We start from the raw sequence: 72,089 nt of genomic DNA, 5'->3' as shown, positions 1-72,089 counted from the left end.
GAGCGATATCAAGATATGGTCCGGTTTGGACCACAATTAAATTATATGTTGGAGACGTGTGTAAAATGTCAGCCAATTCGAATAAGAATTGCGCCCTTTGTGGGCTCAAGAAGTAAAATAGAGAGATCGATTTATATGGGAGCTGTATCGGGCTATATACCGATTCAGACCATAATAAACACGTATGTTAGTGGTCATGAGAGAATCCGTCGTACAAAATTTCAGGCAAATCGGATAATAATTGCGACCTCTAGAGCCTCAAGAAGTCAAGATCCCAGATCGGTTTACATGGGAGCTATATCAGGTTATGAACCGATTTGAACCATATTTGGCACAGTTGTTGGATATCATAACAAAATACTACGTGCCAAAATTCATTCAAATTGGATAAGAATTGCACCCTCTAGAGGCTCAAGAAGTCAAGACCCAAGATCGGTTTATATGACAGCTATATAAGGTTATGGACCGATTTGAACCATACTTAGCACAGTTGTTGAATATCGTAACAAAACACGTGGTGCAAAATTTCATTTCAATCGGATAAGAATTTCGCGCTCTAGAGGCTCAAGAAGTCAAAACCCCAGATCGGTGTGTATGGCAACTATATCAGGATATGGACCGATTTGAACCATACTTGGCACAGTTGTTGGATATCGTAACAAAACACGTCGTGCAAAATTTCATCCCAATCGGTTAAGAATTGCGCACTCTAGAGGCTCAAGAAGTCAAGACCCAAGATCGGTTTATATGGCAGCTATATCAGGTTATAGACCGATTTGAACCATACTTGGCACAGTTGTTGGATGTCATAACAAAACACGTCGTGCAAAATTTCATCCCAATCGGATAAGAGTTGCGCACTCTAGAGGCTCTAGAAGTCAAGACCCAAGATCGGTTTATATGGCAGCTATATCAAAACATGGACCGATATGGCCCATTTACAATACCAACCGACCTACACTAATAAAAAGTATTTGTGCAAAATTTCAAGCGGCTAGCTTTACTCCTTCGGAAGTTAGCGTGCTTTCGACAGACAGACGGACGGACGGACGGACGGACATGGCTAGATCGGCATAAAATTTCACGACGATCAAGAATATATATACTTTATGGGGTCTCAGACGAATATTTCGAGTAGTTACAATCAGAATGACGAAATTAGTATACCCCCCATCTTATGGTGGAGGGTATAAAAACTTCCCATGTCCATGTGGAAATCCGTAAGAGAAAATGGACATGGTTGGGTGATACTCTACGCCGACAGCGAGATGATATAGCGAGAACTAGGACATTTGTCGCTACATCATCGCGCGGACGGAGTAGGGTATGACTGGAACCCGCAAGGACAACGAAGGAGGGGACGCACGTAAAACATGGATCCGTTGTACGAAAACAGAGTTGGAATCAACCCATACCTATGTTTGCACTGATGGAATTATACATTGTGCATATTTTAGATCTCTTCAAGCTCTTTCTCTGGAGTCCTAAATCATGCAAATCGGTTTAGTAGATCGAAAGTTATGGCCCCAAAAGTTTATGGCCCCCAAAAGAGAAGTCAAAAGAGGTCAACTTTGACAACATGTATTTCACCTTGCTTTAAAGGTATGGATCTACAGCAGCACTTAAAGCTTATCTCCTCCTCCTCTACAAATCTCTATAACATCTTGTACCGCTATGATCAACAGATAAAAAGTTGTATACCTATTTAAATTTTTTTACATCTACTTTATGGGGTCGCATATTTCGAGGTGTTACAAACAGAATGACGAAATTAGTATACTCCCATCCTATAGTGGAGGGTATAAAAATGATATCGCCTGCAATGATTTCCCACTTCATTGACTGCAGATTTAGTGACTCGTACGAAAAAAAATCTTTGCAGGGTCTATTAGCTGTACTTATCGAAATGCATGTGTTTCGTGTCATGACAGATTTTTTGTCTGCGGCAATTACACTACTTCCATGGTGCACATGATCCTGTGCATCTGTTGGAAGTTGTATTGATGGCTTCGAATGCCAGACAACGGCAACGGCTCTCCTTGTGCCCAGGTTATAATCCCGGCCAGGCTCTGCCGAATCTTTGAATTTTTAAAGTTTTTTGCTTGTTTGGGCGAAGATCATTTATTTACCCTGACAATACATTTCTTTCATAATATATAGAACATGTTATTCGGGGCTTCAACTAGTTTTTCTTTATGTATAATTCAAGCTCAGATTTTTGCGAATTATAAGCAGATCTCAGTTCGTAATTCAAACTCGATCAGAGTATATTTACATTTATGAATATGTTATGATACACAATTATAATAAAATCTCCCCATTTTCGTATTTCCCATTCTGGTTTGGTATTATGATCAACTTTTTTTGTTTTATTTATAACACAACGAATACATGTTATAAATAAAACAAAAAAAATGTTGTTGTTGTTTTTGCACATTTAAATACTTGCTTTGTGATTAGTATTTCCTTATCGTAAATGTTACGAAACAATGCATGTGCCTAAGACATTCTTGGTGTGTTTTCTTGTACCTGGCAGCCATTTGCGTGTTGCTTTAATGATTTTTGTCATTGGACCTAATAGCACTTTCGTACCGAAGCTTTAAACATTTCCATCCGTACTCGTCCGAGCTACTTAATACACTGACTTCTCCTTGCTCAGTCAAAACAAACAAGTAAAAAGGCGCTATGTTCGGCCGGGCCGAACTTTGGATACCCACCACCTCAGATATATATGTAAACCGATTCGGACCATATTTGACACGGATATTGAGAGGTCTAATAAAAACAAGTCGATGTTCAATTTTGTAGAAAAAATATTGGTCTTTTTGGTAGCCATATCCAAATATAGACCAATCCGAACCATATACGGCACGGATTCGAAAAGCCTATCATAAGTCACTGTTTCAAATATCAGCGAAATTGGATTAAAAATGTGCTCTTTATGGGGCCAAGACTTAAAATCGAGATATCGTTCTATATGGCAGCTATTTATATCCAAATCTGAACCGATTTGGGCCAAATTGAATATGACTGTCAAAGGCCCTAATACAACTAACTGTCCCAAATTTCGGCGAATCGGATATTAAATGAGCCTTTTATGGGCCCAAAACCCTATATCAAAAAATCGGTTTATATGGCAGCTATATGTAAATCTGGACCGATCTGGGCCAAATTGAAGATGTCGATGTATGTCGACAATATATCCAAATCTGAGCCGATCTGGTCCAAATTGCGAAAAGTTGTTGAAGAGCCTAACGCAACTCACCGTCCCAAATTTCGTCGAAGTCGGACAATAAATGCGCCTCTGCATATGAACAAAAAAAAAGAATATGTGCAAAGTTTCAGCTCAATATCTCTATTTTTGAAGATTGTAGAGTGATTTCAACAGAGAGACGGAAGGACATTAATCAAGATCAAGAATATATATACTAATAGAGTCGGAAGGAATATACCCCATCCTTCGGTGGTGGGTATGAAAAGGAAAATATGTTGTGTGTGAGAATGTGTCTACATCAGTCGCGAGCACACAAGAACAATTATTTGGAAGCCTTTGGGTCTGCTTGGGTTTATTTTCTTGTGTACGTACATAGTAGCGACTTGTCATAACGTCCAACGGTAATAAGGACTAAAATCAATTTTGAACGCTATAATACCCTATACCACCACCACTTTGGTATAGGGTATTATAAGTTTGTGCATTTTTTTGCAACGCTAGGAAGGAGAAGAGCTAGAGCCATTGATGAGTATACGGATTGACTCAGAATCATTTTGTGATTCGATTTAGCCATGTCCGTCTGTCTGTCCGTATTCTTGTAATCAAAGTGCAGGTCGTATTTGTTGTCTAATCATCACGAAATTTTGCCCATATCACTTTTGTGGCCCAAGGATAAACGCTAAATCGGTTCAGATTTAGATATAGCTCCCATATATATGTATCGCCCGATTTACACTTATAAGGCTGTAATAAAAATAATTTGTCTACACAAAATTTGGCACGGATTTTTTTACTGATCTTAACATATCAGCGAGATTTCATCAAAATCGGTTCAAATTTTAAAGTAGCATCCATATATATTTATCGCCGGACTTGCACTTATATGGACGTAATAACAACAATTTTCAAACAATTTTTTTAAAAGTCGGTTCAGATTTAGATATAGCTCTCATATACATATATTATCATATATTGCCCGAATTTACTATTGTAGGGTAGGTGACGGTATAATATATTGTAGTTGGCTCCGCCCGACTTTTGCCTTTCCTTACTGGTTTATATGGGCGTTATTTCCATGCAACATTGACCATTTCATTATAACTTGTATTTCATGTATATGGGCGTTATTTCCATGCAACATTGACTATTTCATTTTAACTTGTATTTCACGTAAGCTATTTATACCCTACACCACTACTGTGATACAGGGTATTATAACATAGTGCATTTGTTTGTAACACCGAGAAGGAAGAGAGGCAGACCCATTGATAACTAAACCGATCGACTTTGAATCACTTTCTGATTCGATTTAGCTATGTCTGTCTATCTGTCCGCCTATCAGTCTGTCCAGGTCGCAGTTTGCATCCGATTGCTTTGAAATTTGGCACAAATACATATATTGCGTAGAGACGAAGCCTATTGAAATTGGCAATAATCGGTTCAGATTTGGATATAACTCCCATATATATATTCTTCCGATTTGCAATAATAATTCAATAAAATGGTCATTTGTTAACTGATTCTCCCGAAATTTGGTAGGAAAGATTTACTCGTGACTCTCGACATTACTGGTGAATTTCATAAAAATCGGATCAGATTTAGATGTAGCTGCCATATATGTATACCACCCGATTTTAACTTCTAGAGTCACAGCAAGCCCATTTATTCACCAATATTGCCATTTTGCACAGCGCTTTCCTCGAATACTACCACAATATCTAACAAATTTTGTCGAAATCGGTTCAGATTTAGACATAGCTCCCATATATATGTTCATCTGATTTGGAGAAATGTTGCAATAAAGAATTCATTAACAAGTTTTGTCGAAATAGGTTCAGATTAGACATAGCTCTCATATATATGTTCATCCGATTTGGAGAAATGTTACAATTAAGAGTTCATTAGTAATACGATTCTCTCGAAATTTGGCAGCAGGGATTTTCTTTTGACTTTTAATATTGCTGGTGAATTTCATAGAAATCGGTCCAGATTCAGATAGCTACCATATATGTTTACCGCCCGATTTTCACTTCAAGAGCCACTGCAAGTACATTTATTGACCAAACTTACTTGACGAAATTTTCTACAACGCTTTCTTCAACAACTGCCACTATATCTGAGAAATTTACTCGAAATCGGTTCAGATTTAGATATAGCTCCCATATGCATGTTCGTCCGATTTTGCGAAATATTCAATAAAGTGCCCAGTTGTTAGCCGATTCTCTCGATATTTGGCATAAAGGGTTTTCTTATGACTTTTATTATTACTGGTGAGTTTTATAGAAATCGGTTCAGATTTTGATATAGCTGCCATATATATATATATCGCCCAATTTTCACTCCAAAATCCACTGCAAGCGCATTTATTGACCAATGTTGCGAAAATTTTGTACAAAACTTTCCTCAACCACAACCACAATATCTGAGATGTTTGTTCGAAATCGGTTAAGATTTAGATATAGCTCCCTTATATATGTTCGTCAGATTTTGGGTAATTTGCAATTTGAACAGAATTGCTCGAAATGTATTCATCCATCCATCTATCAAAAATAGTGCAGAATTCGATGTAGCTCCCAAATTGTACTTATAGTGTAGGTGTGGAGCATTAAACAGTCGCACCGCCCGGCTTTTGCCTTTCCTAACTGGTTTTCAATGTAGCGAAGTTAAATCGTTAAGAGCAATTACTTTAAGTGACTGTTTTCAATTCATCGACTTTAATCATTTAAACGGTGTTCCATTATCCAATAGAAAGATATAGTAATGATCCCCTATGTTGGTCAAATTATTGCGAGACTTTAATGCCACATTTACTTGGGACTCTTTTCATTATACCAACATAACACAATTTAAGGAAAAGTCAACTTAGCACTTTTGTATTCTAGGATAAGATAGCACCGTTCGATACCAATACCGGTCAATATAAATACTGTACTAAGATGCTTATAATAAACATAGTATCATAGACAAATCCATGAAAACAACATACAGTTCTTGGCTGACTATTAAAATATATTGGGTCAATTAGATATCGCAAAACTGATTGACCAATGATTGTATGGCAAATATGGTTTAGTTTGCATAACACGCTCTATAATAGTTTTGCCTAAAATAACTTATTCATATGTATTTCTATTTGTAACTTAGCCGCAAGGCAAGCTACGATAAGTTACTATTTCTGGTTCCTAACCTGTATGTTGATAACTGCACAGAACATTCGATATTTAATTTATGGCAGCAGCCTTTTAACCATTCTCTTTTGTTGTGAATTGGTGTATAAAGCGGACCTTTATACAAATGGTGTTTACTATTGTATATTTTTGTTTTTACGAACATATGAACGATTTGGTAGTGGAAATATTTAAAAGTTATTTTATATTCACCACCACAGGATGGGAGATATACTAATGTAGTCACTCCGTTTGTAACACCTAGAAATATTGATCTGCGACCTTACAAAGTACATATAAATATTCTTGATCGTCTTGACATTTTAAGTTAATCTGGCCATGTCCGTCCGTCCGTCATTGGAAATCGGAGGTCTAACGAATAAAGATATCCCCTTGAAATTTTGCACGGAAGCTTGTTATTCATTGGTCATATCGGTTCAGATATGGAATGGAGCTCATATAAAAAGTGGTCTCTTAATTTTACTTCTTGGCCCCTAAAAGCCGCTGAAATTAAGCACGTTTAGCAATCCAAATCTGTCTATAACTTGATATAACTTGCTTATAAGCCTATCTCTCGATTTGACAACTTGAAGCACTGAAAGCCGCAATTGTAATATGACTTAGCTGAAATTTTGAACATAGTGCTATGTTATGACTTCCAAGAACCGTGCTAAGTATTTCCAAATCAGTTTATAACCTGATATAGCTCCTATATAAACTGATCACTTGTTTAGTATTCTACGGCCTCTAGCGATTTAACTTTTTGTGTGAATTCTAAACATTTGTTCTGCAAAGTACACATGTAGTAGTACAGAAAAATCTATATATACACAGAAAAAATGTCACGACAATTTTTTCAAATAAAAAGTGAATAGAACATTTAAATTTTTATACCCTCCACCATAGGGTGGGGGGTATACTAATTTCATCATTATGTTTGTAACTTCCCGAAATATTCGTCTGAGACCCCATAAAGTATATATATTCTTGATCGTCGCGACATTTTATGTCGTTCTAGCCATGTCCGTCCGTCTGTCTGTCGAAAGCACGCTAACTTACGAAGGAGTAAAGCTACGCACTTGAAATTTTGCACAAATACTTCTTATTAGTGTAGGTCAGTTGGTATTGTAAATGGGCCATATCGGTCCATGTTTTGATATAGCTGCCATATAAACCGATCTTGGGTCTTGATTTCTTGAGCCTCTAGAGTGCGCAATTCTTATCCGATTGGAATGAAATTTCGCACGACGTGTTTTGTTATGATATCCAACAACTGTGCCAAGTATGGTTCAAATCGGTTCATAACCTGATATAGCTGCCATATAAACCGATCTGGGATATTGACTTCTTGAGCCTCTAGAGGTCGCAATTATTATCCGATTTGCCTGAAATTTTGTACGACAGATCCTCTCATGACCATCAACATACGTGTTTATTATGGTCTGAATCGGTCTATAGCCCGATGCAGCTCCCATATAAATCGATCTATCTATTTTACTTCTTAACTTTTTTGCCTAAGAAGAGATGTCCGGAAAAGAACTCGACAAATGCGATCCATGGTGGAGGGTATATACCTACCCTACCCTATACCACTACTGTGGTACAGGGTATTATAACTTAGTGAATTAGTTTGTAACACCCAAAATGAAGAGAGATAGACCCATTGATAAGTATATCTATCGACTCAGCATCACTTTCTGATTCGATTTAGCTATGTCCGTCTGTCTGTCCCTCCATGTTAATTTGTGTATAAACTACGGGTCGTAATTTTCATCCGATCGTCTTCAATTTTGGTACGGCCATGTTTTTCGGCCTAGAGACAGAGCGTATTGAAATTGGAAAAAATCGGATCAGATTTGGATATAGCTCCCATATATATGTTCGTCCGATTTGCAGTAATATTGCAATAAAATGGTTATTTGTTAACCTCTCGTAATTTGGCAGGAGGGATTTTCATATAACTTAAAACATTATATATAGCTGCCATATATGTATATTGTCAGATTTTCACTTCTAGAGCCACTGCAAGCGCATTTATTGACCAATCTTCCCAAAACTTTGTACAACAGTTTCCTCGACAACTACCACAATATCTGAAAAGTTTGCTCGAATTCTGTTAATATTTATAATAGCTCCCATATATATGTTCGTCAGATTTGTGCTAATATTGCAATAAAGTGCTCATTTTTTAAGCGATTCTCTCAAAATTGGGCAGGAAAGATTTTCTTATGATTCTCGACATTACTGGTGAATTTCATAGAAATAGATTCAGATTCATATACAGCTGCCATATATATATTTCGCCCGAGTTTCGCTTTTAGGGTCACTGCAATCGCATTATTGGCCTATTTTGCCAAAATTGTGCACAAATCTTTCCTCGATGCCTACCATAATATCTAAGAAGTCTGGTCAAAATCGGTTCATATATAGATGGTGCTTCCATATATATGTATTCCTATATATATACGTCAAATTTTGGCTAATTTTCAATAATGGTTTCATTTGCCCATCGTATTTACTACAGTTTTAACATATTTGCTTCAAATATGATACGGATTGTTTATTAAACCATCTGAAAACATCCGTCAAGGATGTAGGGGTAGAGTATTATAAAGTCGGCATCGCTCGATTTTTCCTTTCCTTAATTGTTTAAATTGAATCTGAATTTTTTCGTGCATGACAGAAGTAGTTCTTTTCAACAAGAGATACAAGTTGTCTACAGTGACACCTGTCTTGTTTGGAGAAGAGAATGTTCCATATGCAGAAAGTGCAAAATACGTGGATGTTTTGCTGGACAGGAAATTGAACTTCAAATCCAACATTTTGGAAAGGGCAAGAAAGGCAACTAAACACTTGCAAGAAGCCATTGGCAAAAGTTATTGATTTAGACCGCGTGTCATGCTTTGGGTATATATTGCAGTTGTCAGACCTATAATGCTATATGGTATTGTGGTGTGGTGGACGGTTTTTCAAAAGTTCACTTACTGTTCTATGCAAAGGATACAAAGGATGGCTTGTTTGGGCATCACAACCGCACTGAGGACGACACCAACTGATGCACTGAATTTAATGCAACATCTTATGCCTCTGTACATTTTGGATAGACAAATTGCAACAACCACTGCCGTGAGGCTAAGGCAGTTTTCTCTTTGGTTATGTGGCGGCCACGGATACTGTGGTATCCTTAATACACCCTGATTACACCCAGTCCGAGCCGCTTTTTGCTAAAAAGTACTGTACCACTATTCCTGATAGAATCGATTGGATTACAATATCCCTGGTAATAGCAGTTACATGGACTTCTATACGTATGGTTCCAAACTAAAATAGACGACCAGGTGGGCTTTAGCGTTACCCGACCAATGCAGTGTGTATCAAGCGGAGATCCTTGCAATTAAGGAAGTGGTGGAATGGCTAAGATATAATATCATAACGACGATTGGCATAAATATCTTCTCAGACAGCCAGGCAGCCATTAAATTTCTGGAGAATGTATTTCTGAACACAAAAACCACCGTCGACTGTCACAGATCTCTCAACGAGATGGCTGAACAGTTGAAAATTCACCTGTTCTGGTTACCAGGCCACAGACATATCCCAGTTAGTGGTAAAGCCATCGAGCTTGCGAGACCAAGAACTATCTTATACAATCCAGGGATACTGGAATCTGTGGGTACGCCTCTAGCGTCATATATGCTAAGTTTTCAGGGCCAGGCTCGAAGGAAAACGAATAATAGATGGTCACAAAGAGGGGGCTGTGGGCATTCCAAAACTATGTGGCCTAATATAGACTTGAAGAGGTCTACGGCTTTGCTGTCACTGGCTAGAACATACAGTCATTATGTCCGTCATGATAGGTCACTGACTACTCGGAAAATATGCTGATAGACTGAGGATTGTCAGTAACGAATTTTGCAGAAACTGTGAGGACATCGAAGAAGAAGAGACTATGTGTGTCTCCCGCACTGGCAATCGGAAGGAGTTCCACTTTAGGTTCGCATTTCTTTGAGGCCACCGTAGCGCAGCGGTTAGCATGTCCGCCTATGACGCTGAACGCCTGGGTTCGAATCCTGGCGAGACCATCAGAAAAAATATTCAGCGGGGGTTTTCCCCTCATAATGCTGGCTACATTTGTGAGGTACTATGCCATGTAAAACTTCTCTCCAAAGAGGTGTCGCACTGCGGCACGCCGTTCGGACTCGGCTATTAAAGGAGTCCCCTTATCATTGAGCTTTAACTTGATATGTGAGAAGTTTGCCCCTGTTCCTTAGTGGAATGTTCATAGGCAAAATTTGCAATTTCTTTGAGAACCTGTCTGATTTAACGGATGTGAACATTCGCAAGTTGTCGGAAGGCTAGGCGCTTGAAAATTCACGCAAGTACTTACTATTAGCGTAGATCGGTTGGGATTGTAAATGGACCATATCAGTCCATGTTTTTATATAGCTTTCATATAAACCGATAACCCGATTATAATTCTTGTGCCTCCAGGGATCGCAATTTATATCCCATTTATGTAAAATTTTGCACAACGACTTCTCCTATGACTTTAGACATACGTGGTCTATATAGGTTCATAGCTTAATATAGCTCTCATATAAACCGATCTCCCGATTGCACTTCTTGAGCACCTATGGGGCGCATTTCTTGTCTGACTTCGCTGAAATTTTACACAACGATTTCTTCTATGACCCGATTTGGATGGAATTTTCTACAATGGCTTCTACTATGAACATCCAAACCAAGTATGGCCCGAATAAATTCACAACCTCATATAGCTCATATAGCAATTCTTATCCATTTTCCTTTGTTTGCCTATAAAGAGATATCGGGCAAATAACCGGCTGAACTTAGCTCGTCTTTACTTGTCCAAATTTTTTTTCAAATTTTATACCCTCCACCATAGGATGGAGGTTTTCTAATTTCGTCATTCTGTTTTTAACACCTCTAAATATGCGTCTAAGACCCCATAAAGTATATATATTCTTAATCGTCATGTCATTTTAAGTCGATCTAGCCATGTCCGTCCGTCTGTCTGTCGAAAGCACGCTAACTTTCGAAGGAGTAAAGCTAGCCGCTTGAAATTTTGCACAAATTCTTTTTATTAGTGTAGGTCGGTTGGGATTGTAAATAGGCCAAATCGGTCTATGTTTTGATATAGCTGCCATATAAACCGAACTTGGGTCTTGACTTCTTGAGCCTCTAGAGGGCGTAATTCTTATGCGATTAAATTGAAAATCACGTAGTGTTTTGGTAGCACTTCCAACAATTGCGCTAAGTATGATTCAAATCGGTTCATAATCTGGTATAGCTGTCATATAAACCGATCTTGGATCTTGACTTTTTGAGACAATAGAGCGCGCAATTCTCCTCCGACTTCGCTGAAATCTTGCATGAGGTGTTTTGTTATGACTTCCAATAACTGTGCTAAGTACGTAAATCGGTATATAACCTGATATAGCTACCATATAAACCGATCTGGGATATTGACTTCTTGAACCTCTAGAGGTCGCAATTCTTATCCGATTTGGATGAAATTTTGTACAACGAATGAACTGAAATATTACACAATGACTTCTACAATATTTAGCTTTCAATTATGGTCCGAATCGGACTATAACTTGATATAGCTCCAATAGCATAACAGTTCTAATTCAATATTCTATGTTTGTCTAAAAAGAGATACCGCGCATAGAACTCGACAAATGCGGTCAATGGTGGAGGGTATATAAGATTCGGCCCGGCCGAACTTAGCACGCTCTAACTAGTTTTTTTTATTTTTATAAAATTTGAATACCCCTTATCATAGGATGATGGTATACTCACTTCGACGTTTCGTTATTTGTAACATATCAAATTTTTGATCTTTTACTTTACTTTAATTGGCCATTAGAGAAAAATTATTCCACTAGCCGAACGTAAAATAGATGCCCAAGCGCTTCGATTTTCTGCAGTTCTTCTCCAAGCAGCTCTCCACTTGGTCACTCCATCGGAGTTTTGGTCTTCCCCTTTTGCGTTTTCTTTTATGGTCGCTTTTGAGACTTTTTTGCTGGAGCTTCAGACAACATGACCTTTCCATCGCAAAGCTTTTTTTTTGGATGCGATTAACAATACTATCGTCGCCATACAGCTCGTGGTTTATACGACACCTATATTCTCCAGAAACGCAAACTGGTCCATAAATTTTACCACAGATTTTTTTCTTAAACACTCCAACAATTTCCTCATCTGTCTTGCACAGTGTAATTTTTATCTGTCGAGAGGTGGCCTTGTTCCACATCTGCTTGCTCAGTCCAAAATAGCATGTGTTAGCCATTATTATCCTTCGTTTTATTTCAAAACAGGTGTCCTTTGGTTCTGTTACGGCGGTGGCAAGGAGGATAAAGTTGGTGACTATCTCAAAGTTGTGGTTCCTAACTTTCTCCATGTTCTTTATCTGCTCGGTTGTGCAAGGCTTTTTGGGAGTTGAAACCATCCATTTCGTCTTATCTCCATTTACTGCCAGACCCATTTTCACTAACTCTTTTTCGATTCTTTCAAAGGCTGCAGTTACTACTTCCGGTGACCGACTTATGATATCGATATCGTCGGCATAGGCGAGTAGCATGTGCTCTCTTGTGAGTAGTGTGCCATGCCTATTCACACCTGCATTTCGTATAATCTTCTCCAGCAGTATATTAAAGATATCACACGATAGGCTGTCTCCTTGTCTGAAACCTCGTTTGGTGTTGAACGGTTCGGAGAGGTTCTTTCCTATTTTAATAGAGGAACCTATGTTAGCAAGCGTCATCCTGCAAAAGTAGTATCAGGTTTGCAGGGATACCAAACTCATATATGGTGGCAGGTGTTGATTGGCCTTCTCGGATCTTTTGCAGGATTTGTCGCAGTGTAAATATCTGATCTATGGTGGATTAACAGGTCTGTGCCCACACTGATAGATCCCAATTATTTCGTTGATTTTAGAGGTTAATCTTTCACAACGTACGCTCGATAGTATCTTGTATGCGATGGGGGAGAAGACTAATTCCTCTGTAGTTGACAAATACCATCTTGTCCCCTTCTTGTGTACGGAACACAGTTTGGCTTGCCATTGCGCTGCTATACTATCGGGTCAAGGGGTGCTTTCATCAAGCAGTTGGGCCAGCCGAGTGGAATATGCCATTGCCACCCGTTGTGTTTGAAGCTTTCCGATGTTCAGCTTCCGTGCAGTGTCAGATGGTACATTTCTCGTCACACTAAGACGAGTACGAACCTTTGCTGCAATAGGTCGATCATGCATCTAATACGCTGGTTGAATGCCTTCTATTGGTTGATCTATTTGGTTTCTCGTGTTTTGATCTGTTGACAGGCATTGTGGCAGTTTGAATTTTTCGTTGTTGGAAACTGGTGCTGCTAACTACCAAGTTCTATGCGCGGGGAAGTCTATTAGCCGCAATCCATTATCGGAAGTTTCTTCGAGTAGGCTAAATTTTTCTACTGTTGGGCAATAGATATTTTCCTTTCATATTTTCGCATTAAAATCTCCCAGAACGATTTTAATATCATGTGCAGGATAGCGCTCATATTCTCTTTCTAGGCACTTAAAGATAATATCCTTGGTCTGTTCGTCCTTGTCATCCGCCGGGGCATGGTCGCAAAATAGGCTGATGTTGAAAAATTTGGCCTTTATACGGATTGTAGCTAGCCTCTCATCAGCCGGAGTAAACCTGAAGAAAAGGTGTTTCATTCTTTACCTAACCACAAATCCACAGCTAAATTCATACCTCGCCTCTTGTCAACTATAATGTAGGGCATCTCATCTCGGTGTTGTTGTGGAGCCCTTCCCGAGCCATTGCACTTCCTGTATTGCAGTAATATCTGCCCCGTACTTCTCCAAAACATCCGCCAATGCGTTCACTGCACCGTCTCTATAGAGAGTGCAGACATTCCAGGGGAGATACACAAATCATGGTCCTTAAAACGAGTGCGGGGGTCGTCAACATAGAGAAATCCGTTTTCATACCCTCCACCAAAGGATGCGGGTATACTAATTTCGTCATTCTGTTTGTAACTCCTCGAAATATTCGTATTTATATTCCTGATCGTCATGACATTGAAAGTCGAACTAGCCATGTCCGTCCCTCTGTCTGTCGAAAGAACGCTAACTTTCGAAGGAGTAAAGCTAGCTGCTTGAAATTTTGCACAAATACTTTTTATTAGTGTAGGACGGTTGGCATTGTAAATGGACTATATCGGTCCATGCTTTGATATAGCTGGCATGTAAACCGATATTGGATCTTGACTTCTTGAGCCACTAGAGGGCACAATTCTCATCATAGCTTTGGCAGAGGAGATAGATAGCTCCACGTTTTGCACGGTGAATGAGGATGCCCCCACTAGGATTACGAGGAGGTGCAGCAGCTCGCCATACATCTCAATTGCATCCCCTGATCTCCTGAGTGACGTATCCTGGCAAGCCGTCATGTCGTTGGGGTCAGACCACCTCCCCATAATTCTCACCATCGACCGACCACCCGACTTTATAACCTCTGAGCGCCGGACGTCTATCAATTATAAGAAGGCCGATTGGACTGGCTTCAGAGAGTATACCAATCGCCGCTTCAGTGAACTGCCACCCCCCTTTTAATGTGCTTTTGGCCGAGAGGTAATTCCGAGACATCATTAACGCAGCTGCCGCTCGCTTTATACCAGCCGGTCGAATACCCCAAGTGCGGCCCAATTTCCCGGCGCAAGCAGTGGTACTCGCTGACGAGCGTGATGGGATTCGTGCTATGGACCCCGCAAACCCCAGAATCAGTGAGCTGAATCTGGAGATAAACAGGGTAGTCAACGAACATAAGCGGAATTTGTGGCTGGAACACTTGGAGCAATGTAACTTAGGCACCGGTGTAGGCAAACTGTGGGCCACTGTTAAGTCACTCTCGAACCCCGGTAGACGTGATGACAGGACCTCAGTCACTTTTGGCGAGATAACCGTGACTGATCCGAAGAGATGCGCCAGGTTGTTCAACCGTCAATTTATTGTGCATCCCGAGAGAGACAGGGCAAGGAGGAGAGCCATTCGTCGTATTCGTGGTCTCCGAGCCGATGAACAGCCATTATTTACCGTGGGCGAAGTTACGAATGTCATCAGTGGCGCCAAATCTTCTAAGGCGTTGGGCACCGACGGAATCTCTACATTGATGTTGAAGAATCTGGATTCCCCTGGAGTTGAGAACCTTACCACTGTCCTCAACCTGTCATTGAACACTCTTATAGTTCCCGATGTCTGGAAAATTGGCAGAGTGATCGCGCTACTGAAGCCTGGAAAAGACCCGAGTTTAGGGGAGTCGTACAGACCGATCTCCCTTCTCTCACCAGTGGCAAATACGCTTGAGGCATTACTCCTCCCGAGCCTCGTAGGAGAATTTCCATTCGCCGAGCATCAACATGGATTTCGGAGACTGCACAGCACAACAACAACTTTGCATGCCATCACCACACACATTTGCCGTGGCTTCAATCAGCCCAGGCCATGTGATAGGACCGTCCTCGTGGCACTGGACCTTTCGAAGGCATTCGACACGGTCAGCCATGCCAAATTATTTGAGTACATCGCCAACACGTCCCTCCAGCCAGGCCTGAAACGATGAGTCGCGAATTATCTGTGTGGTCGCCAGTCATTTGTGGAATTTAGGGATAAGAAATCGAAACACCGTAGAGTGAAACAGGGAGTTCCCCAAGGTGGGGTGATATCTCCGGCACTGTTTAAACTCTACCTGCCCTCCATTCCACCCCCTCCAGACGGCATAGAGATCGTATCATATGCGGACGATTGTACGATCATAGCATCAGGCCCCCCACCCATTGATGACATCTGCGATAGGCTGAACGTCTGCCTCAACGAGCTTGCTCATATTTCGCTGCAAGAAATCTGAAGATATCCGCCACGAAATCTTCAGCCACATTGTTCACTACAAATATGCGTGAGGTGAATACTGAGGTGATGGTCGATGGAGTAATGATTCCGACCATCAAGTGTCCCAAAATACTTAGCGTCACATTTGACAGGTCTTACACATTCTCCTCACATGCCACCGCAATCTGTAATAAAGTTAAAAGTAGAAACAAGGTTCTCAAGTCACTTGCTGTCAGCACTTGGGGTGCAGACAAAGAAACCTTGTTGACCACGTTCAAAGCAATTGGCCTGTCTGTCGTAAGTTATGCAGCGCCAGTGTGGAATAATATTCAGATCTGTCAGAATGCCGCCCTCCGAACTGCGATGGGCTGTCTCCTCAGTTCTCATGTGGACCACCTCCTTCAGGAGACAAAAATCCTACCAGTGCGAAGACATAACTACATGCTGTCCAAGCAATACCTTTTGGGCTGTTATCGCAGAAACCATCCAAATCATCATCTTGTGGATAGATTTCCACCGCCCAGAAGCCTTAAGGTAGATCTACACGATCTAGAGCGTGAGGTTCAGCGCTACAAGAGAGAACCTCTAGATCATATCATATCGGCATATCAAGCAGGTCTAAACAACATTCATGCAGACACGGTAGCAGATGCGGTAACTGGCTACCGGGTGAATGTAGTCCTTGGAGAACGACCGCCACCCATTGCACCCGAAGAAATCGACCTCCCCCGGCAAACCAGAGTGGTTCTGGCTCAATTACGTTCCGGCAGATGCAGCCGCCTCAATTCCCACAGAGCTATGTTTGATGCCGACGTGCAAGATGTATGTCCCGATTGTAACCAGGGACCGTAAGATACACGTCACCTGTTTAACTGCCCGGCCAGACCCACTCGACTCAGACCCAGATCCCTGTGGACGCACCCCATCTTAGTCGCAGAGTTCCTGGGTCTTGCAGACGAAAGATAGAACACAATAAACTGCTACAACAACAACAACAACAATTCATTTCCGATTTGGCTGAAATTTTGCATGAGGTGTTTTATTATGACTTCCAACGTTTATGCTGAGTATGGTTGAAATCGGTCCATAACCTGATACAGCTGTCATATAAACCTATCTAGGGTCTCGAATTCTTGAGCCATTAGAGGACGCAATTATTATCCGATTTGGCTGAAATTTTGCATGACGTATTTTCTTATGACTTTCAAAAACTGTATTAAGAATGGATCAAATCGGTCCATAACCTGGTATAGTTGCCATATAAACTGATCTGGGGTCTTGACTTCTTGAGCCACTAGAGGGCGCAATTATTATCCGAGCTGAAATATTGTACAACGGCTTCTCTCATGACCTTAAACATACGTGTCGAAAATGGCATGAATCGGTTTATAGCCTAATGCAGCTCCCCTATAAACCGATCTCCCTATGTAACTTCTTCAGCCACTAAAGTGCGCAGTTATTACTAGATTTGGCTGACATTTTACACAATGACTTCTACTATGGTCTCCAATATTCAGTTCAATTATGGTCCGAAATGAACCATAACTTGATATTGTTCCAATAAGATAGAATTTCTTTTTTATCTTTTGTTTGCCTAAAAAGAGATACCGTGGCAAGAGCTCGACAAATGCGATCCATGATGGAGGGTTTATAAGATTCGGCCCGACCGAATTTAGCACGCTTTTACTTGTTATTCATTGTTATACCCACCACCGAAGGATGGGGGTATATTCATTTTGTCATTCCGTTTGCAACACATCGAAATATTCATTTCCGACCCTATAAAGTATATATATTCTTGATCAGCGTAAAAATCTAAGACGATCTAGCCATGTCCGTCCGTCTGTCCGTCTGTCCGTCTGTCTGTTGAAATCACGCTACAGTCTTTAAAAATAGAGATATTGAGCTGAAATTTTGCACAGATTCTTTTTTTGTCCATAAGCAGGTTAAGTTCGAAGATGGGCTATATCGGACTATATCTTGATATAGCCCCCATATAGACCGATCCGCCGATTTAGGGTCTTAGGCCCATAAAAGCCGCATTTATTATCTGATTTTGTTGAAATTTGGGACAGTGAGTTGTGTTAGGCCCTTCGACATCCTTTATCAATTTGGCTCAGATCGGTCCAGATTTGGATATAGCTGCCATATAGACCGATCCTCCGATTTATGGTGTTAGGTCCATAAAAGCCACATTTATTGTCCGATTTTGCTGAAATTTGGGACAGTGAGATGTGTTAGGCCCTTTGACATATTTCTTCAATTTGGTCCAGATTGGTTCAAATTTGGATATAGCGGCCATATAGACCGATTTCTTGATTTATGGTTTTGGGCCCATAAAATACTCATTTATTGCCCGATGTCCCCGAAATTTGGAACAGTGAGTTAGGTTAAGCCCCTTGACATACTTCTGCAATATCGCAGAGATCGGTCCAGATTTGGATATAGCTGCCATATAGACCGATATCTAGGTTTTAGGTTTTGGGGCCATAAAAGACGCATTTATTGTCCGATGTCGCTGAAATTTGAGACAGTGAGTTTGGTTAGGCTCTTCGACCTCCTTCTTCAATTTTGCCCAGATCAGTCCAGATTTGAATATAGCTGCCATATAGACCGATCTCTGGATTTAAGGTTTAGGGCCCATAAAAGAGGCATTTATTGTCCGATTTCGCCGAAATTTGGGACAGTGGTTAGTGTTAGGCTCTTCGACATGTTTATGCAACTTGGCCCAAATCGGTCCAGATTTGGATATAGCTGCCATGTAGACCGATATCTCGATTTAAAGTCTTGGCCCCATAAAAGGCGCATTTATAATCCGATTTCACTGAAATTTGACACAGTGACCTATGTTCGGCTTTTCGACATCCGTGTCGTATATAGTTCAGATCGGTATGAGGTATATGAGTATAAGGTATGAAATTTTCACCGAATTTTGATGGAAGGTGGTTTACATATATACCCGAGGTGGTGGTATCCAAAGTTCGGCCCGGCCGAACTTAACGCCTTTTTACTTGTTTTTTCAAAGTAATTTCTTTAAATTTTCCGTGTGATGTGCAACTAGCTCACTACCTTTAACGGATGTTAAAGTGACACCGCGTTGAGGTTTTTGTCCATATTTGAGATGAAGCCTCTGCGGCTATGAGCCTGGGTTCGAATCCTGGCGAGACCACCAGAAAAAACATTTTTCAGCGGTGGTTTTCCCGTCCTAATGTTGGCAACATTTGTGTGGTACTATGCCATGCAAAACTTCTCTCCAAAGAGGTGTCGCACTGCGGCATGTTGTTCGGACTCGGCTGTAAAAAGGAGGCCCCTTATCATTGAGCTAAAACATGAATCGGACTGCACTCATTGATATGTGAGAAGTTTGCCCCTTTTCCTTAGTGGAATGTTCATGGGCAAAATTTGCATTTGTATTTGCATTGCCACTGCGGCTATGAGACTTAAGGCGATGGGAGAATGGATTGAGGATGGGAGGAGCTCATACCATCGCGGCATAATCGAGGCGACGATAGGAAACCTGGAAGGAAGGAGATGAACTTTGAGGTCGAGTGCGAGGCACTGCTGCCATCGACATGGTCTTGGATTGAAGGAACGCTAGTATTGCCATCTTGAAGATCATTATACACGCATGGATCGAAGCTAGAAGAGAAAGTGGGCCTGGGGGTCTACGGAATGCGTGAGTTGCTGTGGTGCTAACGCGAGGACGTCAAGTGTGAACATCTTTGCGGACAGTAAAATGGCCCTAAGGGCAATAACAACCAGGGCGGTGAGGTCACGAACAGTCTTGCAGTTTATGAAGGTGATTAACGCCTTCTCTAAGGATGGCAAAATCCATGTGCTTTTGGGTGTCGGACCATAACGGAGTAAGGAGGAATGAAAGGGCGTTGAAGGCTAGAGGACTGCCGTCAATAAACTTGGTTAACCCGAAGCCTTCGGGTCAACGCAGTCCGAGTTAAGGGCGTAAGCGAAGATATTCGGAAGAATTTAACCCAGCAGCTTAAATTTTGTAAAAATATTTCTTACTGATATTGGTCGGTTAGGATTTCAAATGGGCCAAATCAATACAGGTTTGCACTTCTTGGGCCTCTAGAGAGCATTTTCTACCCGATTTGACTGAAATTTTAAACGATGACTTCTCTTACGACTTTTACCAGATGTAAAGCGTATGGCTCGAATCGGTCCAAAACCTAATATGCGCAAAAAAATATAAATCGTTTTGGGCATTTTTAAATTAAACAAAATACTTTAGTTAATTTTTTTGTTGATAATAATTTTTTTCTTTTCTTGTGTTTTTTACGGGCTATTTGGCCAGAATGGTTTTGGTCCATCCGCTTAGTTCAATTTTGGCATACTCTTTCCAACATTTCGGCCGGTATCAAATAAATATTATAAACATTTTAACATCAATATTTAACAACCGATTCGGCCGAAATTTGCTGGAAACATTGTCGACGTATTAGAGACAATTAATGGGGAGTTTAAAAAAATCGGTTTAGATATATATAGTTTAAAGATTTTCCTTGTTAAAGCTATTGTCCCGCATTTAATAACCGATTGGACCGAAATATATAACAGATGTTGGTAAATGAAATATATAACAGATTTTGGTAATATTCATGTTTTTGAATATTATTGGGTTGCCCAAAAAGTAATTGCGGATTTTTTAAAAAAAAGTAAATGCATTTTTAATAAAACTTAGAATGAACTTTAATCAAATATACTTTTTTACACTTTTTTTCTAAAGCAAGCTAAAAGTAACAGCTGATAACTGACAGAAGAAAGAATGCAATTACAGAGTCACAAGCTGTGAAAAAATTTGTCAACGCCGACTATATGAAAAATCCGCAATTACTTTTTGGGCAACCCAATATTAATTAATTTTGCTGCTGTTGTAGCAGTAGTTCAGCTATTACAGCAAAAGTACTGCAATTACAGAGCAGCAGGCTTACTGCTGAAAACTATGTTGCAAATTGCGAATTTTGCCCATGAACATTCCACTAAGGAACAGGGGCAAACTTCTCACATATCAATGAGTGCAGTCCGTTTCAAGTTTTAAGCTCAATGATAAGGGGCCTCCTTTTTATAGCCGAGTCCGAACGGCGTGCCGCAGTGCGACACCTCTTTTGAGAGAAGTTTTACATGGCATAGTACCTCGCAAATGTTGCCAGCATTAGGAGGGCGAAAACCACCGTTGAACATTTTTTCTGATGGTCTCGCCAGGATTCGAATCCAGGCGTTCAGCGTCATAGGCGGACATGCTAACCTCTGAGCTACGGTGGTCTCCGAAACTATGTTGTTTGCTGAAAATGACTGCTTAATTCTGAAGGGGAAATTAAAAGAAACAAGTAAAAGCGTGCTTAGTTCGGCCGGGCAGAATCTTGGGAACCCAACACCATGGATTCAGCTAAAAATATATGCAAAATAAATTTTGTTGTAGGGCATAATTTTATTCCACCTAACAAACTTCTGTCAAATCAGCAAAAATTAAAGCTTCTAGGAACCGAACAAGGATGATCGAGAGACCGTTTCACATGGGAGCTATATCAGGTTATAGACTGATTTGGACCGTATTTGGCACAGTTTTTGGAAGATGTAACTGAGCACCGCGTACAAAATTACAGCCAAATCGGACAAAAATTCCAGGTTGTAAAGGCTCAAGAAGTCAAATCGGGAGATCGGTTTATTAGGGAGCTATATCAGGTTATAGACCATTTTGGACCGTACTAGACACAGTTGTTGAAAGCCATAACAAAACACTACGTCCAAAATTTTATCTAAATCGAACAAAATTGGGGCTTCCAGAAACTCAACAAGTCTAATCGGCAGATCGGTTTTATGGGAGCTATATCTATATCCAAACCGATATAACCCATTTGCAATCCTCAACGACCTACATAGATATTAAGTATCTGTGTAAATTTTCAAGCGGCTATCATTACGCGTTCGACGTCTGTCATAATTTCGACAGACCGACGGGCGGACATGTTTAGATCGACTCAGAAGGTTGAGAGGATCAAGAATATATATACCTAATGGGGTCTTAGACTAATATTTCGAAGTGTTACAAACGGAATGACTAGATTAGTATACTCCCATCCTATGGTGGATGGGGGATGAAATATGCGTCTGAGACCCCAAAAAGTATATATATTCTTGATTGTCATGTCATTTTAAATCGATCTAGCCATGTCCGTCCGTTCGTCTGTCGAAAGCACGCTTACATTCTAAGGAGTAAAGCTAGCCGCTTGAAATATTGCACAAATACTTTTTATTAATGTAGGTCGGTTGAGATTGTAAATGGACCAAATCGGACAATGTTTTGATATAGCTCCCATAAAAACCGATCTTGGGTCTTGAATTCCTCAGCTGATAGAGGGCGCAATTCTCGTCCGATTTGGCTGAAATTTTGCACGTGGTGTTCTGTTATGACTTCCAATAACTGTGCCAGGTATGGCTGCCATATAAACCGATCTGGGTTCTTGACTTCTTGAGCCTCTAGAGGGCACAATGCATATCCGATTTGGAAGACATTTTGTACAACGGCTTCTCTTATGGCCTTCAACATACGTGTCTAATATGGTCTGAATCGATAAACAGCCACATTTCGAAATGTACTTCAATGGACAATAAGTGGTTCAGATAGCTTCTTTACAGTAATATTCCACAATTTAAAATCATCTCCTTCAATAAAATTTTTAAAAAAATTCTAAAAAATGCCGAGTAATAAAAACAACAGACAACCATAAAAAGTAGCAAACAATCTTTTTTCAGCAGACTTGTGTACACAAAACTGCAGATTTTGGTAGTTGAAAGAGCAGTACGAAATATTTGCTAGTACAGCAGCCCTGTGATTGCTAAAACATCAGTAATGTCTGCTTTCCCATTTTCAGCAGACAAAAAGTGCTGTTTTAGCAAACACTTTTGCTGTTTTGAATAAAAAGATGGGTTGAGTGTAGCACTACACATACATTTACATACATTTTATGGTTGTCATCAGTATGTAACTTTGATTGTTTTATTAATTTTATATAAATCGCAACTACACTTTAAATCGGACCTACATTTTAAAGACTCTAGAATAACAAAATTTTCCCATTTTAAGATAAGATTTTAAGATATTGCTGAATATGGATTTATATATAGGTTACTTAGGTTAGGTTGAAATGAGGGTGCGGATAATAATCCGCCTCATGCTACTATGAACATATGCCTTAGGAATTCCGTGCTACTTACAAAATCTTAAATTTACATATGAAGCAACAAAGATTAAGAAAAAAAGATCAGCATAAAATCTCAGATCGCTTATTTAAGCTTTAAGAATCTTGACTTGAAATATGTGCCAAAAAGGTGAGCCTGAAATTGGCATAAAGCAATTCAAACACACTAATGCACAAAATATGAGCTTCTTTTGGTATCGACTTATTTTAAAGTAAAAACGTGCTAAGTTCGATCGGGCCGAATATTTGAAACCTACCACCATGTATTCTGCATAAAATTAACACAAAATAAAATTAGTTGAAAGGCATAATTTTACATCACGTACCAAATCTCTGACGAACCAAACAAATATTAAAGTTTCTAGGAACCGAACAGGGATAATCGGGAGATCGGTTTATATGAGTGCTACATCAGGTTAAATGCCGTACTTGGCCCAGTTGTTAGTGGTCTTTACTGAACAGATCATGCAAAATGTTAGCCAAGTCGTGTACAAAATGTGACTTCCAGGGGATGCAAATGCAAATTTGCAAATTTTGCCCATGAACATACCACTAAGGAACAGGGGCAAACTCTGACAAATCAATGAACACTGCCAGATTCAAGTTTAAGCTCAATGATAAGGGACCTACTTTTTAAAGCCGAGTCCGAACGGCGTGCCGCAATGCGACACCTCTTTGTGGAGAAGTTTATACCAAAAGGTACAGTACCTCAAAAATGTTGCCAATATTAGGAGGGGATAATTATTGCTGAAAATTTTTTCTGATATTCTCGCCAGGATTCGAACACAGTCGTTCAGTGTCATAGGTGAACATGCTAACCTCTGGGCTACGGTGGCCTCCGGGGGATCCAGAGGTGAAATCGAGAGTTTGGTGTATATGGGAGCTATATCTGCTGCCATATAAACCGATCTTGGGCCTTGACTTCTTGAGCCACTAGAGGGTGCCATTCTTATTCGAGTGGAATGAAATATTGCATGACGTGTTATGATATCCAACAACTGCGCCAATTATGGTTCAAATCGGTCCATAATCTGATATAGCTGTCATATAAACCGATCTGGGGACTTGACTTCTTGAGCCTCTAGAGGGCTCAATTTCTATCCGATTTGGCTGAAATTTTGCATGACGTATTTTATTATGACTTTCAACATCTGTGCCAAATAAGGTTCAAATCGATTTATAACCTGATATAGCTGCCATATAAACCGATCTGGGATCTTGACTTCTTGAGCTTCTAGGGGTCGCAATTTTTATCCGATTTGCCTGAAATTTTGTACGACGGATCCTCTCATGACCATCAACATACGTGTTTATTATGGTCTGAATCGGTCTATAGCCTGATACAGCTCCCAAATAAATCGACCGGGAAAAGAGCTCGACAAATGCGATCCATGGTGGAGGGTATATAAGATTCGGCCCGGCCGAACTTAGAACGCTTTTACTTGTTTCTGATGTTCTCGCCAAGATTCGAATCCAGGCGTTCAGCGTCGTTGACGGATATGCTAACCTCTGCGCTTCGATGGCCTCCGAAATGATATGACCCTTTTAAGATCCCCATCAATAAGATTGATGCCCACCTTCCTTTAGTTTTTTCTTATTTTAACAAATCAAAACCATATTTTGTTTGACAACTTTACACAAATTTATATCCACTTTGCACGTGCCATTCCTATTTACTTTCCATCGCCATAGAATTCATAAAAGGTAAATTTACTTGCTTTCGTAAAATGCTAATTTTTTTCTTTTCGGTTAGGACATAAAAAAGTAAATTGGTCGCCACATATTAACATAACGCTCCGATAGTTGATAATGTTTAAATTTAGTTGGCGCAAAATGAAGTCTGTATTCAAATTATATATTTGGAAAACGACTTTTTGTTCTAGCTTGTCAAACAGATATGAGCCAAATGGCTTATAAAATTCTTCGATTCAATTTTTGGGACTGCTGTATATAAAAATGACAAAATTTCTCAAAGGGTATCAAACTCAATCTAACTCTTGTAGGATTCGGAATCGACAATGAAGGTACGTGTGTTAGCGACTGAAAAGGAAAAATTATACACCTAACACCATGGATTATAGGTCGTATTTTTCCTTGAGGTCTTTTGAATTTTTGAAAAAATTGCGTAATAATATTTTTTAATTGCAAGGTTTTCCTATGTTTATTGGCGATCTGCGCCATGACTAATGCGGGATTTATGTTCGGTGGAGGGCGTCGTCGCGGTGGCGGGCGTCACGGTGGTGGCCGGCACGGCGGCGTCCGCCACGGTGGTGTCAGGCACGGGGGCGGTCGTCACGTTGGCGGTGGTCACTTTGGCGGCGGTCACTTTGGCGGCGGTCACTTTGGAGGCGGCTTTCACGGTGGTTATGGAGCTGGTGGTGGTGGTCATGGCGGCGGTGGTCCTAGTGGAGGTCACGGAGGTGGTCATGGAGGTGGTCACAGAGTGGGTCATGGTGGTGGTCACGGAGGTGGACACGAAGGTGGACACGCAGGTGGACACGGAGGTGGTCACGGAGGTGGACACGAAGGTGGACATGGAGGTGGACATGGAGGTGGACACGGAGGTGGACATGGAGGTGGACACGGAGGTGGACACGAAGGTGGACACGGAGGTGGACACGAAGGTGGACATGGAGGTGGACACGGAGGTGGACACGGAGGCGAACACGGAGGAGAACACGGAGGTGGTCACGGAGGAGAACACGGAGGTGGACATGAAGTTGGTCATGAAGGCGGCGAATATGGTGTTTACGGAGGTGGTCACGAACGCGGCGAATATGGAGGTGATGGTGCCGTTGAAGTTGTTAGTGGCGATGGTACAATCATTATTCCTGAAGGAGGTTTCGGCGTTGTTGATGGCGGTGGCCAAATCTACAAGATTATCACACAAGGAGGCGGTGGTGGAGGTTATGGCGGTAATGCTGTTGGCTGGTCCCCCATGGCTCCGGTGGTTGGTAATTTACGCACATTTGTGATTCCTCCTGTGTTTTAGATAATTCTATAGTTTTATATAGTTCCTATATCGTTTGCACATCATAAAAGTGCTTACAAAACAGATCACACCATACGTTTTATCTACTTTAGCATATTTTCGTGACCACAAAATTTAACCACGAACAAGCACGTGGTAACTAAACAGAACATAGACCAAGACGTTTAGAGAAGTTCTTTTAGTTATCTGTTTGGTTTTTAATACGTTCTCACATAAGCTCAGACACAGACTTTTGGTGTTACTTTGCTTTGATTGACAGTCGTACCAAATTCCCTCTTTTGGCTTTCACGATAGAGTCGAATGCCATCCTTCCAAAACAAACAGTGCAAGACGGGTTTCTCTTGTCAAATGTGAATTTTTTTAGACCAGATGTGACAGTGACGTTTACTTTGCATACTCGGCTCACATGTGGAAAGAAGGGATTATGGAAAAATATTTATGTGCATTAGATTTTTTTTTTTCAAAATTTGCAAAGCTTTGTCGTTATTACAGAAAATAAATAGCTTATTAAAAGATAAACGTAGGGAAAATGATCGTATAATGGATTAAATAAGAGAAGGTCCCGCTTGTGCTGAATATTCCATCCGAACCCACAGTAACGGGTTCGAGCGTGTCGACTGGACGCATTAGTCGAACAGCTGAACCTGTAACAGCTGGTTCATAACCCTCTAATTCGGCATTCGAAGATACTTGATCTTAATAGAGAACTGTGAGTTTAGCTTGAACTTTGTGATCTGTTGATCGACCTTTGACTACTCAAATGTGCGAATCCGAGAATGTCCGCAGTTACGGACAATTTGGATGCTCGGATACCGCAAGGATGGAGTCTGTTGCGTCTGCAACCACGTACAATTGCTGAATGACGTTAATTGGCTATGTGCGCGGTCAATCACCTTCTTTTGTTTATTTTTAATATCAGTATTTAATGGTTGTTATGTATTATTTGTTATATTATGTATTGATATAAATAATTTTTAAGATTTATCCAGCTCCCATTAACTGAAGTAAATAAATAAATATTTAGGTGGAGGAAGGAAATCGAATTTAGATAACCCGGGTAAGAGGAAGAAGGCTGAAACCTCGAACGCATGCACATTCAAAGTCATAAAAATGTAAAAATTTCTAATTGTCCATAATCCGTAAAGAGTTTTTATTATCAGCTAATTTGAACCAAGTTCTCCATTGTGTTCTTTACTTTGAAAAATCTCATGAAACAACTCAAACATTTTTTGAGCAAATTACGATCCAAAGAAACCTCAAGCTCTCGAAAGAAACGTAAGTCAATTATATCACATAAATCTCATATTGTATCACAATTCAATACAACTCAGGTGTTAGTGGACTATTTTCAAATGAGGAAATGAAAAGAGGGCACCAAAGGAGTTTATTTTTCACTCTGATGAAATCGTGACAGTTGTGGCGATTTAAAACGAATTTCCAGTGAACAGCTTACCGACTCATTACTAAAAGGCACTCTTCAAGACTAAATTGACCAATGGTTGTCGGTTCAGAGTTCGTACACTGAAAAAATGTTCACCCTAATCAATTTTCAAACCTTTTATGGAAACATTCATTTTCATTAATAAATCCTTAAATTTTCGTCTTTTTTTAAAGATCAAAAGCTAAAATGAAGGTCAGAATATCGTTGAACGTTAGGAAATTGACCTTGGGACAAGACAATAGTGAACCGTTGTTAAATACCCAAAATAGCCTTACGAATAGGAGCGTCCATAAATGTTTAATTTTTATATTCATCACCATGGGATAGGTTGTATATTCATTTAGTCATTCTGTTTGTAACACATCGAAAAATCCATTTACGACCCTACAGAGTATATATACTTCGGATCGTTGTACAATTCTAAGACGATTTATCGATGTCCGTATGTATGTCCGTCCGTGTGCACGTCAGTTGTAATCACGCTAAAATCTTAAAAAATTGAGATATTGAGTTGAAACTGTGCACGGACTCGTATTTCCTCTTTACGCAGGTTAAATTTTTGAATGGGCCACATCGGACAATATTTGGATACAGCTGCCATATAAACCGATCTGGTGATTAAGGGTCTTAAGCCTATAACAGGCACATTTATTACCCGTTTTCATTGAAATTTGACATAGTGAGTTTAAGTAGGCCCGCCGATATTCGAACCAAAAATGGTTTCGATTGGAACATTTTTGGATATAGCTGGTATATAGACCGACCTGCCAATTTTTGGTCTTGGGCCTACAACAGGCACATTTTTGAGTTGTATCAAGACTCCTAACATCTGTTCCGAATATGGTCCAGATGGAGCTATATAAGATATAGCTGCCATAGAGATCGATCTTCATCCTTAGGGTCTAAAGACCATACAAGGCGCATTTATTCTCCGATTTTGCTCAAATTAGAAACATTGAGTTGCACTAGGGGCCCGGACATCCGACTCTAATATGGTGTACATCGGATCATATCCACATATAGATTCCTTATAGACCGATATGTCGACTTAGGGTCTTAAGAATATAACAGGCGCATTTGTTATCTTATTTCGTTGAAATTCAAAATTGTGAGTTTTATTAAGCCCGTCGATATCCGAACCATAAATGGTCCAGATCGACCATCGCTGATATTTGGAACAGTGCGTTATATTAGCACTCCTAACATCTGTCCTGAAAATGGTCCAGATAGGGTTATGTTTAGATATAGCTGCCGTAGAGACCAATCTTCGGCTTAAGGATCTAAAGACGATAAAAGGCGCATTTATTCTTCGATTTTGCTGAAATTTAAAACATTGAGCTGCTTTAAAACTCCCGTCATCCAAACCAAGTATGGTCTAGATCGGACCATACTTAGATATAGCTGCCATATAAATCTATCATCCGATTTAGGGCTTAACCACATAAACGGTGTATATCATGGGAGTAGTGTAATTGTGTAGGCGAAAAAATCTGCCATTACACAAAAACACATGCATTGGGAAAAGTGCAGCTAATAGACAAGGTTGTCGAGCGTCGTTGATGTGGTATTTATATCATAATCTAACGGTCCTTTAAGCCGCAAAACGCATCCCATAGTGGTTGGTGTATGTTGCGATCTCTGGCTTTCCTTTTCCATTTGCAAATAAAATCTCAGATCATTGAGCTCGTTTCCAAAGAGAAACAAAAAAAAAATTAATGCGTTTTTACTTGTTCATATCAAGATGCTAAGTTAAAAAAAATATCAAAAATTTATAATTAGACAGTCATCTATGAGTTAAAATAAGAATCGATCAAAATTTGAAGCGGAAGGTCATGTCCGTTAGTAACTAGGAAAGATAATTTAAAATTTTTAATTATTTGGCTCGATTTAATTGCTAAAATCTAATAAGGAAAAATCTTAAATTTTGGGCCAATTTTTTCAGTGTACCGAGTTTTCTGTACTTCAGAGAAGGATAATAAGGAACAAAAAGGACGGGCGAATGGTCTCTTGGAATCAGCTAGAGACGACCACGCGAATTGTATGAACCAATTTCATTATTGTAAATCTAAGATTCTCTATATACGAGGTTTGCCTTTTAAATTTCGGGTTTAGAGAAGAAAAACAAATATTAATCATCGAAAGTCGCTTTAGTGTTTTTTCAAATTTTCCCCATTAAGATTTATACAATTTTGCATGCGCTTAAACCAATTGTCGAAGCACTTTTGCCACTCTGATTAAGGTATCTCCAAAACATGCATTCTGAACGCATCAACAGCTTCTTTAGGTGTCGAAAAACGTTTACTTCTCATTCTATTTTTTAAGTACGGGAAAAAAAGAAGTCCTTCGGTGCCAATTCAAGACTATACGGCGGATGACTCATCAAATCGATGTTTTGAGTGTTAAAAAATGCAGTTGTTTGAGCCGATGTTTGAGAGCTCGCATTGTCGTGGTGAAGAGTGATCCGTCTTCGGCGGTTGGTTTTCCTAATTTATTGGAAGACATCTGGCAAACAAATGTATACCACTCAGAATTGACTGTTCTGCGTTGTTCTAGTGGTATGATTTCGATATGCCTATTTTTTCCGAAAAAACAGGCGATCATTTGCTTGGAAGTACTTCGTGCGCCATCAACTTTTATTGGATTTGGCTCGTCTTGAAACACACATAGAGTCGACTTCTGTTTACTTTCGGACTCATACGCTTAAATCCACTATTCATCGCCTGTCTCGATGTCATAGACATGTTTCGAAGCACCGCGATTGTATTTTTGGAGCATTTCTTTCGACCAATCGGCACGAGCTTTTTTTTGAGCGATTGACAAATTGTGTGTTATATTGAATGTACGCTGGTCCCACTAATGCCTAAAGTTGTCTCAATCTCACGATTGGTCACATGACTATCTTCCAACATCAGTTGGCGCACAGCATTAATGGTCTTTGGAACAACAACTGATTTTGGACGACCATCGCGAAATTCGTCTTGGAGTGAACTACGACCTCGGTTGAATTCACCATACCATTGATAAATACTGGTCCTTGATGGACTATGTTGAGGTAATCCACGTCGAAAGTTGTAAAAAATAATCGCACAAAAATGCTCACGATTTAATTGTATTTTTTGTGCGAGATTAATCTTTTAAGTTACTGTAAACAACACAAATAGCGCTCGCATGTCAAAACGTTCTGAGTACGTATAGCTCCAAAAGTGTCAAGCTTTACGATATAGCTGTTAGTTGACAGATTCCAACACAAGGGTTGCCCAATCCCGAAATACAATATAAAAGGCAACACTCGTATTGAGAACAATTATACCCATTTTAATCAGTCCATAAATCCATCTGAAGCTCAGGTGCCTTCTCGTGCCTTGTGACATTGAATTTGTATAGAATTAATTATTTAAATCAAAAAATTTAATTATATATTTTCCCCACAGTAGTGAGATAGGGAGACGGTGGAGCATACTTGGCACCACTTTATCTGCCTTTCGATTCACCGACACCGACACCAAAGTCGGAGCTTCAACGGCTGGTGAGGAAAGCAAAATAGACAGGAAATGAGATGCTAATGGGGTGCGATGTGAACTCTCACCACATTTCGTGGGGTAGTACCAACACTAATAAGCGGGGTTCTGGCAGAGTTCTTGAATACTAACGACCTAATAACACTTAATAATGGTAATAACGTTGTTAATAGGAATAGGGAGGAGGTATTAGATGTGACGATATTTTCGGAAAATCTAATCGACGATGTTCAGGATTGGAGGGTCTCCATGGAACACTCTTTCTCTGACCATCGCTACATCAGGTTTAGAATAGCACGGCCAGCTTCCGGAATAAGTTAAAAATCCGATAAGCTTCCGGAATAAGTTGAAAACCAACTGGACAAAATTCGGAAGACTACTCAGAAGAAGACTTGTGCAAGATAATTTAGATTGTCCAAGCATAGAAGACATTGACGAAAATGTCAACAGGTTGTTGTTGATAGTTGTCCTCGGGAAAGGAAATCAGCCCAAGATAAACCCTGGATGAACGGGGAGATTCGCAATATTGGGAAAGAGGTCCGCAGACTTTTTAACAGAGCACGTCGTAAAACAGCGGAAGTTTATTGGAATGTGTATTACACACGACTCAAGGAATACAATAAGATTACCAGAGCGGCAATACGTGCCTCCGGGAAGCTTTTCTGTGAACTGGTCGATAGCGTTAATGACGCCGCCAAAATAAAAAAGTTTCCCTCAAAAACCCATGTCCAAACTGAAACTTTAGTAGACGACATGGGAGTGAGAGCAGAGACAACGGAGGACATGTTGAGGCTTTTGATGAAAACGCATTTTCCACAGAATACTAAAGGGCTCACGGAGACACCGGAATCTTGGAATTATGAAGTTGATCGAAGGCTTATCATAACGGAAATTATGGTGAAGGAATCCTTGAGGAGCTTCAAACCATTTAAGTCACCCAGACCTGATGGAATATTTCCGGCGTTACTTCGGAAGGAGGCGGACTATCTGGCGCCCCATATGGCCTGTATTTTTACAGCATGCCTAAGACTTGCATATACTCCAAAAGCCTGGCAGGAGGCAAGGGTGGTATTTATACCCAAGCCCGGCATGGCGAGATATGCGTCACCAAAGACCTACAGACCTATAAGCCTTACGTCCTTGCTACTCAAAATCACGGAACGTATTGTGGACACCATGATAAAAAGTAGGACATCCAGCGAACTACTTAAATACAAGTAGCATGCCGATGTCAAGGGAAGGTCGGTGGAGATTGTCCTGCACGAGGTTGTGCATAAAATAGAAGAATCCTTCGATGTCAAATGCCGATGTCATTCTCTTTATCATTGTGTCCACAATACGTTTCATAATCTTGAGTAGAAAGGACGTAAGCTTATAGGTCTGTAGGCCTTTGGTGTCGCATAACTTGCCTTGCCGGGCTTGGTTATAAACACCACCCTTGCCTCCTGCCAGGTTTTCAGAGTACATGCAAGTCCTAGGCACGCTGTGAAAATGATGGCCAGACGAGGCGCCAGATAGTTTGCCTCTTTTTGTAGTAATGCCGGAAATATTCCATCAGGTCCGGGTGACTGAAATGGTTTGAAGCTCCTCAACGATTCCTTCACCATAAATTCCTTTATGATAAGCCTTCGATAAACCTCATTATTCCAAGATATCGGAGTTTTCGTGAGTCCCGTCGTATCCTGCGTTTTCATCAAAATCCTCAACATGTCCTTCGTTGTCTCTGCTCTCACTCCCATGTCGTCTACTAACGTTTCAGTTCGGACATGGGTTTTTGGGAGAAACTTTTTCATTTTGGGGGGGTCATTAACGTTACCCACCTGTTCAAAGAATGGCTTCTAGGAGGCACGTTTTGCCGCTCTGACAATCTTATTGTATTCCTTGAACTCTGTTATAAAGTCTGTGGTCTGTGGTTTTTCTTGGGCTGATTTCCTTTTTCGAAGAGGACAAGTTTCTTCGCAAGACTCCCATAGAGCAGTCGTAATCCTGTTGACATGGTCGTCAAAGTCTTCTATGCTTGGACAAATTAATTTAAAAAAAAAATTGTAATATTTTGTTTGAACAATTTCAAAACATTTTTTCTTTAAAAAAAAAAAATTACATTTTGGTCTTTACAGAAAATTTCAAATTTTTTTTTAATATGTTATTGAAAGTTGTTTCTAAAAAAAATTTCATTGGAATTTTGTTTTGTAGAAAAAATTTTATCTATATGTTATTTTTAGAAAAATTTCATCAAATTAGTGTTTTTAAATATTATGTTTGGAGGATCTTTTACTGATATGTGTTCTTTAAAAAAATTTGATTGAAGTTATGTACGATTTCATTGATATTTTGTCTTTCAAAAACATACCTTTCAAATTTGTTTTTTGAATATATGTCTTTAAAAAACCTTGCATTATAATGTTGTGTTTTTAGCTTTTCATTACAATATAGTCTTTAAAAATAATTTCGAGGGGACCACCAGGGTTGAATTTTATCTTCGCAGAAAATTTTATTGAAATTTTGTCTTCAAAAGTACTTTCGTTGAAATTTTGTTTTTAGTGAAATTTTTTTGAAATTTTGTGGTTATTTTTACCGAATTTGTTTAAATTTTTTTTTATAGAAATAGAAATTTTGTGGTTATTTTTAGGGAATTTGTTTGAAATTTTTTTACCCTAATTTTCAGAAACGCAAGATCTCGGAGATGGGTGGTGCGATTTAAGCGAAATTTTGTGTGCTCTCATATAATTCCCTAAAAATAAACATTTGGTATCCAAATTTCGGATGGGGTACCTAGGGGGGCCCCGACCCTAAAACCTACCAAACATATATTTAGACCAATCACGCGCAAAATGGGACTCAAATGAAAGGTGTTTAGGATAAGAGAATGTATCTAATATCCAATCGTCGTACCAAGTGCTAGGGGAACCAGCCAAGCCCCGAAACAATCCTAAAACGGACATATTTACCAACTATAGCAATATCGGTCTCAAATGAAAGGTATTTGCAAGTAGAATACGAATCTGATATCCAAATGTGGGACCAAGTGTTTGGGGGGCCGCTTCTCACCAAAAACCTCCCCCAAAGGGGACAAATTTACGACCATAGCAATATGGGGCTCAAATGAAAGGTCTTTGGGAGTAAAGCACGAATTTGATATCAATATTCGGTAAAAGTGTCTATGGGGCCACCCCACCACCATAACACCACCCAAATAGTAACTATTATCTGACTATTGCAATATGAGGCTGAAATAAGAAGGTTATTAAAGTGGAACACGAATCCGATATATATTTTCAAGGTCAACTCAATGAGTTGCCGCCCATCCCCCAAAACACCCCCCAAACCGGTCATGTTTGCCGACTATGGAAATATGGGGCTCAAATTAAAGATTTGTGGGAGTTGACCACGTATCTGATATCAACATTAGGGACCGACTGTCTAGGGGACGTCCCACCACCAAGACAACCCCCAAATAACCCATAATTTCTCACCAAGACAATTGGGTCTTAAAGAGAGTGAAACTAAATATTCATTGTTTTTAGCGCCAATAGCCCAAACCGGACATATTTGCTGACTTTTGCAATGAGGAGTTTAAATTAGATTAGAAAACGAGTTTGATATCCAATTTTGAGGGCAATGCCAATATGGGGTTCAAATAAATGATATATAGATATATTAGAATAGAGCACGTTGCTGATATATTTGCCAGGCTTAGTATATGGGGGACCACCCCAATCCCCAAAACACCCCTAAATCGGGCATTTTTGCAGACCATGTCAATGTGGAGCTTAAATGAAAGGTATTGGGGGGTAGAGCAAGAATTGATACCCATTTTCGGGACCAATTTTCTGGGGGTCTACCCCTTTCCCAAAATACCCACAAACAGCAATTTTTTACTGACCATCGCAATATGGGACTCAAATGAAAGGTATTTAGGATAAACAAGAAAACGAATCTGATATCCAATTGTCGGACCAAGTGCTAGGGGGACCACCCCAAGCCCCAAAACACCCTTAAGTCGGACATATTTACTGACCATGGCAATATGGGACTCAAATGAAAGGTATTTGGGAGTAGAATACGAATCTGATATCCAAATATGGGACCACGTTTCTGGGGGTCCACCCCTTTCCCAAAACACCCCCCAAACAGGACTTATTTACTGACCATGGGAATAAGGGGCTTAAATAAAAGGTATTTGAATGTAGAATACAAATCTGATATCCAAATATGGGACCAAGTGTTTGGGGGGCCGCCTCTCCCCAAAAACATCCCCAAGGGGACAAATTTACGACCATAGCAATATGGGGCTCAAATAAAAGGTCTTCGGGAGTAAAGCACGAATTTCATATCAATATTCGGGAAAAGTGTCTATGGGGCCACCCCACCCCCACAACACCACCCAAATAGTAAGTATTTGCTAACAATTGCAATATGAGGCTCAAATAAGAGGGTTTTTAAAGTGGAACACGTGTATTTTCAACGCCAACTCACTTAGTGGCCGCTCATCCCACAAAATAAGCCGTTCATGTTTGCCGACTTTGGAAATATGGGGCTCAAATGAAAGGTATGTGGGAATAGATCACGTATCTGATATCAACATTAAGCGCCAGCTGTCTAGCGGACGTCTCACCACCATAACAACCCCCTAATAGGACGTATTTGTTCACCAAGATAATTTGGGTTTTAAAGAGAGTGGAATATTCATAGTTTTTAGGGCCAATACACCAAACTGCTGACTTTTGCAATAAGGAGTTTAAATGAGATTAGAAAACGAATTTGATATCCAATTTTGAGGGCAATGGCAATATGTGGTTCAAATAAATTATATATAGATATATGAGAATAGAGCGCGTTGCTGATATATTTTCCGGTCTTAGTATTCAGGAAACACATCAATCGCCAAAACACCCCTAAACCGGCATATTTACCCACAATGTCAATGTGGAGCTTAAATGCAATGTATTGGGGGTAGAGCAAGAATTGATACCCATTTTCGCTAGAATTGATACCCAAAATACCCCACAAACAGCAATTTTTTAGTGATCATCTCAATATGGGGCTCAAAAAAAGGTATTTGGGAGTAGAATACGAATTTGATATTCAAATGTAGGACCATGTATTTAGGGCATCACCCCTTTCCCATAACTCCCCAAAGGGTGAACATTTTCAACCATGCCAATATGTGGCTCAAATGAAAGGTATTTGAGATTAGAAAACGAATTTGATAACCTATTTTGGGGCCATGTGTTTGGGGAACGCCTCATCCCATAAACTCCTCTTAAGCCAATGGCAATATGGGGTTTAAATAAATGGCATTTGAGAGAAGAGCACGATGCTGATATTTTTCAGGTCCAAGTATCTGGGGGACCACCTCTCCCCCTAAAACACCACTAAATCAGACATCATGAGAATATCGGGCTGAGATGAATTATTTTAAGAATGGAGTACACCAATAAAGATCATATGGGATTCAGATAAAATAACTTTTATTGCTAAACTGTTAGTCAAGCGATATACTATTTTCGTTTCATTAAAAGATCTTTAATTGTCGAAAATAAATATTCCAAGGAAACTTTTGTTCCATATGAAGTAAAAGAAGGCGCAGCGGAGCGGGCCCGGGTCAGCTAGTGTTTTATAAAAATCTTGCTTTTAGAAAGAAATTTATTGAAAGTTTATCTTTAAAAAAATTTTATTGAAATTTTGTTTTAATTAAAAATTATTTATACCATTTCAATCAATGCTTTCTATTCAAAGAATAGCACAGCAAAGAACTTTCAAAAGTAAGACAAAATGTGAGTTGTTGCTTAAAAGCATTTGACTGGCTTTTTGTATCGCGATTTCTTATTCGCCAGAATGTTCTTGAGCAGAATTAAAGATATTATTAAAAGTTCGTCCTACTTTTTTAACACCCACCACCACAGGATGGGGGTATACTAACCTAGTCATTCCGTTCGTAACACCTCTAAATATTCGTCTAAGACCTCATAAAGTGTATATATTCTTGATCGTCTCGACGTTCTGAGTCGATTTAGCAATGTCCGTCTGTCGAAATCACTATAGCTAGGCGATTGAAATTTCGCACAGATACTTAATATTGATGTAGGTCGTTGGCGATAGCAAACGGACCCTATCGGTTCAGCTTTAAATATAGCTCCCATATAAACCGATGTCCAGGTTTAACTTACAACAACTGTGCCAAGTACCGTCCAAATCAACCTATAATCTGATTAGCTCCCATATAAACCGATATAAACCGTTCTCACGATTTTACTTCTTGAGCCCTTACAAGCCGCAATTTTTGTCCGATTTGGCTGAAATTTGGCAAGAAGTGTTTTGTTATGACTTCCAACAACTGTTATAGCTCCCATATAAACCGATCTCTCGATCTTAAAATTGGCGATTCAAGGAGCCATATCGGCGCCTCGGTGTATATGACCTATATCTAATTATTGGCTTATCTAAGTAAAATGTCAACTCAAATTTGCCTATCTGAAAGGGATTTACAATGAATTTTGGAGGGCAATTTTATTTAGCTAATTTCTGCTAAATGAGAAGTCAAATCGGGGTATCGGTTTCATAGGGGCTGATTTTATTGGAGATATAGGAGTGAAAGGTTTCCATAACAGGTATATCCAATCCAAAAGAACCGCTTACAACCTTTAATTTACTTTCTATCGTCATAGAACTCACTACGACGTGAATTTACTTGTTTTTGTAAAATGCAAATTTTTCTCTTCGGTTAGAACATAAAAACAGATATTTAGCTGGTAAATATTAACATAACGTCTTGTAGTTGATGATGTTTAAATTTAGTTGGCGCTAGATTAAATTTATATTCAAATTATATGTATGGCAACCTACTTTACGTTCTAGCTTGTTATACAGATATGAACCAAATGGCAATTTCCATTTATATATTTAATTGGGCGATGAGGAAGAACCAAGTCTATGATTAAAATTTTCCATTAAATTTTTGAGGCCACTGTATATAAATATGATAACATTTCGTAGGTGATATCAAACTCAATCCAACTGTTGTGGGATTCGGAATCGAGCATGAAGGTACGTGTATTAGCGACTGAAAAGGACAAATCTAGACCTAGCACTGTGGATTATAGGTCGTATTTTTCCTTGAAGTCTTTTTAACTATTGAAAGATTGCGGAATTTAATTTTTAAATTGCTAGGTTTTCGTATGTTTGTTGGCGGTCTGCGCCGTGGCTAATGCCGGATTCTTGTTCGGAGGTGGAGGAGGAGGTGGTGGTGGCGGCGGCCATGGCGGCGGTGGTCACGGAGGTGGTGGCGGCGGCCATGGCGGCGGTGGCTACGGAGGTGGCCATGGAGGCGGCGGCGGTGGCGGTCACGGAGGCGGTGGAGGTGGCGGTCATGGTGGTGGTGGTGGCGGTGTAACAATCTTTAGAATTATTTCTGATGGAGGTTCTGGCGGTGGTGGTGGCGGCGGAGGTGGATACGGTGGTGGTGCCGGAGGCGGCCATGGTGGCGGCCACGGTGGTGGTGGCGGTTATGGCGGCGGCCACGGTGGTGGTGGCGGTTATGGCGGCGGCCACGGTGGTGGTGGCGGTGGCGGCTCAGCTGGCGGTTCGGTTCAAATCTATAAGATTATCACACTAGGAGGTGGTGGTGGCGGCGCTGGCGGTGGTGGTGGTGGCGGATTTGGTGGTGGCGGTGATGCTGGTGGTTGGTCATCTGGTGGTGCCGGTGGTGGTGGCGGAGATGCTGGTGGCTGGTCCTCCGGTGGCGGCGGTGGTGGTGGTGATGCTGGTGGCTGGTCCTCCGGCGGCTCCGGTGGTTGGTAATTTACCTACCTTTGTGATACCTCCTGCGTTATAAATAATTTTGTAGTTTTTTATGTCCTAGTAAATAAAATATTATTGTCACATTGTGGCGCATGTAAATCGGTGGTGTTTTATTTGATCAAAACGTTAGACTTTGTACCAATAGGTTTTTGTATTTTCAGAAGTCGAAGCATTTAAACATACTAAAATATGTTAAGTTAGGATTGAATGTAAGAAACCAAACCTACGAAGTTTGTACAAAAAATATCAGGACAGTGCTTATAAAGACAGTGTTGATTTATTCAGGAATATCTACTTGTTACCAAGACTTGCCACAGTTTTTGTACAGACCTCGCTTTAAAGGCTAAGCTTACCTGAATCAAAGATTAATCCCCATTTCTTGCCCAAAGAACATAGATTTTTAGTATAATTGGTGCTACGGTACCCCACTATACTTGATGAATCCGATTAAAATAAGAGGAATTCAATATGAATTGTTCTAAAATATATGACCATGCATACTTTGGCGTTTATTCTAAAAGGAAGGTTCGAGATATCGGAACGTTTATCTTAGCACTGTTATTCGTATGAAGGGTAGATCAAAAATTGATGACGTTGCTAAGCTATAAGGTTTTAACTAAGCCAAGGATAACTATCTTTTCTGACATCCAGGCCACTTGTTAATCTTGGGCAGCAATATTCTAATATCAAGAATCGGTTGAGGCTATGAGAAATAAGACAGAACTCATCGTTGCAAGACAAGGATTCGCTCTGAAACCTAATCGAAAGCAGTGAAAAATTTGCAAATTCAACAGAGACCAATCTTGTCAATCTGTTTTTAACTATTTTGAATAAAAGCAGCAATCCTTTTGAAATTTTGCAAACATGTTTATATTGGTATATATCCGTCGAATTAACTACCTGTGGAAGCCTAAAATTTTCCCTGATTTGGCTTAAACTTCGTACGTAAGATACTTTTGTGTCCCCCAACACCCACACAAAATGCGGTTCATATTGATCCATAAATAGACATTTCTCCATACAAACCTATCCCTCAGTTTGACATCTTGAAACCAAAGAGTCCGAAACTTTTAACGAATTTGGCAAAATTTTATCACTTCAGCTTTTCTGTTATGTAATCCTTTTAGCGGGCCGAGCAAATACATATTTATCGTTGTATTATTTCTTAGTCTTCACTTCATTAGCAATTTTATACGGTTAGCTCAGCGAGTCTCTAGCACCAAGGTCAGTAGACCTTAACGATCCCATCAATTCTGGATGTTTTTCGATTTGTTCTATCCCTGGATATTTGGTATTAAACGCAAAAGCAATCTATTTTTACATTTGGACGATAATTTGAATAACAGAATCGTATGAATATTCATGACAGAACATTGAACCAATATCATATGCAAACATAATCGAGGGAGAAGAATCTTTTAATGTGGAAATGCGAATATTGATGAACCATTAAGGAGTCGTTAAAATGTAGAAGCCTTAAAACGATATTAAAATTAGTTTTATATGCTAAATCATACATATCACTGATCGAGATTTGTGATTGATTTTACATCTTAACCTTGGTTTGAATGTAAATAGGAAGAAGTCAAAAATTTTTTCACATACATATCTAATAGCTAAATAAAAACGAGAAGTTCGTATATTAGACTAGGGTTTACTTGGTTTCAATATGATTTCAATGTACTTTCAACAGAAAAGCGCTCAATATACTTTTAGTTGAAACTGAGCAAACTATCGTTTCAACTTTGGATATTGCAAATTCGCCCATGAGCATTCCATTGAGGAATAACGGGGATCCTTGTCTCATATCAATGAGTGCTATCCGATACAAAAGATTAGTGATCGATTAAACTTTAAGGAAATTAAATACATCATCGTTCATTGAATTATTGGTCTGAGACAAATAACAAAATTTGGGTATGAACATTCCTCTAAGTTGAGATTACTTCATAACAACGATTTAAGTTTATAAGCTCCTAAGATCCTCCTTTTCCGTAATTATATTCTGAAACTCATCATAGGTAGGTATTTACATTTTTCATTTTTTTGCCTGTTAGGGCGAAGATAATTAAATTTTAAATTTTTTGTTTGTTTCTCCTTCGAGAAGAGTTCAATGATCGGAGATGCAAATGGAAAAGTAAAGCCAAAGATAGCAATACACGCCTACCACTATGGTAGGTATTTACGGAAAAAAATTATATCAACCAAGCATAGCTACGATAGTGTTATCCGGTTGATAATCTGAGTTTGTTTCCAGTGAAGCGGCAGATCAAGAGTCCGGGAGTAGGTTTAGAATGAACTCCAAAAATCCAACAGATGCGGTGGTGGTATCAGGCCACTGCATGTTGTCTGAGACCAAAAATTGTGGCTTGTAAGGGCCTAAGTATTCAAATCGGGAAATCGGTTTATATGGGTACTATATCTAAATTTAAACCCATATAATCCCCAACGACCTACTTCAATATTAAATATATGTGCAAAATTTCAAGCGGCAAGCTTTTCGAGTTCGACCGACTTTCCCTTACTATGTGCATGGTTTTGCCGAGACAGGCGATCTTCAGTGATATTTTCACTACGATATGTTTCTATCAACCTCTCTAGAGTCTTCAGCATAGGACAAAAATCTTTTGACTTTGTGTGTTTAGGTTTTCTGGATTTTGGAATTAAAATGAACTTTGTATCCCTCAAATCCCACAGATATATACAACATGTTGATACAAGCAGATGGACACAGCTTGTAATTCAACCGGTGATATATCATCAAGGCTTAGGGTCTTATTGAAGTCGAAACTTTTTATCGCTCAAACGATCTTTAAGTCCGACACAAGTTTGGCAACAAACTCCGATAAATGCGGTTCAGTGACAACCTCCTCTTGCACCACTTTGCTATTGAAGTAGGATACACCTACTCTGATTGGTTTCGAGGATAGAATCTTCCTTAGCCAAGAGAAATTACCTGATCAGCAGATTCCTTCTGAACATAACATCGCATTCTTTGGTATATGTTTTAAAGGTGGCTATACTCACTCGTCAATTGATAGCTCTGTTGGTATACACACGTCTGTCGATGGTAATTATTTCTCATCACATTATAAAAGACAATAAAATGTAAATTGTCCCTGTTCCTGGATAGAATGTTCACGGGCAAATAAAACCTCCTTTAACATTTTGACCCTTGCTTTCTATACCCTCCTGTTGTTAGATGTTGTTGATTGAAAATCATTTCTTAACGCTATTTCACATAACTTTAAAGTGGTTTTGTTGTACAGACCACGTGTAATATGTGGGCTATTATTTATGTTTGTCTGTTACGATCGATCATGTAATTATTTTTCATTATGGTTGTTATTGCACTTATGGCAGTTTTACTGTCCGTAAAGATGTTAACACTCGACGTCCTCGCGTTAGCACTACACCATCTCACGCATTCCATGATCGCCCGTCGAAGGGGTTCTCAATGTTGGCCCCCCAGACCCACTCTGTCCTCTAACTTTGATCCATCCGTGTAAAATTATCTTAATTATCTAATTATCCATAGTATTGCCATCTGGAAGATCATGTTACATGAAAGGATCAAAGCTAGAAAGCCATCTTGTTATAACGTTTAGTTCAGATTGCATGATTTTTTCAGCCTCAAATGGGTCCTTGTAGCTCACAACAATGGCTGTATCATCTGCATATTCAAATGCTTCAATGTTTGTCATGACATGTATTAATTCATTTCCATATATTGGGTTGCCCAAAAAGTAATTGCGGATTTTTTAAAAGAGAGTAAATGCATTTTCAATAAAACTTAGAATGAACTTTAATCAAATATACCTTTTTTACACTTTTTTTCTAAAGCAAGCTAAAAGTAACAGCTGATAACTGACAGACGAAAGAATGTAATTACAGAGTCACAAGCTATGAAAAAATTTCCTTGGAATATTTATTTTCGAAGATCTTTTAGTGAAATACCATGCTAACTTGACTAAGAGTTTAACAATTTAAGTACCTTTATCTGAATCCCATATGATCTTTATTGGTCTACGAATTTAAGTTTGTATGTAAGGTGTACTCCATTCTTGAAATACTTCATTTCAGCCCGAAATTCTCATGATTTCTGATTTAGTGGTGTTTTCGGGGGAGAGGTGGTCCTACAGATACTTGGCCCTGAAAATTTTCAGCATCGTGCTCTTCTCTCAAATACCATTTATTTAAATTAGGGTAAGAAGGACCACGGGGTCAATATGTACCATCTGTGAAAATTTCAAGAAATCGGTTCAGCCGTTTCTGAGTCTATAAGGAACACACAAACGTACAAACAAACAAACACAAATTGATTTTTATACCCTCCACCATAAGATGGGGGGTATACTAATATCGTCATTATGTTTGTAACTACTCAAAATATTCATCTGAGACCCCATAAAGTATATATATTCTTGATCGTCGTGACATTTTATGTCGATCTAGCCATGTCCGTCCGTCCGTCCGTCTGTCTGTCGAAAGCACGCTAACTTCCGAAGGAGTAAAGCTATCGGCTTGAAATTTTGCACAGATACTTCTCACTAGTGTAGGTCAGTTGGTATTGTAAACGGGCCATATCGGTACATGTTTTGATATAGCTGCCATATAAACCGATCTTGGGTCTTGACTTCTTGAGCCTCTAGAGTGCGCAATTCTAATCCGATTGAAATGACATTTTGCACGACGTGTTTTGTTATGATATCCAACAACTTTGCCAAGTATGGTTCAAATCGGTCCATAATCTGATATAGCTGCCATATAAACCGATCTTGGGTCTTGACTTCTTGAGCCTCTAGAGTGCGCAATTCTAATCCGATTGAAATGACATTTTGCACGACGTGTTTTGTTATGATATCCAACAACTTTGCCAAGTATGGTTCAAATCGGTCCATAATCTGATATAGCTGCCATATAAACCGATCTTGGGTCTTGACTTCTTGAGCCTCTAGAGTGCGCAATTCTAATCCGATTGAAATGACATTTTGCACGACGTGTTTTGTTATGATATCCAACAACTTTGCCAAGTATGGTTCAAATCGGTCCATAATCTGATATAGCTGCCATATAAACCGATCTTGGGTCTTGACTTCTTGAGCCTCTAGAGGTCGCAATTATTGCCCGATTAAGATGACATTTTGCACGACGTGTTTTGTTATGATATCCAACAACGGTGCCAAGTATGGTTCAAATCGGTTAATAACCTGATATAGCTGCCATATAAACCGATCTGGGATCTTGACTTCTTGAGCCTCTAGAGGTCGCAATTATTGCCCGATTTGCCTGAAATTATGTACTACGGATCCTCTCATGACCATCAACATAGGTGCTTATTATGATCTTAATCGGTCTATAGCCCGATACAGCTCCCATATAAATCGATCTCTCTATTTTACTTCTTGAGCCCCCAAAGGGTGCAATTCTTATTCGAATTGGCTGACATTTTACACAGGTCTCCAACATGTAATAATGTAATAATAGCAGAGCAAATCTTTTCTTATATCCTTTTTTGCCTAAGAAGAGATGCCGGGAGAAGAACTCGGCAAATGCGATCCATGGTGGAGGGTATGTAAGATTCGGCCGGCCGAACTTAGCACGCTTTTACTTGTTATATATAAGATAATATGGGTCCAAGTTAAGAACCCTGTGGCACACCATAATTAGATTGTATTTCATTGCTATAATTTCCATCAGTTTTAACTTTGCAAATTCTTCCTTGTAAATAGTCATTGAACCACTAGTGTATCGAATGCCTTACTAAAGTCTATAAACAAAACTAGACAGTTCATATTCATATCCAGTTGTTGATTTATGTAAAACGTGAAATGGCCCAACAGTTTACTTATATTTTTGCCTTTTTGAAAAATATATTGTTGTCTGTTGATTATGACATATTTATTTAAAAAGCCGTTTAATCTTCTCACGATTATTTCTTCTAAGATTTTTCAAATAATGACAATATTAAAATAGGCCTGTAATTATTATTATAGTCTGATTTTGTGCCGAATTTGTAAATAGGGTTGTCTATTGACGTTTTAAGATCGAACGGAACTATTCCTTCATCGATACTTGAGTTTATAAGTGAGGTTATTACAGGGGTAAGTTTTCCCGTATTGTTTTTATACCCTCCACCAAAGGATGGGGGGTATACTAATTTCGTCATTCTATTTGTAACTACTCGAAATATTCGTCTGAGACCCCATATATTCTTGATAGTCGCGACATTTTATGTCCATCTAGCCATGTCCGTCCGTCTGTCCGTCGAAAGAACGCTAACTTCCGAACGAGAAGAGCTAGCCGCTTGAAATTTTGCACAAGTACTTCTTATTAGTGTAGGTCAGTTGGTATTGTAAACGGGCCATATCGGTACATGTTTTGATATAGCTGCCATATAAACCGATCTTGGGTCTTGACTTCTTGAGCCTCTAGAGTGCGCAATTCTAATCCGATTGAAATGACATTTTGCACGACGTGTTTTGTTATGATATCCAACAACTTTGCCAAGTATGGTTCAAATCGGTCCATAATCTGATATAGCTGCCATATAAACCGATCTTGGGTCTTGACTTCTTGAGCCTCTAGAGTGCGCAATTCTAATCCGATTGAAATGAAATTTCGCACGACGTGTTTTGTTATGATATCCAACAACTGTGCAAATATGGTTCAAATCGGTTCATAACCTGATATAGCTGCCATATAAACCGATCTTGGGTCTTGACTTCTTGAGCCTCTAGACTGCGCAATTCTTATCCGATTGGAATGAAATTTCGCACGACGTGTTTTGTTATGATATCCAACAACTGTGCCAAGTATGGTTCAAATCGGTCCATAACCTGATACAGCTGCCATGTGAACCGACCTGTGATTTTGACTTCTTGAGCCTCTAGAGGTAGCAATTATTATCCGATTTGCCTGAAATTTTGTACGTCGGATCCTCTCATGACCATCTATATACGTGTTTATTATGGCTGAATCGGTCTGTAACCCAATACAGCTCCCATATAAATCAATATCTCTATTTAATTCTTGAGCCCACAAAGAGCGCAATTCTTATTCAAATTGGCTGTCATTTTACACAGGTCTCCAACATATAATTTAATTGTGTCTAAACCATGGTATCCATGGTGGAGGGTATATAAAATTCGGCCCAGCCGAACTTAACACACTTTTACTTGTTTATATCTATAGGCTTTATACCATCAGCTCCTGCGCCTTTGTTGACATTCAAAGCTCTGACAATGTTAGAAATTTCTTCTTCAGCAGTATTTTCAAGCAAAATTTAAATTTGAACAATACGTGGAGTTTGTGTTAATGTTTTTACATTGCATTTATGGATATGGAAGGCCTGGGCGGTAGTTATTTTGTTTGTTCGAACGAACATATGATCAATGCATGACCCATTACCTTTACCAACGTCTCTCGTAATTGTATTCACCGCACATTGTAGTCCATTTGCGGACATCATGTCTCGATACAAAGCAGTTGCTTTGTCTTTCCCGTTGGCTATATTAATGTTCATGTCCACTACAAACATTAACACTTTTCCTTTATTATTAAGTTCATGTTTTTTTTTTCAAGTTCGTTTGTGAAATCTTTTACACTTAGAGAAGGTGGCCTATATAAGGGCATAAGTATAATAGGAACTTTTCCCATACACATTTCAAGAGCAAATGACTCAAAGCTCTTTGTATTTAAATATTTCACTGTTAAGGTCATATCGTTTCGTATGAAAACTGCTATTCCTCCATCCTTATTTTTCCGATTGAGAAACACGCCATTAAAGTTTTGGATTGTGTATTGGCAGTTTTCTTCGTCCATTATGTTGGTTTCAACTAGTATTATTAATTTCACTTTTTCCAATATTTGATTTGATTTGATATTATTAAGTTTTATTTTAATTTTTTTTCTCTTTCCAAAAACCCCATCATAAATTAAACAGCAGTAATTTTCAGCAAAAAGACTTTTCACCAGTCAGCTGCTGTTCTGAAATTGCTATACAGCAGAACTACTGCTGTAACAGCAGTAAAACTAACTATACGGTGATTTTTTTGAGGTTAGGATTTTCATGCATTAGTATTTGACAGATCACGTGGGATTTCAGACATGGTGTCAAAGAGAAAGATGCTCAGTATGCTTTGACATTTCATCATGAATAGACTTACTAACGAGCAACGCTTGCAAATCATTGAATTTTATTACCAAAATCAGTGTTCGGTTCGAAATGTGTTCATTCACCGTAACGTTGCGTCCAACAGCATCTTTGAAAAAATACGGTCCAATGATTCCACCAGCGTACAAACCACACCAAACAGTGCATTTTTCGGGATGCATGGGCAGTTCTTGAACGGCTTCTGGTTGCTCTTCACTCCAAATGCGGCAATTTTGCTTATTTACGTAGCCATTCAACCAGAAATGAGCCTCATCGCTGAACAAAATTTGTCAAAATTTGAACACATTTCGAACCGAACACTGATTTTGGTAATAAAATTCAATGATTTGCAAGCGTTGCTCGTTAGTAAGTCTATTCATGATGAAATGTCAAAGCATACTGAGCATCTTTCTCTTTGACACCATGTCTGAAATCCCACGTGATCTGTCAAATACTAATGCATGAAAATCCTAACCTCAAAAAAATCACCCTTTACTAACAGTCAGCAGACAGTGTTTGTCAGCAGTAGTTTTTTCTATGAGTGTAGTGTTGTACAAAAATTATGACCTTATTCAAACGATCCAATTTGAAAATAAATGAAACAGACAAATAAAGTCATTGCATCTTCATTTCCCATTCCATTCCCATGAATTTTGTTGCTTCTTATCTTCGCAATGAGTTTTTGAGTGCTTCACTTCATTCAAAGTACTTCAAATGCATTTCGAAATCCACCACCTGTACAATTGTTGTGCCAAAAAGCTATAATCTCATCTCGCCAAACGCAGTTACTTCAGATCGTAGCAATGTAGTTGTTTTTTACATTAATTGTTATTTAAACCTTGGTTGCAACGCCATTAAAGTCGGTTAAGTGCCACTTAAATAATAGGAATGGCAAAATATCTTACCAACGAAAAATTGCTATTTACGAAATATGACACAGTTAGGTATGTCACTTTATTGAATATTGTTTTGGGTTTTGCAGTGCAAATTTTTCGAAAACGGCTCACATAGACTTTCCATTTCACTTTGAGTGACGCTTGTACATAATTTTGTTTTGTTTCTCATCAAAAATAAGCCAATTTGTGACTCCCTAAGAAACATTGGAACAGAACGATAGTAGCGAAGGAAATATAATATCACCGAAGGCTTTGATTTCGGCTTCATACTTTTTTGTAAATCGTAGATTCCAAGTCATTAAAAATTTTATATAAAACTATGCTAGTGTAGTGCCCCGACATAATTTACGATCACTTAGACGGCATATAACTTATCCTATTTGGCTGGAAATATATTTGATAAATTTCGATTACAATTACTCTGATAAATTAAAGAATAGAAAAAACCCCCCGCAAACGAAAAAGAACCAAGACTTGCGTATCTGCACCTGGAATGTCCGGACTCTTTATAGAGAAGGTGCAGTATACGCATCGGCGGATGTATTGGAGAAGGACCGGGAATGGCATCACAACAATACCAAATGGAAACGAACTATAATATAACTGCCATAACACGAGGCATGAATGTGGCTGTGGATTTGTGGTTAGTCGGAGACTCAAAACAACTTGTCTCCAGGTTTACTCCGCTGGATGAGAGGCTAGCCGCAATCCGCGTGAAAGAAAATTCTTCAACATCAGCCTTATTTGTGCCCATGTGCCCGGCGGGAGACAAAGACTAGCAGACCAAGAATATTTTCTATGAGCGTCTAGATAAAGAATACGACCGCTGCCATGCCCACGATATTAAAATCGTTGTGGGATGGTCCAACAGTCAGAAAATTTAGCCTACGCTAAATTCATATAGGATTGAGGCTAATAGATTTCACAGCGGCAAAGAATATGGTAGTTAGCAACACAGGTTTTCAACATTGAAATTTTCACACGGCCACAGGGTTGTCACCCGATAAAAACACAAGAAACCAAATTGATCATGTTGTAATAGTTGGAGGTCATTCATATAGCATATACGATCGATCCGAGGAGCAAACATAGATTAGGATCATTATCTTGGTGCGTCAAAGGTTTGCACCCGTCTGAGCATGGCGAAAAATTTGCGATCTGACACTGCACGGAAGCTGGACATTGCAAACACAACAGATGGCAACAGCACACTCCTATCGACTGACCCAACTGCTTGATGAAATCACTCCTTGTCCCGATGATATAACGGCGCAGTGGCAAACCATTGCCCACTCCATGGAAAATGCAGCGAAATCCGCACTTGGGTACTGGAAGCCTTCTCCAAGAAACCCATGGTACCATCAAGAATTTCGAGATGCTACTGAAGCCAAGAAAGCGTCATACAGAGCAACTTTGCAGTCAATAGCAACGCCCGATGAAGGAGAGGTATCGGAAGAAAAGGGGATAGAATAAACACCTACGCGTGAGCGAATTTAGATGTACAGGAGTCAGAATGGAGTCCCGAAATTCTGCCAAAAATCAAACATCAAACAGATGACTTTGGTACAGGCACATTCTCCTGCATATACCGCAAAACGAAGCAAGTAGCTGTAACACGACTGAAGAACAGCAAGACAGCAGGGGTTGACGGGTTGCCCGCAGGACTATGTAAGACCGGAGGCGACACGCTAATAGGGCGTATGCATTAGCTTATCTGCGCGATCTGGATAGAAGAACGCATACCCGATGATTGGAACCTCAGCATCCTATGTCCCGCACTCAAGAAAGGAGAAAGGACGGAATGTGCCAACTACAGAGGACTAAGTCTCCTCCCCATCGCATACATGATACTCTCGAGCGTACTGTGTGAAATCGCGTAGACACTCTGATGCATGCGCCTTAGCAGCGTGTCGCCTGCGGTCTTAAATAGTTCATCGGACATACCGTCGGCTCCTGCGTTCATGTTGTTCTTGGGTTGGGTCACTGCTACTTGAACCTCAATCTGACTAGGATGTAAACATTCCTTACCATAATCAGGGATTGGTTCTGCGGTATCCTCTTCGCCGCCATATTCGGACACTAGCAGCATGGAAAAATATTCGTCTCATATCCTGGGTACAGTTACAGGATGTGCCTGCATCAAAGCCATCGATTCGATGTTTGATTTTTTATTAATGGATTGCCACTTCTCCGTTATATCATCGGGCCAAGGAGTGCTTTAGTTGAGAAGAATATACCGTATACCGTCTCAAGAATAAATGCTTCAATGTTGTCTTTCAATGCGTCAATTGAAGCGGGCTTGTCTGTATGGATATGAGCTTTAACATAGCCCCACAAAAAATTGTCTAATGGCGCTAACTCGCGCCTGATATCATAGTACTGTAGCGCTCACCATTTACAGTTACGTTACGATTCGCATCATCTTTGAAGAAGTACAGTCCAATGATGCCACCAACTTATAAACCGCACCAAACTATGACATTTTCTGGATGCATTAGTAGCTCTTGCAATGCTTCTGGCTGATATTCACTCCAAAATCGACATTTCTGCCTACTTACGTACCCATTGAGCCAAAAATGAGCTTCGTCGCTCAATGGAAGATGCACGCGATGAACTTTATTAACAGAGCACGCATTTGGATAATAAAATTTAATAATTTGCAAGCGTTGTTATTTATTTGTAAGACGATTCATGGTAAAATTATAGACCAAACTGAAGATGTTTGACAGTGAATATAACACGAAACGTGTGTGAGCTGTTTAAACCAGTGTTCCCAAAAAAAAAAAATAATAATAATAATAATTTATATGTATGTTTGCAGCTTTTCAATGCCCAGCTTTGACGCAGTATTAGATCGTAAATTTCTCGCAATGCTCAAACGGGTGGAATCTTTGCTGCAACAAGGTAATGGTCATAATCGATGTTCGTTCCCCGAATCGATCGTACATCTAAAACGGAGGATAAATGCCTTCCATCTACAACAACGCGACAAATTTTGTTCCTTACTTCTAGATCTGGGGACAACCATGTCGCTAACTACCATGTTTTCTACTGCGGCGAAATTTATTGGCCTCAACTCATCTCATGGAGGTTAAATTTTCTTACTATTGGACTAATAATATTTTTTCCATATCTTCGCATTAAAATCTCCCAGAACTATTTTAAAATCATCTGCGGGGCATAGTTCATACTATTCTTCGAGGCTCTTGTAAAAAATGTCTTTGGTATGCTCGTCCTTGCTAATGTTGAATAATTCTGATTTTATGCTGAATAATTCTGTTTTGTATTTGTCCAACACACTAGCCAGTGCGTACATTGCACCAGACCCGCAGATCATGATCCATTTTTGGTTTGCGTGGGGAGACCGTTTTTACCATTCTTTCGTATTTCAGAGTTATCCTCCTAATTTTCTGGGGGCGTGTTACGGGCCCAGCGCCCCAACCGCATGGGTTATTTAAGATTGAGTGTCAACAATGCCTGTGTATTATAATCAAAATATTGGCGCACGAATTTGTAGGGGCTCAAGAAATCATATCGAGACAGCGGTGGTTTTTGGCATCTAGGTGTCATTTCGTGTGAGTGATAAAACGCGTAAGTGTACTTACAGTAGTTTTACTTTAATTGGCTATGACAGAACATTTGTTGCACTTGCTGATCCTTCGTCAATTTGCTTTTTGTTTTGGTCTTCCCCTTTAGCGTGTATCACAACCATTGATTACGAGCAGTTGGAGTGGATTCAAAATTTTTTGAGTCAGGAGCCGTTTTTAGAAAGCCACCCCGCTTTGACAAAAGACTTTTAAATACCTGTTCTTTTGACAAATTGAAACAAAAACTTAACATTATTAATGGTTTGTTTTACATACCAATCTGGTGGATACGCCAGCTTATGGAAAAATAAAACGCTCTTTCCGCTAAATGCTTAGTATTTTAAAGTTGACCACCAAAACCGGATAAGTGGAAAGCATGTGGCTACAACAACAACAAAATAACTCATCCCCAAAAATCAAATATCAACAAAGCAAACAATTAAAAACATATTAGGTGCGGCAGTGCCGAACTTTGGATACCCATCACTTTTGTTATATTGAGGATATATATACGGGGACGAAGCAAGGAGGGGGGCCTCGGGCCCGAAGAAAGAAAACATTTCATTACAAATTTTCCTAAGGACAAAATTTCAATAAAAATTTTCAAAATACTGCATTTTAATGATTTTTTCTTGTAAAGGCTATATTTCAGTGGAAAACTTTCCAAAGACAAACTTTTGCCCAGCCTACCTCTAAATTATTTTATAAATCCAAAATTTCAACAACATTTTTTGTGCATGCCTAATGCATTTTGCGACACTACTTTTTGCTTTAACATTTTTTAAAGTTATTTTATTATTTTTTTCTGTCCCAAATAGAAACAAAAACAAAATGGAGAGTCACAAAATAAAATTCAAAATGAAACGTTTTCTATGTAAAGATAAAATTTGAAAGACATTTTTTTCTAAAGCCACGTACTATTAAATTATTGCGAAATCCGACGGACTCTTTCTTTGTCAGAACACAAACAAAAGTCAAACAACACACAACAAAGACCACATTACGGAAGCAGAGTTGATCGGCCCATTTCGCAAGCATTTAATTACATTTGCAATGAAAATTGTGCGAAATTTATCCTGACGTTGTGGTAGGGGGTATAATAATTTAGTCATTCCGTTTGTAACACATCGAAATATCCATTTCCAACCCCTTTAAAGTACATATATTTCTGATCGTCGTAAAATTCTAAGATGATTGAACGATGTTCGTGTGTCTATCCGTCTGTGTGTTGTTCGGCTGTTGTAATCCCTCAACAGTTGCTGAAATTTGACACTGGGAGTTCGACCAAGGACCCCGATATCCGAAACAAATATTGTCCAAATCGGAACATATTTGGATGTAGTTGTCATATAGATCGATCTGCCGATTTAGAGTCTTAAGTCCATAACTGGCGAATTTAGTTATGCAATTTCGCTGAAATTTTAAACAGTGAGTTGTACTAGGGCCTCCTAAATCCGAACTGAAAACATATAGCTGCCATATATATCGATCTACCGATTTAGGATCCAAGCCATAAAAAAAAGTGGCTGAGAGAATTTTATAACGCTCGTCGTTGTAATTCGTGCTGAATATGGCTCACATCGGGCAATAATTACATATTGCCATATAGACCGGTCTGCCAATTTGGGGTTGAAAGTCCGATTTAAATTCTGAAGCCCATAAAAGCCTTTTTCATTATCCGATTACGCTTAAATTTGAAACCTTAAAGAAAAGCCATGAAAATGAGGAATTATTTTTCGATAAAGGAAGAAGAAGAAACATAAACACAGCAAATTGTAGTTGGTTTTTTTTCAAAAGTTTTTTTTCGTTATGGGTGTGAATACAAAACCATGGGTGGGAGAATTAGTGGTGAGAGTAAGAGAAACAAATGTTGCGAGAGAAAAAGTATCATTGTTTGCGTTGTGGGTGTGTGATATGCGTGGCCCTACTTGGCATGATTTTGCATGGGCAAAATTTGCCATTTTACTTCGCATGAAGGTCAGCCAATTCCTAAAGGCTCGGCGAGATACCATTTTTGTGGTTTGCATATGTTTTGCGAATTTGCACAACAAGACTAACAAATTTATAACAACAGGATATGTGCAGTAGGTGGGTTTAATAGGAGCGAGTTTGTGGTACATATTACGGCCAATAAAATTTGCGATTGGCCATGAAGATTCCACTAAGGATCAGGGATATATATATATCGAATTGGTGTGAGGGATTGCCTGCCACTGAACAACTCAAAGCGGCATGTAGCTCGATCTGGTAATATGGGGTCTGGAAAGGTAGGCAGATCGAAGCTGGCATAAAAATATGAAGTCAAGTGTTTGGAAATCATCCTTTTTCCTTAAATCACCTATCATGACAATCATGATTTTAAAAGTAGAGTACGAACCTTACTTTGAAATAGGGATTGAACTTTCAGAGAGTTTTTACCCCAAAAGGCACCAAAGGAGATGTAGCGTTACTATGAGAATATGGGGTTCAAATTTAAGGTACTTTAGATTAGAGTTCATTTGTTCCATCCCCATGTAAAATGATGTATAAAGTCAAGTTTCTACCGCTAGCCCCTAAACGCTGTAATTTAATGACAAGCGCTTAAGAAAAAACAATGACAGAAACTAAAGTTTTACGATAAAATATTGCAATTTATTTAAATAAAACTGCAGTAAAATCTACTTTAAATGATCTCCAAATTCGTCTCATTCTTCTAAACTCCATTTTCTATTAACTTGATAGTAAAATAAGTTATATTTTATTTATTCTTATAATAAAATTAAATGTCAAAATACTTATGCCACCCAACATTTTAATGCTTGCCTTCATAAATTATTCGAAAATAAAGTTTGAATAAAAATAAACATGAAGTTTTAAATGAGACCATTTATGACTACTTTAAGTCATATTAGGAAATTTTAATTATATTTTCAAAAATTTCTGCAAGCTAATCTGTTCGAAAATTAGTTTCATAACGATAATTTATCTTCTTTATTTAAAGCTGACATTATTTATAACAGCATAAAAAGAAAAGAAAGCGAGATTTAATTGACAATGCTTCCTTTTAACCGTCTGTCATTTCTGTAAGTTATTAACATTTCATATTCAATTGTATTCGTTTACAGGAAATTCTCTATACTTAATTGATATTTTTAGGTAGGACACAAGCTGGCTCCAATAGTTTCTTTCACGGCCGTCCAAAATGTTGATCATATCTTCCTCAGATTAGACTGTAGATTGAAAAATTCGCATTCTTACTTCTCTCAAAACTGGACAGTCTCCTAAGAAATGAAATAGTGTTTCAAGCCGAATCCGTAAAAGAAGCAGTAAAATAAATTTCTGCCCTCGAAGAATTTAAAAAATTGTACATTCTAGTTTAGTTTTCAAATTTTTGAGTTAGATTTTCGTAGATTATTATGTTTGACTTAAACAATTTCCATTCGAATTCATTTGAGGTATTTGGCCATTGAACATTTAAACGTTAAGCCATGTTTTTCATGTTTGAAACAGAAAACTCTTCATTCTGGAGCAATAAGTTGGTAAGCTGTTTTGGTAAGTGATTGTATTTGTACATTTTTGAGTCAGGCATTGCAAATGCAAATTTATTGTATATAAATGACTGCTTTCAATCGATGTCTCGAGCATTAGGGCATAATTTGGGGTGAAACTGGTGTTTTTAATATTTTCTTCAGGAAATGATAATTTTGGGGTGAATGTAACTCCTTAATATTTTTATTTAATTTCCTAAGCCGTCCTCTTTTTCTAATCGCCAGAATTTCTGATTTAGACTTGTTGACTTTTAGGTTCCATATATTATAATAACTTTCAAGATTTATGATCATAGATTGCAAGTTCTGTATGGCATCTGCCAAGATTACAATATCATCTGCATATAACAGTAACCTTATATTGATATCTTGTATATTTACTCCTCCTTGTAGATGTTGGTGTAGATCGTTAATATAAAGCGAGAATAGAGTAAGCGATAATAAACACCCTTGCTTAACACCCGAGTTGATTTCAAAGTGCATATTCTGTGTTATTATACATATATGTTTTCAATTAGCTTCAACTATTTGTATGATATGCCAAGCTGTGAAAGTTTGTATATCATAGATTCTCTAAATACATAATCAAAAGCGGCTTTGAAGACCACAAAAAACGCATATACTTTCTTGCCTTCCTTATGCTTTAGACTTACAAAGGATGCCAGATTATAAACAATAAACAGTAACCTTTTCTATATTCGGCCAGGTATTCGGTTAATACTCGATGTCGCTCTACTCAATTACACAGTCCTTCGTTTAAAATGCCCATCATTAGTTTGCCGTGCATTTCATGAAAGCGATTCCTCTGTAATTTGATGGTTCTGCCATATCTCCTTTTTTGTGGATTGGAAATATTACTGTTTTAATAAAGGCGTTATGTTATCTATAGATCCGGTATTTGATATTTTGTTGTATTTGGTAATTAATAGTTTATGAATATCCTCTGGAGCATGATCAAGATTTAAAAGTTTTTGGAAGTAGTTTTTGAATGTGTATGAAAATATTGTACTTATTTGAAAGGTTTGGTTCCTCATTGCCTTAACAGCTTTCCACCACTCCTTTGGATCACTAACGTGGTTTATTGTATCCAATATGCTTCTAGTATTTTCTAGTTTGTTGTTTTTACAGACCTCTTGGTATAGCTTTACCGAATTTAAATACTTCTATCTGTACTCAGGTGTATTATATTAACGATATTTGCTGAGTAGTGAAAACATGTTTTTTCTCGCATTATGGCATTTATGATTGTACCAAGGCTGTTTAGGTGTAAATAGGGTAATTTCGCTCATCTTAGATTTTACCGACACTTTATTGTATCTCCAAGATCTTCTTATGTTAGATCGTTGGATATGCTTAGGGATTTAGTTAGGTTTCTCTGGAGTTCTGCACGATAGCTGTCAATTTTGTTTCTATTCCAGGTAAGTTTAGGTAGTAAATTTAAATTTGTGTTTATAGTACTTTCTGTTGGTAATTTAATAAGTAACTTTATTGGTAAGTAATCTGACCAAGTTGAATCTACCACTACAAATTCATCAACAAGATGTTATATTTCCTGGGATTCAGCGCAAATATCGTTTACCGATTGGTCTGTATTATTTATGTAAGTGAGATTTCCTTCATTAGTTTGTCAAAAATACTTATGCCGATGACTGTATATCAAAATATGGTCCGATCTGGAGCGTTTTTCGGATTCAGTTCGGATGTCGGGAAGCTCAACTCACTATTCCCAATGTCAGCGAAATCCGTTTATAAATACAGCATTTATGCGCTTAAGATCCTAAATCGGCAGATCGGTATGTATGGCAGCTATATCAAAATATGGTCCGATCTGGCCCATATTCCAGTTGGATGACCGGAGGCTCTTAATCCCTAACTGTTTCCAATTTCAGTGTAATCGAAAAATATATGCTCCTTTAATGAGCATAAGATCCTAAATCGGAACATCGGTCTATATGACAGCTATATCTAAATATGGTCCGATTTGGTCCGTTCAAGAACTTAACCTGAGTATTAAAGAAATTCGGATTTGCGGGAAATTTCAACACAATATCTAAAATTTTTAAAGGCTGTACATGATTACAACAGGCGGGCAGACACACGGACATCATTAGGTCGTCTTAGAATCTTACGACGGGTTGGAAATGAATATTTCGATGTGCTGCAAAAGGAATGACTAAATGAATATACCCTCTATGGCGGTTATTATGAAAAATAACCGATTTCAGTGTAATCGAAAAATATATGTTCCTTTAATGAGCATAAGATCCTAAATCGGCACATCGGTCTATATGACAGCTATATCCAAATATGGTCCGATTTGGTCCGTTCAAGAACTTAACCTGAGTATTAAAGAAATTCGCATTTGCGGGAAATTTCAACTCAGTATCTAAAATTTTTAAAGGCTGTACATGATTACAACAGGCGGACGTTCAGACACACGGGCATCGTTAGGTCGTCTTAGAATCTTACGACGGGTTGGAAATTAATATTTCGATGTGCTTCAAAAGGAATGGCGGTTATTATGAAAAACGTAGTTTTAATCATAAATAAATATTCCTCGAGGAATTCTTAGCTTTTTTTTTGCTTTCCAGATCGTTTAATCATTAATCAATTTTGTTGCGTTCTTCCTCTTTTAGTAATTACAAATCAGATTGATGACACCATATGGTTTATATTGTATACGTTTGCCAACAACGTCATTAATAAACGCGATAAACGACGGGGATAAGATAAGCCTTTAGTAAGCATTTTCTCCCTAAAAAAAAGGGGAGAGAGAAAATCTGCTTACGGTATAATTTAGGTTAGGTTGGTTAGGTAAGAGTGGCAGTCCTTTACAGACTCACTTTGACAATTTTAAGTCCATTGTGATACCACAGAAGCGACAGACCAAGGCTTCTGGCGGAAATCGAACCCACGACCTACACTAGTAATCCAATCACGCTACCAACTCGGCTACCGGGGCGCTTAGGGGATAAATTAAACAACCCTTTAGGGGATAAATTAAACAACCCTTTAGTTAACACGAGATAACACTAAAATTAGTTTTCGTTATGGATTTGTACCAATATTAAAACGTCTGGTACTTAAGTCAAAAAAAATATATATTAAGATGGACACATGGACGGGCATGGATTCTAATACTTATTCTGGATGCTACAAGCAAATTCAGTAATCTATAATTACCACACTATGTCACAGTAGTGGTGAATAGTAAAATTGTGTTATAAGGACAGACGGCCAACTCAAATTATAAGAAGTAAAAGCAGGCCACCAGGCCAATCCTAATCCATAGATCGTAGGTGCTAAGTTCCTGAACAATATTTTTTTACCCTACACCACCACTGTGGTACAGGGTTTTATACCATTGTGCATTTGTTTGCAACACTAAGAAGGAGAAGAGCTAGACACATCGTTAAGTATACCGAACGGCCTAGAATCACTTCCTGATTCGATTTAGCTATGTCCGTCTGTCTGTCTTTCCATGTATGCTTGTAGTCATGTTACAGGGCGCATTTGTTGTCCGATTTTTATAAAATTTTGCACAAGTCCCTTGTTTGGTCCAAGGACGAACGCTATTGATTTTGAAAAATCGGTTCAGATTTGGATATACAATAGCACCCATACATATCTTTCATCCGATATTGTCTTTTAAGGCTGTAGAAGCCACAATTTTGATATGATCTTTACCAAATTTAACATGAAGTGTTTTGTATGGCATCTTAATGCGTGTGCAAAATTTCATTTAAATCGGGTCAGATTTAGTTATAGCTCCCATATATATCCTTCATCCGATGTGACCTACTAATGCTGTAGAAGCCAAAATTTTGGTCCGATCTTTACCAAATTTGGCATTAAGTGATTTTTGCGACGTCCCAATATATGTGCAAAATGTCATCAAAGCCAGATCAGATATAGGTATAGCTGCCATATATATCTTTCATCCTATATGTTAAAGCTGGAGAAGCCACACTTTTGGTCTGATCTTTACCAAATTTCGCATGAACTGTTTTTTTACGTGCCAATATATGTGCAATATTTCATCGGAATCGGATCAGATTTGGATATAGCTCCCATATAAATCTTTCATCCGATATTGTCTTTTAAGGCTGTAGTAGCCATAATTTTGGTCCGATCCTTACAAAATTTAGCACGAGATGTTTTATTTTACATCTTAATACCTGTGAAAAATTTCATTAAGATCGGATAAAATTTAGAGATAGCTTCCATATACATATGTATACGTTTCAGCTGGTGTGGCCTTTAGGGCTGTAGAAACTACAATTTTGGGCCGATCTTTACAAAATTTTGCAAACTAAGTTTTATTTAACGTTCCAATACGATTGCAAAATTTTATTAATATCGGGTCAGATTTAGATATAGCTATCATATATATCTTTCAGCCAATATGGCCTTTTAAGACTGTAAAACCCACAGTTTTTGTCCGATCTTTATACAATTTTGCATGAGATGTTTTATTTAAAGTCTTATTACGTGTGTAAAATTTAATGAAAATTGGTCAAGGCTGAAGTAGTGACCATTTAAGTCCTATCGAAAAAAAATCTTACAAGGTTCTATTCAGTTTTTCAATAGGTATAGTCTGACTAGATTCAAAGATTGGTTTCATATATTGAAAGTATGTGTATGTTGACTCGGTGGTGTAGGGTATTATATAGTCGGCTCCGACCGACTTTTGCCTTTCCTTATAACTGTTGTTCAAAATGAAATAGTTGATGGCCCAAGGAAAAGATTCACCATAAGATGAGAAATTGTATTTGTACATTTCCGATTTCGCTAAAATGTTGTACAATGGCTTCTCAAAAGATCTTTCACAGCCGTGCCAACTATAATCGGAATCGGTTCATAACCTCATGTACCTCTTATATAAAGGTACATGAGAATTGTGAGGGTGCAATTCTTATCCGATTTGGCTATAATTTTGCACAATTACCATTCTTATTACCAATCCCATGCATTAGGCAAGTATGGTATTTTTCGGTATTAAGTTATGGACCGGTATAGACCATATAGCTCCCATGTAAACAGATCTTCCAACTATACTTCTCGACATCCTAGAGGGCGCAATTTTTATCGGATATAGCTGAACTTGTTTAATGACCACAAATATAAATGCAATATATGGTCTAAACCTGCGCATAACCTTATATAGCTCCTGTGTAAACTGATCCCCCGATTTTACCACTTAAGCATTTGCAGGAAGCAAAAACAAATGTTTACCTTCGAAGGACTTCTTTGTCGGAGCTTCTTCATTCATTCTGACATGACCTAGCCAAAGCAATTGTTGTATCTTAATACGATGCTGATATCCACCACACGGAGAAAAACAAGTTCACTGATACCAGCAAACACCGTCTGCAGATTTAAAATAAACCATTTTTGACCTTTGAAAGGAATCGGTTTTTAAATATCTAATCGAAAGATTTCCCTATTTATTATACCCTCCACCATAGGATGGGGGTATTCTTATTTCGTCATTCTGTTTGTAACACCTCGAAATATGCGTCTAAGACCCCATAAAGTATATATATTCTTGATCGTCGTCCATCCGTCCGTCTGTCTATCGAAAGCACGCTAACTTTCGAAGGAATAAAGCTAGCAGCTTGGCATTTTGCACAAATTTTTTTTATATGTGTAGTTCGGTTGGGGTTGTAAATGGGCCAAATTGATCCATGTTTTGATATAGCTGCCATATAAACCGATCTGGAGTCTTGACTTCTTGAGCCTCTAGAAGGCGCAATTCTTATCCGATTTGGCTGTAATTTTGCGTGACATGTTTTATCAACTTCCAACAACTGTGCCAATTACGGTTCCAATCGGTCCATAACCTGGTATAGATGGCATGTAAACCGATCTTGAATCTTGACTTCTCGAACCACTAGAGGACGCAATTCTTATCCGATATGGCCGACATTTTGCACGAAATGTTTTGTTATGATTTTCAACAACTGTGCCAAGTATTGGTGAAATCGGTGCATAACCTGATATAGCTGTCATAGAATCCGATCTGGGGTCTTGATTTTCTTAAGCCTTTAGAGGGCGCAAATCCTATCCCATTTCCCAACTGTGTAATTTATGGTTTAAATCGGTTCATAACCTGATATAGCTGCCATATAAATCGATCTGGGACTTTGACTTCTTGAGCCTCTATAGGGTGCAATTATTATCTGAATTGGGTGAAATTTGTACAATACAACAATTTGTACAAGCTATCAGCTGTTACTTTTAGCTTGCTTTAGAAAAAAAGTGTAAAAAAAGTATATTTGATTAAAGTTCATTCTAAGTTTTATTAAAAATGCATTTACTTTCTTTTAAAAAATCCGCAAGTACTTTTTGGGCAACCCAATACGTGTCGAATATGGTCTTATTCGGTCTATAGCCTAGTACAGCTCCCCACTAAAACGACCTCCCTATTTTATTTTTGAGCCCCTAAATGGCGCAATTCTTATTTGATTTGGCTGAAATTTTACACAATGAATTCTACTATGGTCTCCAACTTTCATTTTATTATGGTCCGAATCTGCCCATAACTTGATATAGGCCCAATAGCAAATCAATTATTTTCGTTTATCCTTTCCTTTACTTTGTTTGCCAAAAAAGAGACACTGGGAAAAGAACTCGACAAATGCGTTCCATGGTGGAGAGTATATAAGATTCGGGCTGGCCGAACTTAGCACGCTTTTACTTGTTATGTTTTGCACTCTTCAAATTCACACTATAAATTTATATTTTTCAAAGATAATAAAATGATTCACACTTTCTACCCTTTAGCTTTCTTAGCCAATTTTTTATACCCAACACCATAGGATGGGGGTATACTAACCTATTCATTCCGTTTGTAACACGTCGAAATAATTATCTGCGAACCCAAAAAGTATATATATTCTGGATCGTCTCGACATTCTGATTCGATCTAGCCATGTCCGTCCGTCAGTCTGTCGAATTCACGATAGCGGTCGAACGCGTAAAGCTAGCCGCTTGAAATTTTGCACAGATACTTTATATTGATGTAGGTCGTTAGGGATTGCAAATGGGCCATATCGGTTCAGATTTGGATATAGCTTCCATATAAACCGTTCTCCCGATTTGACTTCTTTAGCCCTTGGAAGCCGCAAATTTTGTCCGATGTGGGTGCAATTCCAAAAAATGTACCAAGAATGGTCCTAATCGGTCAAGAACATGATATAGCTCCATAAAAACCGATCTCCCGATTTAACTTCTTGAGCCTCTGCAAGCCGCAATTTTCATCCGATTTGGCTGAAATTTTGCGTGTAGTGTTTGTTATGACCTCCAATGACTGTGCCAAGTACGGTCCAAATATGTGTGTAACCTGATATAGCTCCCACTTAAACCGATCTCCCGATTTGACTTCTTGAGTTCTTAAAACCCGCAACACCGATCCGTTCCTTCCCGCACCGATTTGCATAAGTGAGCTCGTAGTCCTATGTGTCCCGTAATGATACCGAAACCTATACTGACCTCCTTATTTCCTTTCAGTATTAGCCTCATCTTCTCACTATCCGGATCTCCCCATAGGCTGTTTTTTCGTCCTACTGACAGTTTCGCTTCCACAGTGTTACATGCGTTCATCGCCCACGCCCTTAATTCGAACTGCGTTGACCCGAAAGGCTTCGGCTAATCAATTCTAATGATGGCAGCTCTCTGACCTTCGTCTGCTCTTTTATTCCCCTTACTCTGCTATGGCCCGGCACCCAAACGATGTGGACTGTGCCATCCTCCGAGAAGGCGTTAATCTCCTTCTTACACCCCAAGACTGTTCGTGACCGTACCGTCCTGGTTGTTATTGCCCTGATGGCCTGTTGACTGTCCGTTAAGATGTTCACACTCGACGTTTTCGCGTTAGCTCTTCACTACCTCACGCATTCCCTGATCGCCCCGATCTCTGACACAAATACATTGCAGTCCCTGGGTTCTCAATGTAGACCACAAGGCCCACTCTGTCATTGGAGAATAGAATACGAATATGGTATTAAAATTTGAGTTAAGTACCCATCGGCGCGCCCCAACCCCAAAACTCCTCTAAACACAGGACTCAAACAAAAAGGATTAGGCAGTAGAATACAAATATGGCATAAAGCATTAGGTCCAAGTATTGCGAGGTCGCCGACAAATACCCCCAAATAGGCATATTAGCCGACCATGGCTATATGGGACTCAAATGAAAGGTACTAGGGAGTAGATTACGAATATGACATTAAAATTTGCATTCAAGTCCAGATGCCAAATAGGCATATCAGCCGACCATGGCTATATGGGATTCAAATGAAAGGTACTAAGGAGTAGATTACGAATATGACATTAAAATTTGCATTCAAGTCTAGATGGCGCTTTTCCTCCTAAAGATACGTCAAATGGGTTATTTGACCCATTATGACAATATGGGACTCAAATGAAAGGTATTTGATAGTAAAAAACGATTTTGATATCCAATTTTACAGCCAAATGTTTTGGGGTACGCCCTAGGCATCCCCTAAGCTGAACTTCATTTCCGTTGGGAATAAAGAACGAATTTGATATCTATTTTCAGTGTAAAGTGCCAGTGGCCGCCCCAGCCCCGAAGCACCCGGTTCATATTCACCGGCCATGGCAATATAGGACACAAATAAGGGATTCAAGTTTAAACTCAATGATAAAGGACCTTTTTTATAGCCAAGTCCGAATGGCGTCCCGCATTGCGGCACCTCTTTGGGGAAAACTTTTTAAATCACCATGCATGGCATTGTACCTCGCAAATGTCGCCAACATTAAAAGGGGATAAACACCGCTTTGTCCGATGTTCTCGCCAGGATCCGAACACGTTCTGCGTCATAGGCTACAATGGCACGAATTCGATATCCGCATTCAAGGCGAAGTGTCCCCTCCCTAAAAAGATATTAGAGAGTTAAAGAAGGCGCAGCGGAGCGGGCCCGGTTCGGCAAGTCTTGTATATAAAAATCAATTTGTGTTTGTTTCTAGGTTTGTTTGTTTGTATGTTTGTGTGTTCCTTATAGATTCAGAAACGGCTGAACCGATTTTCTTGAAATTTTCACAGATTATGCATATTGACTCCGTGGTTTTTGATATCTGAAGGGGGGGCGGACCCTCCCCTTTATTTTCAGAAACGCCAGATCTCGGAGATGGGTAGTGCGATTTAAGCGAAATTTTGTGTGCTCTCATATAGTACCCTAAAAATAAAAATTTTGTATCCAAATTTCGAATGGGGTACCTAGGGTGGCCGCCCCACCCTAAAACCTACCAAACATATATTTAGACCAATCACGACAATATGGGACTCAAATGAAAGGTATTTAGGATAAGAAAATGTATCTGATATCCAATTGTCGTTCCAAATGCTAGGTAGACCACCCCAACCCCCAAAACCCCCCTAAATCCGACATATTTACCGACCATGGCAATATGGGACTCAAATGAATGGTATTTGCGAGTAGAATACGAATCTGATATCCAAATGTGGGATCACGTCTCTGGTTGTCCACCCCTTTCCCAAAACACCCCCCAAACAGGACTTATTTACTCACCATGGGAATATGGGGCTTAAATAAAAGGTATTTGAATGTAGAATACGAATCTGATATTCAAATATGGGACCAAGTGTTTGGGGGGCCGTCTCTCACCAAAAACATCCCCTAAAGGCCAAAAGGGACAAATTAACGACCATAGCCATTTGGGGCTCAAATGAAAGGTATTTAGGAGTAAGGCACGAATTTGATATCAATAATCGGGAAAAGTGTCTATGGGGCCACCCCACCCCCACAATACCACCCAAATAGTAAATATTTGCTGACTATTGCAATATAAGGTTCAAATAATGGAGGTTTTAAAGTGGAACACGAATCCGATATATATTTTCAAGGCCAACTCACTGAGTGGCCGCCCATCCCACAAAACACCCCCCAAGCCGGTCATGTTTGCCGACTATGGAAATATGGGGCTCCAATTAAAGGTATGTGGGAGTAAACCACGTATCTGATATCAACGTTAGGGGCCAACTGTCTAGCGGACGTCCCACCACCATAACAACCCCAAAATAACCCATATTTGCTCACCAAGACAATTTGGGTCTTAAGGAGAGTGGAACTAAATATTCATAGTTTTTAGGGCCAATACCCCAAACCGGACATATTTGCTGACTTTTGCAACAAGGAATTTAAATAAGATTAGAAAACGAATTTGATATCCAATTTTGAGGGCAATGGCAATATGGGGTTCAAATAAATGATATATAGATATATAAGAATAGAGCATGTTGCTGATATAATTTCCGGGCATAGTGTTTGAAGGACCACCCAAAACCCCAAATCAACCCTAAATCAGGCACATTTACCGACCATGTCAATGTGGAGCTTAAATGGAAGGTATTGGGGATTAGAGCAAGATTTAATACCCATTTTCGAGACCAATTTTCTGGGAGTCTACCCCTTTCCCAAAATACCCCACAAACAGCAATTTTTTACTGACCACCGCAATATAGGGCTCAAATAAAGGTATTTGGGAGTAGAATACGAATTTGATATCCAATTGTAGGACCACGCATGTAGGGCATCCCCCTTTCCCAAAACACCCCTAAAAGGAAAACAATTTTGGACCCTGCCAATATGTGGCTCAAATGAAAGGTATTTGAGATGAGGAAACTAATTTGATAACCTATTTTGGGCCATGTGTTTGGGAGACGCCTCATACTATAAACTCCTCTTAAGCCAATGGCGATATGGGGTTTAAATAAATGGTATTTGAGAGAAGAGCACGATGCTGATATTTTTCCAGGGCCAAGTATCTGGGGGACCACCTCTCCCCCGAAAACACCACTAAATCAAACATCATGAGAATATCGGGCTTAAATGAAATATTTAAAGAATGGAGTACACCTTACATCCAAACTTAAATTCGTAGACCAAAAAATATCATATGGGATTCAGATAAAAGCACTTATATTATTAAAATGTTAGTCAAGCAATATACTATTTTTGTAGCATGGTATTTCACTAAAAGATCTATAATTGTCGAAAATAAATATTCCAAGGAAACTTTTGTTCCATATAAAATAAAAGAAGGCGCAGCGGAGCGGGCCCGGGTCAGCTAGTATCATGTAATTATATCAATTATAAGTAATTGGAAAATTTTTTTAACATTGTTTGGCTCGGGCTTTGTTTTTAAAAAACGGAAGATCGAGTTTGATTTTTGAGCCATGGTTTCTTAAACAAATGGTCTTAATTTTTCGTAGATTTCGAATTTGATAGCGTTTTTTTTTTACTGCGCATAGTGTTTTTTTTTTTTACTTATCTTAGCTTCCTTCCGTCATGGCTGCATTAAACGATCGTTTTAGAACTCTGGATAGAAATGAATTTTTGGTTGCAATTAGCCTACGTTTAGGCGTCTGAATATAATCGTTTTGCAGAGAGAAATACAAATATACGATTGTTGTCATGGACTTTTGTCAAAAATGATCATTATATTTCATCAAAATTAAAACGAGTAATAAGGTATTACGTCCGGCCGGGCAGAATTTTGGATTCCCACTATTTGGAATATTTATACTAACCACGTTTCGTCAAAGTACGGTGAAAATGGATTCCGCTCTCCACTATATGTAGGCTAACTTTGTACCAATTCATCGGTTATAAAATTAATATTTTATGGGCCTATGAATTTAAATCGGGATATGTTATGGCAGCTATATCCAAATATAAACCGATCTGAAGTATATAGGGCGCGAATGTCGAAGAGCTTCAAAGGGTTCACTGTGCCAAATTTAGCGAACTCTGACAATATATGCGCCTTTAATACGTCCGAGGCTTTAAATCGGAAGATTGGTCTATATCGCAGCTCTATCCAAACATAGACCGATCTGGGCTATTTTGAACACGTGATCGCAGCTATATCCCAATCTGGACCGATCTGGGCCAAATTCAATAAGAATATAAAAAGGCCTACATAACTCACTGTCCAGAATTTCAGCGAAATCGGATAATAAATATGGCTTTAAAGGGCCTAAGACCTTAAATCGACAGATCGGTCTTTATGGGGGCTATGTAAAGACATAGTCCGATATAGCCCATCTTCGAACTTAACCTGCCTCAATTTCTCATTCATAAAAGGCTGCACGCCTTTCGGACTCTGCCATAAAATAGAGGGCCCCTATCATTGAACTTAAAACTTCAATCGGACAGCACTCAATGATATGTGAGAAGTTTACATCTGTTTCTTAGTGGAATGTTCATGGGCAAAGTTGCATTTGCAGAGTGATTTCAGCAGGCAGTCGAACGGTTGGACGGACATGGCTACATCGTCTTAGATAATTACGACTATCAAGAGTATATATATTTTATGCAGTCAGAAATTGATATTTCGATGTGTTACAAACGGAATGACAAAATGAATATACCCTCATCTTTCGACGGTGGGTATAAAAATGATCTCAAAAGACATTCTCTTTTATTCAAAATTGTGTTTTTATTATAATGCCCGTTAATCATAATTAAAAGTTCACGTAGTTATAATGTACAAATAATCGAAAACAATCCATTAATTCTTGCCATCTTTATCTTATGACAGACATTATGAATATTTTTCCAATAGCGTTGATTAGTTTTTTTTTTTTTATAAATGCTAATGCTAATTAAGTTTGTTTTATTTTTTAATAGCTGTGATTTGGAAAAAAAATACAAAGCAATCTCAAAATATTTATTTTGCAATAAAATTGCTCGAATGGATTTCAGTAGCCCTTTTGTTATGTAAAATTTGTTTGTGAGTTTAAAACCAATAACATAATTTCCAGGTAATAACAATTTGATCTATTGTATTAATAATGTGAACGTTGGAAACGAAAAAAAAATGTTTCAACCCAAGAGTTGCGGTTAAAAAACAGATGTAATAAAAAGCGAAATTTATGTGTGGAATTTAACGCTGTATTCATGAATATTAAATGGATTTTAGTATGCTTTTATTGCTTAAAAATTCAGTAAATTGTCTATACTAGGAGCAAATAAACAAATACCAACTAACCTATCAGAGTTGCATCTCTTCCTGGCGAATTTTATCTTCGTTAGGGTCCAACAAGTTCCCGAGAAAAGAAAAAGCCACATATTTTTTTTTTGGTTTTTTACCCACCACCGTTGGATGGGGGTTTATTTATTTTGTCATTCCGTTTGCAATACATCGCAATATCTATTGCCGACCCTATAAAGTATATATAAAGGGTGATGTTTTTGAGGTTAGGATTTTCATGCATTAGTATTTGACAGATCACGTGGGATTTCAGACATGGTGTCAAAGAGAAAGATGCTCAGTATGCTTTGACATTTCATCATGAATAGACTTACTAACGAGCAACGCTTGCAAATCATTGAATTTTATTACCAAAATCAGTGTTCGGTTCGAAATGTGTTCATTCACCGTAACGTTGCGTCCAACAGCATCTTTGAAAAAATACGGTCCAATGATTCCACCAGCGTACAAACCACACCAAACAGTGCATTTTTCGGGATGCATGGGCAGTTCTTGAACGGCTTCTGGTTGCTCTTCACTCCAAATGCGGCAATTTTGCTTATTTACGTAGCCATTCAACCAGAAATGAGCCTCATCGCTGAACAAAATTTGTCAAAATTTGAACACATTTCGAACCGAACACTGATGATTAAAATTCAATGATTTGCAAGCGTTGCTCGTTAGTAAGTCTATTCATGATGAAATGTCAAAGCATACTGAGCATCTTTCTCTTTGACACCATGTCTGAAATCCCACGTGATCTGTCAAATACTAATGCATGAAAATCCTAACCTCAAAAAAATCACCCTTTATTCTCAAATAGCGTAAAAATCTAAGACGATATAGATATGCCAGTACGTCTATACATCTGTCTGTTAAAATCACGCTACAGTCTTTAGAAATAGAGATATTAAGATAAAAATTTGCTCAGATTATTTTCTTGTCCATAAGAAGGTTAAGTTCGAAAATGGGCTATATCGGACTATATTTTGATATAGCCCCCATATAGACCGATCCTACGATTTTGGGTTTTAGGCCCATAAAAGCCACATTTAGTATCCGATTTTGCTGAAATTCGGGACAGTGAGTTGTGTTAAGCCACTTGAAATTTTTTATTCAATTTAGCCCAGATCGGTCCAAATTTGGGCTGCCATATAGACCGATCCTCCGATTTAAGGTCTTGGGCCCATGAAAGGCACATTTATTGTCCGATTTTGCAAAACTTTGGGACAGTGAGTTGTGTTAGGCTTTTCAACATTCGTCTTTAATTTGGTTCAGATCGGTCCAGATTTTCCTACAGCTGCCATATAGACCGATCTCCCGATTAAAGGTTTTTGGCCCATAATAGGTCCATTTATTGTCCGATGTCTTCGAAATCTTTGGATATAGCTGTCATATAGACCGATCTCTCGAATTTAGGTTTTGTGGCCATACGAGGCGCATTTATTGTCCGATTTCGCCGAAATTTGGGACAGTGAGTTGTGTTGGGCTATTTGACATTTTTCGGCAACTGGGCCCAAATCGGTCCAGATTTGAATATAGCTGTCATATAGACCGGTATCTCGATTTAAAACGTTGGGCCCATAAAAGGCGCATTTATAATCCGATTTTACTAAAATTTGACACAGTGACTTATGTTAGGCTTTTCGACATCCGTGTCGTATATGGTTCACATCGGTTTATTTTTACATATAGCTACTAAAAAGACCAATATTTTGTTATACACAATTGAAAACTGACTTGTACTTATTTGTATTTGATCCAAATCGAAACTTATTTCGATGTAGCTGCTATGGGGCATAAGGTATGCCTTTTTCACTGGATTTTAGTGAAAGGTGATTTACACATATACCCAGGAGGTGGGTATCCAAAGTTCGGCCCGGCCGAACTTAACTCCTTTTTAGTTGTTTATTTATTATTAACTTACAAATACATGTACTGAGCCTATATCAAATAAAAGGTATTCCAAAAATTATTCTTGATATATATTTATTTTGAATCACCCAGTATTTGGAGGGCTGTCACTTCTGAAGCTTTAACATATGACAAGTAGAAACTACGCCATTTTCAACAAGAAAGGAAAGGCAAAAAATCTGGCGGAGTCGACTATATAATACCCTACACCACTAAGTCGATGTACTAACCTTAATACATGGAACCTCTGTCGAAATCTAATCAAACTTTAATTTTGCATACCTTTTGTGATATTGAAAAGAAGCGTTAAAAATTTTCTTACGATAGGATTTAAACTGTGGTAATTACAGCCTTAAAGGGCCATATCGGATGAAAGATATATAAAGGATCTATACCTATATCAAGACTGATTTTGATGAAATCTTACTCACATATTAGGACATCAAATAAGAAACCATTGCTAGATTTTGTAAAGGTCGGTCCAAAATAATGGATTCTACAGCCTTAAAAGGGCATATCGGACGAAAGATATACAATATATGAGAGCTACATCTAATATGGACCAACTTTTACAAAATTTTGTTCACACGTTGGGACGTTAAAAACAAACATCCCGTGTCAAAGTTTGTAAAGAGTGAACCAAATTGGGGCTACACAGCCTTAAAATGCCATATCGAATGAAAGATATATATGGAAGCTATATCTAAATCTGATCCGGATTTGTTCAAAATAATATTTATATTATAAAGATCCGAAATCGGTTTATATGGGAGCTTTATCAGGTTGTGATCCGATTTGGAGCATAATTGGCACAGTTGTTGAAAGTCATAACAAAACACTTCATTCAAAATTATAATTGCGCCCTCTAGCAGCTAAAGAATTCAAGATCCGAGATCGGTTTATGTGGCAGCTATATGAGGTTTGTTTTACTGATTTGGACTATACTAGGCACATTTGTTGAAAGTTGAGCCAAATCGGATGAGAATTGCGTTTTCAAGAAGCTCAAAAAGTCAAGATCCAGGATCAAACAGCTATTTCAAAACATTGACCGATATAACCCATATACAACCTCAACTGACTTACACTAATGGGAAGTATACGTGCAAAATTTCTAGCGTCTAACTTTATTCCTTCGAAAGTTAGCGTGCTTTCGACAGACGGACGGACAGGGCTAAATCGTCTTAGAATGTCAAGACGATCAAGAAGATATGGACTTTGTTGGGTCTCAGATCAATATTTCTATGTGTTACAAACGAAATGGCGAAACTAGTATACGCCCCATCCTATGGTGGAGGGTATATAAACATTTGTTTTGTTTAATTATAAAAGTCTTAAAAAAGAGAAAAAAATTTTAAATTGACAATAATATTTTTTTTTTTTACTTCACAAATTTTAACTTAAAGAAGTCGCTACTAAGCACCTACAAGTCGTAGCATCCTTTTCAAACATTCATAGCCTGTACACTTATCTGCCGCTTTTATCATTCAGTTATCTTACAATATTTGTTTCAAAAGATATGATTTTTGAAATGAAATATAATGCTATTGGTTTAAATGAGATGGTTTAAACTTGCCTTGACTCCTAACGGGACTTCTAATCGGGGTAAACCCTCCAAATGATTTTAATGAATTTAATGCTACACCGCCGTGAGAGTAATTAAACTTTCTGTTTGGCCTATCATCGGCTATGAACACTGTGGTATCCTTGGTACAATGACGGATATACCTGTCAGTGTGGATTACA

General features: G+C 38.7%; 2 protein-coding genes and 1 long non-coding RNA gene across 3 annotated transcripts; all 3 read left to right on the top strand.

The window, feature by feature from the left end:
• Positions 1-25,514: 25,514 nt before the first annotated feature.
• On the top strand, positions 25,515-26,488 carry LOC106090242 (uncharacterized). The gene is made up of 2 exons (XM_059367171.1): positions 25,515-25,520; positions 25,646-26,488. The coding sequence occupies exons 1-2, from the start codon at positions 25,515-25,517 to the stop codon at positions 26,486-26,488; spliced, it is 849 nt and encodes a 282-aa protein (XP_059223154.1).
• Positions 26,489-38,488: 12,000 nt separating this feature from the next.
• LOC106090243 (uncharacterized) lies at positions 38,489-51,393 on the top strand. The gene is made up of 3 exons (XM_013256376.2): positions 38,489-38,494; positions 38,618-39,243; positions 51,120-51,393. The coding sequence occupies exons 1-3, from the start codon at positions 38,489-38,491 to the stop codon at positions 51,391-51,393; spliced, it is 906 nt and encodes a 301-aa protein (XP_013111830.2).
• A 305-nt stretch (positions 51,394-51,698) lies between these two features.
• LOC131997334 (uncharacterized) lies at positions 51,699-52,501 on the top strand. Its single transcript, XR_009398201.1, has 2 exons — positions 51,699-51,889; positions 51,995-52,501. It is a non-coding gene; the product is annotated as an uncharacterized LOC131997334 (long non-coding RNA).
• Positions 52,502-72,089: the final 19,588 nt, after the last annotated feature.

Source organism: Stomoxys calcitrans, chromosome 4 (assembly GCF_963082655.1).
Source record: "Stomoxys calcitrans chromosome 4, idStoCalc2.1, whole genome shotgun sequence".
Taxonomy (NCBI): Eukaryota; Metazoa; Arthropoda; class Insecta; order Diptera; family Muscidae; genus Stomoxys; species Stomoxys calcitrans.
The sequence above is the reverse complement of the archived record's forward strand: the minus strand, read 5'-3'. Positions and strand labels throughout refer to the sequence as shown.

Bases quoted from the DNA above. Each gene is read 5' to 3' on its own strand.
- LOC106090243 (XM_013256376.2), top strand. The intron at 39,244-51,119 runs GTAATTTACCTA...GTATGTTTGCAG, and splicing joins TCCGGCGGCTCCGGTGGTTG to CTTTTCAATGCCCAGCTTTG.